The sequence below is a fragment of the Sturnira hondurensis genome, unplaced genomic scaffold (assembly GCF_014824575.4).
Source record: "Sturnira hondurensis isolate 20B ecotype Veracruz unplaced genomic scaffold, ASM1482457v3 Scaffold0017436, whole genome shotgun sequence".
Classification (NCBI taxonomy): Eukaryota; Metazoa; Chordata; class Mammalia; order Chiroptera; family Phyllostomidae; genus Sturnira; species Sturnira hondurensis.
Window position 1 is genome coordinate 1,836,111 of NW_028090067.1, and position 72,089 is coordinate 1,908,199.

The 72,089-nt window shown below is 37.7% G+C and overlaps 1 protein-coding gene and 1 pseudogene across 1 annotated transcript; both read left to right on the forward strand.

The window, feature by feature from the left end:
• Positions 1-1,267: 1,267 nt before the first annotated feature.
• Positions 1,268-1,683, forward strand: LOC119002427 (60S ribosomal protein L22-like; annotated as a pseudogene).
• A 10,188-nt stretch (positions 1,684-11,871) lies between these two features.
• LOC119002219 (scavenger receptor cysteine-rich type 1 protein M130-like) lies at positions 11,872-38,398 on the forward strand. Its single transcript, XM_037067983.1, has 17 exons — positions 11,872-12,012; positions 13,380-13,466; positions 14,491-14,811; positions 17,243-17,563; positions 22,934-23,254; positions 23,862-24,182; positions 26,185-26,499; positions 26,597-26,911; positions 27,283-27,375; positions 27,457-27,771; positions 28,940-29,257; positions 29,924-30,232; positions 31,146-31,169; positions 31,374-31,481; positions 32,666-32,761; positions 33,608-33,723; positions 38,183-38,398. The coding sequence occupies exons 1-16, from the start codon at positions 11,967-11,969 to the stop codon at positions 33,691-33,693; spliced, it is 3,396 nt and encodes a 1,131-aa protein (XP_036923878.1). The 5' UTR covers positions 11,872-11,966; the 3' UTR covers positions 33,694-33,723; positions 38,183-38,398.
• Positions 38,399-72,089: the final 33,691 nt, after the last annotated feature.

Sequence of the window (72,089 nt, forward strand, 5' to 3'; positions counted from 1 at the left end):
GGAACAGAGTAGTAATAGGTGGTGAAAAGTACTCAGATTCTGGTTATAGTTGGAAAGACTAGGCAGAATTTGCTGATTGTATTTGGGTTTGAGAGGGGGGAAAGAGTCAAAACATGACCATAAGGTTTTTGGCTTAAAAATTGGAAAGATAAAGCTGCTATTTCCTGAGATGTAGCAGACCACAGATAGAAAAGCTTATGGGAAAGAGGTAGATTAAGATTTCAGCTTGGACAACATTAAGTTTGAGATATTTGACAATCAAGTAGAAATTTGGAATTCAGGGATAAGACCCAGATTAGAGAAGAGTATCTGGAGATGTGTATTTGGAGGTCATCAGTGTTTATGTGTATTTGGAGGTCATCAGTGTTTATATGACATTGGTTCAGAGGGCCAAGGATGCAAGGGCAGAAAAAGAGGGAACTTTTTCAGGGATTGGCCCCTGGAGCACACCAACATTAAGAGGTCAGGGAGAAAAGAAAGAACAAGTGAAGGAAACCTGGAAAGAGCGACAAGTTAGGAAGAAAGCCACGACAGAATGGTGTTGGGAGGTCACATGAACAAATTATTTCCAGGAAGAAGAAGTACTGATTGATGCAAACAGGTCAAGTAAGATGAAGATTGAGAATAGGCCACTGGATTTAGCAAAAAGGAAGTTACTGATGAACTTGAAAGACAAATTGGGTGGAAAAAGAGGAAATGGGAGCCTGATCAGAGTAGATATTAAAAAAAGGAAAGATAGATATTAGAAAAAAACCAGCAAAGTAAATTTTTCAAGGTAGTTGCTATAGGGTAGAAAATGAAGCATTTTTACTCTTAGTAGGAAAAGGTAAAAACTGACACATATTTCAAAAATCATTTAATCCCGATGGATAAATTTCTCAATGTCTTCACAACCACAGGTGAAGTTTTCAATATCTGAAAATAATTCTAATTTTAGTAACAACTGTTAAAAATTATTTTTATAGAAAAAATGAACTCTAGGAAATGCTTTTGTAAAAAGTTACTAAAAATGAAAGTCACATTTGATCTGACAACTTAGGAAAGGGAATAGCTTAAGAGAAAAAAATCACATGAAATTTTGTGGAACTACTTTTCTAAATTAAAAATAAAAAAAAACAGACAAAATATTTTAAAATATAATGTTCTCACATACTGAAATTAAGATTTAGAGTGTCATGAAGCTAACTATGATCTCAAATACACCTGTTGATTTGAAATGTCTTTTTGAGGCAGTTTGAGCAACTCCCTTTCTCTCTCTGTGGCTGCCATGGCTCCCATGAAAAAGCTTGAGGCCAAGGGGAGCAAAAAAAGAAGCAGGTTTTGAAGTTCATCCTTTACTGCACCCACCCTGTAGAAAGTGGAATCATGAATGCTGCCAATTTTGAGTAATTCCTTCAGGAGAGAATCGAAGTGAACGGAAAAGCTGGGAACCTTGGTGGAGAGGTGTAACCATTGAAAGAAGCAAAAGTAAGATCACTGTAACTTCTGAAGTGCCTTTTTCCAAAAGGTATTTGAAATATCTGACCAAAAATATTTGAAGAAGGATAATCTACATGGCTGGTTGCATGTAGTTCTAACAGCAAAGAGAGTTATGAACTGCATTATTTCCAAATAAACCAGGATGAAGAAGAGAAGATGAGGGTTAAAACTCATTTATCTGGTATGTTTTGTATGAGTTCTTGAATAAAACCTAGAAATCAAAACAATAAAATAAAATGTCTTTTTGACTAGTCCCTTTTCCTTCGTTCCACCATTATTCCCCTCTCCCCTCCCCTTTCTCCCCATTATTCCTTTCTCCCCTCCCCACTGTCAGTCTGTTACATGTTTCCATGCCTATCTTTCTATTATGTTTGTTAGTTTATTTTATTCATTAGAAACCTCTTGTAGGTGAGATTTTTATATGGTATTTGTCTTTCACTGACTGGATTATTTCACTCAACATAATCTCTATTTCCAACCATGCTGTCATGAAAGGTAGGAGTTCTTTCTTTCTTTATGCTCCATAGTATTCTACTATGTAAGTTGTACCACAGTTTTTTTTATTCACTCATTTACTGATGGGCACTTGGGCTGTTTCCAGCATTTGGCTACTGTAAATAGTGCTGCTATGAACACAGGGGTGCGTAAGTTCTTTTGAATTGGTGATTATGAATTCTTAGGGTATATACCAAGCAGTGGAATTGCTGGGTCAAAAGGCAGTTTCAACCTAGCTGGTGTAGCTCAGTGGATTGAGCACGGGCCTGTGAACCAGACAATCACGGTTTGATCCCCAGTCAGGGCACATGCCTGGGTTGCAGGCCAGTTCCTGGCAGGGGCCAGTTCTCAGCAGGGGATGCACGAGAAGCAACCATACATTGATGTTTCTCTTCCTCTCTCCTTCCCTTCCCCTCTAAAGATAAATGAATAAAACATTTTTTAAAAAGGCAGTTTCAGTTTTAGGGTTTTTTGAGGAAATTCCATACTGTTTTTTTTCTTTTTCTTTTTTTAAACTTATTTTCTTAATTTTATATATATTTTTAACTTTTTAAATTGTTGTTCAAGTACAATTGTTTCCATTTTCCCGCTTCACTCCCCTACACCCCAGTGGCTGCACCAGTCTGCACTCCCGCCAACAGTTCATTAGGGTTTTCTTTTCTCCACATCCTTGCCAACATTTGTTGTTTGTTGATTTATGTTGACATGGGAATTGATTATGGGAGTGCAGTGTGGGATGGGCAGAGGAGGGCAAATGGGGAAAATTGGGATAACTGTAAAAGAATAACAATAAAAAATAAACTAAGAAAAATTTTGTGCGAGTTAGTACTGTACATTGAGTATCTGACTCAATATGGTTTTAATCAATCTACAAATGAGATTTGTTCCTAAAAACTTACATATAAGTTGAATTTATGCAAACTTAAAGTCATTAAGAAGACAATAAAGCAACCCTATAGTGAGTCAAAAATTAAAAATAAAAAAGTATGTTTTTGTTATTTTTTTATGATGCAAGTAAATTGATCTTTCAAGTGCTATAGCAGAAAAAGATTCACACTTCTTTGTCCTTCTTTTATTGGTTCAGACTAATATTGAATTCCAGGTCAGGAATTCAAACTTATGTTCATGATGACTCCAGTTACTTCTTATAAAAGTATACTGGTTGACAAGGAGGTAAAAGACCTGTATGCAGAAAACTACACAACACTGAAGAAAGAAATCAAGGAAGACACAAACAAATGGAAACATATACCATGCTCATGGATTGGAAGAATTAACATCATCAAAATGTCCATACTACCCAAAGCAATTTACAGATTTAATGCAATACCTATTAAAGTACCAATGGCATATTTCACAGACATAGAACAAACACTTCAAAAATTTATATGGAACCATAAAAGACCCTGAATAGCAGCCGCAATTTTGAGAAAGAAGAACAAAGTACGAGGGATCACAATACCTGATATCAAACTGTATTATAAGGCCACTGTAATCAAAACAGCCTGGTCCTGGCATAAAAACAGGCACATAGACCAATGGAATAGAACAGAGAGCCCAGAAATAAACCCAACTCTCTACAGTCAATTAATATTTGACAAAGGGGACAGTAACATAAAATGGAGTAAAGATAGCCTCTTCAACAAACGGTGTTGGGAGAACTGGACAGCTACATGCAAAAAAATGAAACTCGAGCACCAACTTACGCCATACACCAAAATTAATTCAAGGTGGATAAAAGACTTAAATATAACCTGTGAAACCATTAAAGCCCTAGAGGAGAACATTGGCAAGAAAATCTCAGATATTCCACACAGCAAGATTTTTACTGATACAACCCCTAGAGCAAGGGATATAAAGGAAAGAATAAACAAATGGGATCTCATCAAAATTAAAATCTTCTGTATGGCTAAGGAAAACAGTATCAAGATAAACAGAGAAGCAACAGCTTGGGAAAACATATTTGCCAATGATACCTCAGACAAAGGTTTAATCTCCAAAATATACAAAGAACTCACTCAACTCCACTCAAAGAAGATGAGCAACCCAATTAAAAAATGGGGAAAGGACTTGAACAGACATTTCTCCAAGGAGGACATACAGAGGATCCAGAGACACATGAAAAGATGCTCAATATCACTAGCTATCAGAGAGATGCAAATTAAAACCACAATGAGATACCACTTTACGCCAGTCAGAATGGCTATCATAAACAAAGAAACAAACAACAAGTGCTGGAGAGCTTGTGGGGAAAAGGGGACTCTAGTTCCCTTGGGAAACTAGGGATTGCAGACTGGTACAACCACTATGGAAAACAGTATGTAATTTCTAAGAGAACTAAAAATGAATGTGCCTTTTGACCCAGACACCAGGTTTAGAGCAAAACTTACATTACAGGAGATGTGGGGCAAAAGATTGAGAACAAGAAGAAAGAAATGTGGCATTATCCACAACACGTATGCAATAGCTGCTGTGGACAAAGATTATGATTGTGTTTGATTAGCTGAAGAGCAAATGAAAGGCAAAGCAAATGATAATTTTAGGGGGATCATAAATGAATAAGGGAATCTATAATGTTATCTAGTGTAGAAAAACAATTATGCTCAACAAGGGAATAATGGAAGTCAGTTGTGAACCATAATGCTGTGATATTAAGTAATTTAGTCATAGCAATTGTTGGAGTAAAAAAAAAGATATCCAGTGTCTGGCTGGTGGTAAAACAGTATAAAGAGAATAGCTTGCTTCTGACTCATAAATCTCTGTTGGGAGCCAGTCTTGAAGCATTCATTGATTTGGAGAGATAATCAAGGTAGTAAGTGAAGCCTAAATAGATTATATGGAACAAATTCCTGGAACTGGTAATGACAAAGGTTGTCTGTCATAAGGCATGAAAAAAGCAGAAGTAAAATTACTAGAATTGGGCAAAAAAATCAAAGTATGAGGAAATAAAAACCAACTATTAGTTAACTGCTTCCACTGAACTATTCACATGCAATCAATGCTGTTCCATATTATGAAAATATTCACACTTTATATGTTAGTTATAAATGATGAGTTTGCAAATGTGTAGCTTAAATTTAAACTCAAAATGCTGAAATATTAAGTGAAAGTAATCTGAGAATAGGAATAATGTTGAGTTAATTAAGAGCAAAAGCATATAAGACTCAAAAGACTCTGGAGATTTAAAAAAAATTAAATGTGAGGGATGAAAAACTTTCCAGAAAGGCTGAAAAATAACAGTTGAAGAATCTGAAGCCAAGGGAGTCCTGTCACTCTGTCACAAGGGATAATGAGGTCTTGATGGCCATTCCCCATGAACTGCAACAAAAGAATGGACAATTAATGTGGCTGTTTATTGAGTGATTGCAAGAGCCTTAAAATGGGAAAAGTTGAGTTTGAGCTTGCTCAGCATTACAAAGAGAGTATAATTTAGGCAAATTAGGAATAAAACATATATTCTCTATGGTAGGCTAGTGGAAGACTGAGTAAGGAAAAGGCATGGACTTGCTCTATGGTTTATAAAATAATACTATAACTCTGTAATTTATATGTAAAGTTTTTTTAAACACAGTACTGTCTTTGTTATGGTAGCTTTATAAAATACCTTGAAATAGGTTAGTGTTCACATTTCACTTTGTTCATTGTTTTCAAATTGTTTTGCCTTCTATACCTTTGGCATTTCCAGATGGATTTTAAAATCAATTTGTCAATGTTTATCAAAAATGTCAACAGATAAAAATGTCAATGGAGATATTAATTTTGATTTTATGGAATTTGTGAGTCAATTTGGACAGCAGTGACATTTTAACGATAATGTCTGCTACTCCAAGAATATAGTATATCTCTTCAATTTTAGGCCTCATTTAATTTTTCTCAGCAATATTGTAAAGTTTGAAATATTTAGAACTTTCACATTTTTTATCAGATTTATCCCTAAATATTCTGTATGATTTTATGCTATTAAAATGGAATTTATGTTTTCAATTTCAATTTCTTTTTTTTTTAAATATATTTTATTGATTATACCATTACAGTTGTTCTATTCCCCCCTTCATTCCCCTCCACCCGCACCCTCCCTCCCCCACCATTCTCCCTCCCTTAGTTTATAACCACGTGTCTCAAGTTCTTTGGATTCTATATTTCCCCCACTATTCTCGCCCTCCCCCCTATCTATTTTCTACCTACCATCTATGCTATTTTCTGTGCCTTCTCCCCCCTTCTCCCCCTCCCACCCCCCTGTTTCTAACCCTCCATGTGTTCTTCATTTCTATGGTTCCACTCCTGATCTAGCTGTCCTCTTGGTTTGCTTTTGTTTTAGGTGTGGTTGTTAATAACTGTGTGTTTGCTGTCCTTTCACTGTTAATATTTCTCATCTTCTTTTTCTTATATAAGTCCCTTTAGCATTTCATATAATAAGGGCTTGGTGATGATGAACTCCTTGAACTTGACCTTGTCTGAGAAGCACTTTATCTGTCCTTCCATTCTAAATGAAAGTTTTGCTGGATAAAGCAATCTTGGCTGTAGGTCTTTGGATTTCATGACTTGGAATACTTCTTTCCAGCCCCTTCTTGCCTGTAAGGTCTCTTTTGAGAAATCCGCTGACAGTCTGATGGGTACTCCTTTGTAGGTGACTGTCCCCTTATCCCTTGCTGCTTCTAGGATTCTCTCCTTCATTTTGGTCTTGGCTAATGTAATTATGATGTGCCTTGGTGTGTTCCTTCTTGGGTCCAACTTCTTTGGCACTCTCTGAGCTTCCTGGATTTCCTGGAAGTCTATTTCCTTTGCCAGACTGGGGAAGTTCTCCTTTATTATTTGTTCAAATACGTTTTCCACTCGTGGCTGTTTCTTTCCCCCTTCTGGTACCCCTATAATCCGGATGTTGGAACGTTTAAAGATGTCCTGGAGGTTCCTAAGCCTCTCCTCATTTTTTTGAATTCTCATTTCTTCATTCCTTTCTGGTGGGATGTTTTGTTCTTCCTTCTGGTCCATTCCATTGATTTGAGTCCCTGTTTCCTCTCCATCACTATTGGTTTCCTGTGCATCTCCCTTCATTTCAATTAGTTTAGCCTTCATATGTTCCTCTAATTTGTGACTTTGTTCCTCTAATTTGTGACTATAATCTACCAGTTCTGTGAGCATCCTGATAAATAGTGTCCTGAATTGTGCTTCTGAGAGGCTGGCAATTTCTCGGTCGCTTAGAGTTATTGGCTCTGGGACTTTGAGTTCTTCTTGTGCCATCTTTTGGGTTGTTCGTGCCTGTTCCATAGCAGGATCAGAGCCCTAAAGTGTTCACTGGAACAGGGCAACTAAGTCGCTGGGTTGTGACCTTGTACGTGGGGGCGGGGTCAAAGAGGGACTCTGGCATCCCCAGCCCTCACCAGTGCCAAAGGGCAACTAAGTCGCCCTTAGGTGCTGAAGGGCAACTAAGTCGCTGGGTTGTGACGCTGTATGTGGGGGCAGGGTCAAAGAGGGACTATGTCGTCCTGTCCGCCGCCTGCAGCCAAGGCCCTCCCTCACTGGTGCTGCAGTTGCTGCCGTCACCGGGCCCACACGTTTCGTCCCACTGCATGCGAGTGTGCCACCGCCGTCAGCCCTCGCCCCCTGGGGCCTGCGTGGTCTGTCTCACTGTGCGCGAATATGCGCCCACGGTCAGTCTGCCCCGCACCCCAACTGGTTCCCTTCTGCCTGCGCGCCTGGGTCGGGGGGCCCTGTCCTGCCCGACCCTGCTCGCTGCTGGCTCCGCCCCTCTTACCGTCCCCGTTGAACGGTTAGATGTAGTCGGACTTCTGTATAATTCAATTTTCTGTCCTTTGGTTGTATATTTGTTTCTCCAAACCTTTGTTGTATTCAAACTTGGTTGTGGGAGAAGGCACAGTGTTTCCACCTATGCCTCCATCTTGGCGGAAGTAGTCTCAATTTAAATTTCTAATTTTCTCACTTAATTTTTGTATGTCAATCTTGTTTCCTGCAAACTTGATAAACTCAATTATTAGTTTTAATAATTTTTAGATATATCCTACATAGACAGTCATGTCATTGCAGATAAAGCCTGTTATATGTCTTTATTTTCGATATGGATGCCTTTTATCTATTTTTCTTCCCTCATTGCACTGAGTAGAAATGGTGAAAGTGGACATTTTTGTCTTGCTCTTGATCTTAGAGAGGAAGTATTCAGTCTTTTAACATTATGATATTAGTTGTAGGTTTTTTAGATTCCCTTTATATACCTAGAATGCTGAGAGTTTTAAAAAATTGATTAACTAATTTACTTTTAGAGAGAGGGGCAGGGAGGGAGAAAGAGAAGGGAGAAACATTGATCAGTTGGCTCTAGTATGCCCCAAACTAGGGACCTGGCTTGCAACCCAGGCATGTGCCCTTTTGGTTGAACCAGTGACCTCTCGGTGCATGAACCAAGCCCAACCCAGTGAACTACACCAGGCAGGGCTGTGTTGGGAACTGACATTACATATTGTGAAAGACTTTTTTATAATAAGCTGATCGAATTATCTTTTCTGTGTAAGGGTTTTAATATAGTGCTCAACTAACCTTATATTCCTGGGATAAATTCTACTTGGTCATAATATATTATCTTTATTATATATTGTTTCATTTCATTTGCTAACATTTATCCAGATTGTTTTCACATACATTTGTGAGAGATATTCATCTGTTATTTTCTTTCATTGTAATGTCTTTTCTGGTTTTAATATCAAGATATGCTGGCCTCACAGAACATGTTAAGAAGTAGTCACTACTCTTTATTTCTTGGTAATGTTGGTTTGGAATTAGTATTTTTAAAAAGTATTTATTAGAATTTACCAAGGGGCTTGGAATTTTTGTTGATGGAAGATTTTAAGTAAGTTCAATATCTTGAATCTTCTAAGAGGTTCTTCTAATATCTAAGAGGTTATCTTTAATAACCTCTTCAGGTTATTTTTTTCCAATGGGCTTTTGTAGTTATTGTAGTTATTGTTTTTTAAGAAATTTTTCCATTTCATATAAAGTGTCAATTTATTGGCAAAGAGTTTTTAATATTTTCTTGCTATCCTTTTAATTCTATAGACTTTACAGTGATACCCATTCTTACTATTGTCAATTTATGTCTTTTTTGATGTGACTAGTCTGGCTTTCGTTTTATGCAATTGATTTGAATTTTCAAAAAAACAGATTTTGGTTGCATTTATTTTCCCTACTTTTGTGTTCTTTATGGAATTGATTTGTGTTTGGATCTTTATTATTTCCTATCTTTTATTTACTTTGATTTAATTTTTTCTCTTTTTTCTAGTTTCCTAAGGCAAAAAATGATGGCATTTATTTGAGAACTTTCTTCTTTTTTATAGTAGTTGGTGCTATAAATTTGTTGTATTTGAATTTTCATTCATTCATAAATATATTCTAATTTCCTTTCTGAGTTTTCCTTGGTCATTGGATTGTTAAAATTGAGCCATTTAGTTTCAGAATATGTGAGGTATTCCAGAGATATTTATTACATGTTTTTAATTTCATTGAATTGTGATTAGAAAAGATATCTTGTATGATTTGAAATATTTTAAATTTGTTGAGAATTTTTATATGTCCAAAAGTATTATCTATCTTAGAAAATGTTTTATATTCCCCTGAAAATAATATATGTTTTGTTGTTATTGAATAAATGTTCTGTAAATGTTGATCAGGTCAAATTGATTGATAGTGTTGTTCAGCTTTACTGTATTCTTACTGATTTTCTTTGTATTCTATCGATTATTGAGAGAGAGAAATTTAAATCTACTATAATTATAGATTTGCAATTTCTCCTTGCAGTTGAATAAGTGTTTGCTTCATGGATTTTAAAGCTCTGATGTTAATTTTACAAATATTTAAGATTGGTATGTCCCCTTGATAAATGGACCCATGTGACATCATAAAATTGATTTTCTTTTCTTTTTTAAATTTTAATCGTTGTTCATAAAATGATTTTCTTTATCCCTAGAAATTTTTCTTTCACTAAAATCCACTTTTGACTTTTGGTCAAGATGGAGATGCACGTGACATGCCATGCCTCCGTGCACAACCACAGCAAAACCTACAACTAGACTACAAAACAAATATCAACCAGAATTGTCAAAAATTGAGCTGTATGGAAGTCTGACAACCAAGAATTTAAGAATGCCACCATCACCCAGAGGGATAGGCGGGGTGGCAAGGCCTGGTAAAGCACAGAGAGGTTGATGGAGAGGCAAGGAGAGGTGCGGAGACATGGCATGGGCTGTTCCACATTAATGTGTGGTGGGTAAAAATTGGGAGGGATACCTCTGGAGTGAGGGATCCCAGCACATGCCAAACCAGCCAACATGGTGTTACAGCTCCAGGAAGACAAGTCCCCATAACTTCTGGCCATAAAAACCAGTGGAATTTAGGGCAGTGGAACAAACTGCAGGATTCTTAGGAGACTCCTCTTAAAGAACCCACAACAGACTTAGAACTTAAGGGTTCTTAACCCTTACACAGACTCCCTCCCTCTGGGATTCAGCACCAAGGATACAACTGGAAGGGCACCAGTGGCATATGGGAAGAAATTGAAGTGACTGGCATCAGGGCTAGTGCTGGGAAACATCTTCCTCCTGGGAAAAACTCCAGAGACCATACTGCAGAATTGTCCCCTCTCCAAGCTCTCCTCCACACAGAGCCACAGAGCAGTGACATGGGTAGCCCTGACCTGGCAATTATTACCTAAGGCTCTGCCTGATACAATTTGCAGGTGCAGTTTTCTATAATAGGCCACGCTACTAAGACAGGGAGTGAGAGCAGCTGTACCTAATACACAGACACAAACATGAACAATGGTGGGGTGATTGCCTGTGGGAATGGGTGGTGCTGGGTAGAAGAGGAGAAGAGGGAAAAATCAGGACAACTGTAATAGCATGGTCAATAAAATATAATTTGAAAAAGAGGAAAAGGAAAAACAATGCTGACTATATACAATCTAAACAAAACCATTAAACACGTTTACTTAGGGAAATCATATTAAAATAGATCTGGTGATAAGACATTATATAATAACATATCGCTTATTTTAGTCTTTTGATATAATTTAACTACATGACAACTGGCTATTTTTGTTTCTAATATATTGGTCTAAAACAGTGATTTTCAACCCGTGTGCCATACCGCCGGAATTTTTAAATTTAAAACATGCAGTACCTGACTGTTTAGCCAGGAATACTGCTTTTTTCCTCCCAGTTGCTTTGCATGTTGTCAGCTCTTTCTCCTGTGTGAGACTGAAACAACTACAATAGACTTCAAGTATGTGCCTAACACCCCCATAGTGGTAAAATTAAAAGGAGTCCACACAGAGACCTGGGACTCAGGGGTGTGCACAGCTTTCCTCCCATGGTTCTGGTGGTATAGCAACCAACGCTCTTGGAAAGAGGCAGCCTGGTTCTCTTTTCTTCCTGAACTTTGTTTCACTTCTCTCTGAAGGTGCCACCTCCAAGCTTCCAGAATAAGAGGCACTGACTTTTTTCCCTAGATTGTCAAATAAAACAATGGTAACAGCCAACACAATAATAGTGAGGACAAATCAAAATCGTACCTATTATTTGTCGGATTGGCAAAAAATATAATATTTTTTTGGTGTGCTGCAAAGTTTTAGTAGTTAGTTCACATGTTCCATGATGTGAAAAGGTTGAAAATTGATGGTAAAACTAAGTGCAGAAATCTGAAATATTTAACTCAACAACAATATATGAGTTAACTTCATTTTTGTAAAGCTATGGTGACCTTTTCTCAATTTCTTTTGATTGTTTGATGCCCCATATTTTAAAAAAAACCTGAGTAAAAGGGAATCTCACTCTTTTAATGACTTCCCTTTTTTGGTTGACTCCACCTCCATTATGTAGCCTTATGATTCTTTGTGGAAGTGAGATGATTTTTAGAATTCTTAGTGGTCCTCTCCTTAGGAGAACATTTCTAGGGACTAACACAAAAGGATTTAAAAATCGTAAGACTTTGGAATGGACAAATTCAGAATGGTTCCACATGAAAACTCTGGATATCCTGGTAAAAGCTTCTTCTTTATTCTATATTTATTCTCTAACAGAGCAGGGCATTATCCTGACAGTCAGTGGATCTGATTTAATAGCGATTGGCATCAGGAGAGGAAGGAATGGGAAAAAGGCATTATGTTTATATGGCAGTACCTCTCATCTATCATAAGTTCTAAATTGAAGATACATGATAGAGATTAGATTGGCTATCAGTTTTGTAATGCTGCTGAGATGAAATTAAGAACTGAAATTAACTAAATTGTACTGAGTATGAAAACAATACTTGTTATAAAAGATAGAACATGTAGGAATGAGTAGTAATTGAAAGTTGAACACCTAGAAGAAATTTAGAATAACACCCCTGAGTGTTCAAATCTGCTCTATGGTTTAAATGGATGTGTTAAATTTATTTAGAATTTTTACTTTTTTAAAGCTTTTTTATTGAATTATAATATGTCACATGAAAGCATAAATTGTAAGTGCAAAGTTCAGTGACTTATTCCAAAGTGAGTGTTCCATGCTTACAACAGCTTTTTTACTTTTTAATTTTCATTTAATTTTTATTTATTGGCTTTAGAAAGAGAGTTGAGAAGAAGAGGGCAGGAAGAGAGAGAAAGAGAGAGAGAGAGAAACATCGACTTGTTATTCCACTTATTTATGCATTCATTGTTTCATTTTTGTATGTGCTCTGACCAGGGATCAAACCCACAAACTTGGTGTATCAGGACGATGCTCTAACCAACTGAGATACCTGGCCAAGGAGATAGCATTTTTACTTTTAAATTACTGTTAGGTTAGTGTAGAAAAAAGAAATTAAAGTACTAGCAGCTTTAAGAGCCCTTTATGCTGTAATGGGAGATAAGATCCAATATTTGGGTTTTCTCAATGTAAACATTGTTACTTGATTCCATCAATGTATTGTTCGGCTATTATTTAGCAGGCCTTGTGTCAGGTACCAGTGAAATTATGGCAACCCGATGGAACTTACCACATAACAATGTGGATCAGGTAGGCTTGGAGAGGGGAACATAAGTTGAATATTGCTCTGTACGTTCAGAAAGAACTGCCCACTTCTAAGTTTCATTAACGCCTTTTTAATTTTTCAGGTTTTAAGGTTGCTCTTGCAATTGTTTTTCTACCCCCAAATTTTATAATTATCCACCTTTAGGATATATACTAACATGTAGATTTTCAAAGCTATTTCACTGAGATTGTATGATCCTGGATATGAATTTTTTCTGTTTGCTTTGCTATTTAAAAGGGAGGATTTTCCATCTTTGGTGTGACCTTCTTTGTTAATTTCAAACATCTGAAACCATCTACCTTCACCAAAGTCTCTTTGGGAAGATTATACTTTTGCCCTCTTTCTTTTTTTCTCAGATTTTAGAAGATGTTTTGTCCACTTGAGTCCCTTCATTATTGCTGTGATCTCAGTTCTTAGTGCCTCTCTGGTCACTGGTTCTCTTGGTGAGTACTTTGTCGAATATACTAGAAGCCTTAGACCACTCTGACAAGGATCACTGAAAAACAAACAATTCTCCTGAAGGCCAACAGTGTCTAAAAGCATACTTCACGGTCTCAAAGGGTCAGATATTAAATGCACAAATTAAGAACCTAACATATGACAAACACACAAAAGTGCAAAAAATAATAGCACAGTTCCCTCCAAATAAAATAAATTCTTACAGGGAATAAAAGCATTATACCTAAAAATTTGAAATAATGTTTAACTAAAAAATAGGGAATAATAGAAAGGATGAGAAACCTCAAAATTATTTGGGACAAGAGTAAATTTTAGGAACACTTTAATCAATTCAAATGCCAAAACTTATCTAAAATTGTATTGATGGAGACAAGATGTATATACCACGGTTTCTCTGTTGGTTAAAACACTCATGAGGTGGTAGCTGAGACATTTGGAAGGAGTCTAAGGGAGAGGGGATTTATTTTGTGGTAGAAGATAATAAGAAAGTACCTCAATCTCAGCTTTCATTTAAGTAGATACATTTCTGTATCTAGATTTCAATTCGTTTTTTTAAAAAACCACAGTGTCTTTCATATACATGAAATAAGTGTAAAATTACTTGTAATTGGTCTTTGCATCCTCACTATCAGCCTTCTTTCTACTGATCTTGGACTTTTGGAGAAACTTACATAGCTCATTCCTTTAAAATTTTGTACTATCTTATTGAAATATTAAACTCTCCATGAAGATTATATAAATTGACATAAAGAATATCAGCCATAAAATAAGGATATCATATAGAATTGTGCTACGTTACTGGTTTATGCCATGGTTCAATTTGAAGCTTGTGATACTAATATTTGTATTTGAATTCCTATGAAATAGCATTACCTTATTGCACCATGGATGGGTCCAGGAATGTTTCTCCAACCTGGATTTGGAAAATAAATAGATAATCTAAAGAATAATAATTCTCTACTTTCTCTTTGGATCTTGACGAATTGCTGCCTTTACCCATTGTTGCAGGAGGAACTGACAAGGAGCTGAGATTAGTGGATGGTGAAAACAAGTGCACTGGGAGAGTGGAGGTGAAAGTCCAGGAAGAATGGGGAACTGTGTGTAATAATGGCTGGGACATGAATGAAGTCTCTGTGATTTGTGGGCAACTAGGATGTCCAACTGCTATCAAAGCTACTGGATGGACTAATTCCAGTGCAGGCTCTGGGCGCATTTGGATGGATCATGTTTTTTGTCGAGGGAATGAGTCAGCTCTCTGGGACTGCAAACATGATGGATGGGGAAAACATAACTGCACTCACCAACAGGATGCTGGAGTAACCTGCTCAGGTAAGACCTGATAAGTCAAATTCTTGACGTGAAATGCTTTGTGGGGGAAAAATATGTAGATGGGTTAAAAACAAAAAGGAGCCAGTTTTCTGCATGCAATCAAGTCCACATGTGCCCTGACTGGGAATCAAACCCACAACCCTTTGGTTTAATGGGACAACTCTCCAACCAACTGAGTCACACCAGCTAGGGCGAAGTGGTGGTTTTAATTTATAAAACATTTTATGTTTTATCTCAGTTGTCTTTACAATAATTAATAAAATCATCTCAAACCTTTCTGCTGACAAATCTTAAGGCCAACTTTCTTACCCAATTTAGATTCCTGGGCTTCTCATTTCTTCTTGCTCACTTCATTGAACTTTATGCAGCCCCCTCACCTCCCAGCCTCATTCTTAAGGACTGTGTCCTCCATAGGACTGATTTTAGAAAGAACTTGCTTCCACCCCAGGCATTGTGGTATAATGGGAACAACTCAGGCTAGTATCTAGAAAAATGCAAGACTAAATTCCAGCTCAGCTCCTCATTAATGCCATTATTTTGAGCAAGTTGTTCAATCTTTCTAAACTTCAATTCCTGAGAACTCGATGGCAGAACAAACAAAAAGCTACTGATACACTGTTCAGTGTTAAAAATTAAAGTTAGCTTTCTCATGGGTTACTGCTTCTCATTACCTTGACAATTTAGTTCTCTTTCTCCCTTGTCCCTTCTTCTCTCTTCTCCCCTCATTTTCCCTTTCACTTCCTCCTCTGCCTTCCCCCTCCTCCCGCTCCTCCTTCTTCTTCTTGTCTTTTACGCTAATCACGCAGTGAAAAGCAATAGTAACATATACATCAAACATCTACAACAAAGTTAAAAATCATTGTAAGTCTTGCCAAGCTCTCACCATAATTACTGATCTTTTTAGAATTGACTTTCTAAGCTAAGAAACAGCATGCAGTACTTTTAACTCATTTTCTATTTTTTTAATGCCTCAGAATGAAGTTACTTAGACTTTCTGTCACAAGTTTACACATATAAAGCTCCAACTGGTGCATAATAATAGCAATGCATAACCACTCAATTTACTAGTTTTATGTGATTTCAGAGATTCTCCACTCTGATTAATGCTGAATCCTCAGAGCCTCTGCCTCCTGAGAGATTTTATTATTATCACATGTCCAAGGGCAATACAGCCTAACAGGAAGGAGAATAGACTCTGGTGCTACACTGCTTTTTCTTTGCCCCTACATCCTACGTGTTTGATCCTTTGCCAATTATCTAACCCCAGTTTTCTTATCTGTAAAGTATTATTAATTTTTCATGATCAAAAATCCTGTTAAGTAGAGGTCTTTGCCTGGAGTTTAGAGCTTTTAAAATTGAATTACTTTTTCAAAAGCTGCCTTCTAAATATTTTGACAAAATAAACTGGTTTTGCTTTTCATGTGTCCCAAAATTTCATTGCAAATCTCCTTTTCTTGGGTATCTTAGTCCTCACAGAAAATTCAACGGGAAGTGTATAGAGAACACTTTGTTAATGAAACAGCTGTTCTTTGCTAAAAATGATACCAGATACTTTGGGGATGGAAAAATAAAAAACTTTGAAGTGGAAATTGGTAAGAAATGAATTATTTTAATAGATTTTTGTCCTTGATTTTTAATAATCTGGTATACCACAGGGTGCTCTTGCATTATGCATGCTTATGGATTTTATTTTTGCTTTTTCCTGTTTTGTAACTTCAAGTTCAACTTTAGACAATTATTCATGCTCTGAATTGTTTGCAAGTAAAGATTAAAATAAAGATTTTAAATGTTCAACAAATTACCAATTTGTCATTTTTACTATTTTGTATGTGAGCCAATTTTATTTTTTTCAAGTTTAAAATTTTTTTCAAGTTAATTGTTGTTCAAGTACAGTTGTCTCCCTTTTACCACCCACTCCCCCTGACCCCAGCCTCTCCGGTCTCCCACCCCTGATCCCACCCCACCTTGGTTTTGTCCACGTGCCCTTTATAGATGTTCCTGAAAACCCTTCCCCCTTTTCCTCCCATTATTCCCTCCAACCTCCTGTTTGGTTACTGACAGTTTGCCATGGTAATCGAAACAGCCTGGCACTGGCATAAGATCAAGTTTTTTGTAAATAAATACTTTGAGTCAATTTTATTATTTCTACAAAAGAAGAGCATTTACTCTGTCCTAGTAAAGGAAGGAAAAAAACAGAAAGTAAATTTAATCTGTAAAACAATTTTCGTAGTAAGTACATGTAGATAAAAGTTCTCATCGTTAGTTTATTTTTAAAAGATTAAAATTCTCTGATAAATGAGAGTGGGCAGCATCCGAAAAAAGGCACTATTTTAAGGAAAGCATGAAATTTTAAGTGTCTTGAGGAATCTTATTTTCTAAAATTACTTCTGAGTGAGTAGCACTTTGAACTCTGGTCTTTTCTTTGTTCTAGATGGATCTGATTTGGAGATGAGGCTGGTGAATGGAGGAAACCGGTGTTCAGGAAGAATAGAAGTCAAATTTCAAGGGAAGTGGGGAACAGTGTGTGATGATAACTTCAACAGAGATCATGCTTCTGTGGTTTGTAAACAGCTTGAATGTGGAAGTTCTATCAGTTACTCTGGTTCAGCTAATTTTGGAGAAGGTTCTGGGCCGATCTGGTTTGATGATCTTGTATGCAATGGAAATGAGTCAGCTCTCTGGAACTGCAAGCACCAAGGATGGGGAAAGCATAACTGTGATCATGCTGAGGATGCCGGAGTGATTTGCTTAGGTAAGGACTGATCTGGGTTTGTTCTGTTCTCCAAGAAAGGGTGGGAAAAAAAAGGAGGGGGTGGTAAGATTCTGCTTTCTTTGTCCCTTTATCATTACCTAATTTCAGGTTCCAGTTCTGATACCCAAGGAGTTTTTAAGGGAACTGATATTAAAATAGATTAGAGGAGAAGGATGAACAGTGAAATTAAGATTCAAGTAATGAGGATTGAAGGAGGGGTTTAAACAAGAGTTAGATCCAGCCCTGGCCAGGTAGCTCAGTTGGTTAGAGAGTCCTCCCTATACACCAAGGCTGCTGTGATCTATGTCAGGGCACAGACAAGAATCAACCAATGAATGCATAATTAAGTGGAACAACAAATTGATCTTTCTCTCCCCCTTTCTCCCTTTCTTTCTTTCTAAAATCAATAAATAAAAAGTTTTAAAAAATAGTTCAATCTCCTTTCTTCCAAAAAAAAAGCAAGGAAGAAAGAAAAGAAAAGAAGAAATGGCTTAACTAGCAAATTTTTCTTTCTGGATGATTGTAAAAGCAAGTCACCACTTCCAGCGCCCCCACACTACCACCCTTCCTGTTATCCTCTACCTACAAATGTCTCTTCTTTAATCGTACTAACCCATCTCCTCCCAAATTATTAGTTCAAATTCACAGAGTCAAATGATTAAGTAAAATTGCTATTTCCTATTAAAATCTCATTTATGTTACTGCTATGGTATAAGTATAATAAGCAGGCACCGTGTCTGTCTACAGACATTCATACTTGATCAGGGGACAGAGATAGTGGATTTGTAGGTGCAGCAATGACATTCTCTTTTTTTCATTTGAGTTCTTTTCTTTCTTTTTTTTTTATTATTGTTGGAGATAGCAAGTAAAATTGTCTCCATTTTCCCCCCACCCCAGCCATCCCCACCTCCCACCCTTGATCCTACCCCAATTTGGCTTTGTCCATGTGTCCTTTATACATGTTCCTTGACCACCCTTTCCCCTTTCCCCCCAATATGCCCTTCCAGCTCCCCTCTGGTTACTTTCAGTTTCTTCTTTATTTCAATGTCTCTGGTTATATTCTGCTTGCTTGTTTGTTTTGTTGATTGGGTTCCACTGACTTCGTAGTTTGAAGAAGACCTAGTATGTCTTGAACTCCAAGGAATGTTTAGGAAAATATAGTTAGAATAAAAATGTCGCTGTATTCACCAGCTATCTTTTTTTTTTGGTGGAGGGGAGGAATGAATGAGACTCAGTTCAAATTATTTTTAAAGTAAGAAAACATTGACTTAGAAAACTGAAAAATTCAGGGAATGCATGTTAAATTCAAGCACTTAGGCAATGCCATCAGGGTTCTGAGCCTTTTAAAAAATTTCTTGAATTAGCATTTTTTCTTGTTGAATAATGGCGCATCTATTAGCTGAACCACAAAGAATGGAATTCCTACAGAAAATATTGATTTTGTTAGCTGAAGAAAATAAAATGAATTTGGGGTAGAAAAAATACAGTCTATACCTTCCATTTTCCTTTACCTATCAAAGTGTTTGTAGGTCTCCAATCAGTTCATTTCTTCTCAATGTGTTTTATACATGCTGGAATACATTCCTGAGGAATCACAGGAAGAGAATGTTGTTGCAACAAAAACTAAAACTGCCAGAGGAAAAACCCAATTTATTTATTACAGGACATTAATCAGAATTAAGTTCTGCTTTTTGAGGAATACTGATTGGGAGAAGATGAAAACACTAAGGATTAGGTGTCTTTTCTCTTTGCTTTGCTTTTAAAACTGAGGAGTTGGTCACAAAGGGGCCACGCATATAACAACCAGGTAGAATGGGTAGGTAACACAGTCAGAGGCAAAAGTGAGTGTTGAGTATAGAGGAAAATTGGAGTGTGTGGGTACCACCTAAACACCTGCAAATATATATTTAACAAGAAAAACAAATAATTCCAACAAAAATTCTGGTGGTCAAATAAGCATATCACTAGATAAAATTCAGCCCCTGGACCTCCTGTTAGGAACTATTCCTACAATGCATGCTCGCTGTGCAGAAAAGTCCTGTCTTTTTGCTTGATGTATGCCTTCGTCCGTTTTTAATAATTTTTTGTTTTGCTTTTCTAAGCATTTATTTCATTTGTATTCATGTACTTTTTACTTTTCTTTTTAATTATAATTTATATTCAACATTATATTGTATTAGTTTCAGGTCATCGTTAATAATTTTGCATGGTAGTGTATTATCATTTTCTCTATCTCTACTTTTATCTCCCCCTTTTCTTAATTCATTTCAGATACAGCTATTTACAGTCCCCTTATTCTTATTATTTCTTTTTTAAAATTTATTTTTCAATTACAGTTGACATGAAATATCATGTTAGTTTCAGGCCTACAACATAGTAATTAGACATTGATAAAGTGTACAAAATAATTACCTTGAGTCTAGTACCCATTAGACACCATACATAGTTATTACATTATTATTGACTATATTTCCTATACTACACTATATATTCTTGTGACTATTTTTATACTGCCAATTTGTACTTCTTAATTCCTTTTACCTTTTTCACTTAACCCCCAAACCTGTTCCATCTGACAACCATCAATTTGTTATCTGTATCTGAGTTTGTTTGTTTTATTGTTCATTTATTTTGTTTTTAGATTATACATATAAGTGAAATCATATGGTACTTGTCTGTGTCTGATTTGCTTCATTTAGTGTATACCATCTAAGGTCATTCATGTTTTTGCAAATGGTAAGATTTTATTCTTTTTATGGCTGAGTAATATTCCATTGTACATGTATAGCACATCTCCTTTATATATTCATCTAATCAATTGACATCAAAGTTTCTTCTGTAACTTGGATGTTGTAAATAATACTGCAGTAACCGTGGGGATGTCTATATCTTTTTGAATTAGTGTTTTGGGTTTCTTTAGACAAATAGCCAGAAGTGGAATTTCTGGGTAATATTACCATATTTTTAATTCTATTAATTCCATTGTTAATTCCTGAGGAACTTGTATACTGTTTCCATAATGGTTGTACCAATTTACAATCCCACCAACAGTGTAAAAGAGTTCCTTATTCTCCACATCCAATTTTTTGTGTATTTATTGATGATAGTCATTCGGACAGGTGTGAGATGATATCATGGTTTTGATTTGCATTTCAATCTTCTTTTTTTATTGAGATTTGTTTTGTGACCTAGTATGTAGTCTGTCCTAAAAAGTGTCCCATGGGTACTTGAAAAGAATGTATATTCTGCTGCTTCTTGGTAAAATGTCCTAAAATTAGCAATTAAGTTTATCTGGTACAATGTGTTATTTGAGGCCATTGTTTCCTTGTGGATTTCAGTCTGGAAGATCTACCCATTGACGTTGATGAAGTGGTAATTCCCTTACTATTATTGTAGTACTGTTGATCCCTTCTTTTATGTCTATCAATATTTGGTTTACATATGTAGGTGCTCTTACATTGGATGCATAGATGTTTACAAGAGACATGATTCCCTTGTTGGATTGATTCTTTTATCGTTACAAAATGCCCTTCCTTGTCTATTTTTATAGCCCTTGTTTTAAAGTCTATTTGGTCTGATATAAATATTGCTGCCCCAGACTTTTTTCATTTCAATTTGCACAAAATATCTTTTTCCATTCCTTTATTTTAAATCTGTGTGTGTCTTTCAATCCAAAGTGGGTCTCTTGTAGACAGCATATTTAAGGGTCTTGTTTTCTTATTCATTTACCCATTCTATGGCTTTAAGTCCATAATTTACATTTAAAGTAATTATGATAAGCATGTAGTTATTGCTATTACATTAATGATTTTCTGGTTGTTTTTGCAGTTCTCTGTTCCTTTCTTATTATCTTGTTCACTTTTCTTGTATGTTGATGACTTGTTATAGTGTTATGTTTGGATTTCTTTCTTCTTATTTTTTGTGTATTTATAATAGATTTTTGGGTTTGGGTTGCCATTTGCTTCATATATACTAAGCAATGTTTGTATTAAAAGTCTATTTTAAATTAATGATTGCTTAAATTCAGATGCATTCTGAAGTCACTACTTTCTTACTTACCCCTCTACATTTTTGTTTTTGTTATTATCTTTTACCCCTTTTATGTGTGTTTGTGTGTCACTCTTTTTGATTTTTTATTATTGTAATTACAATGGGTGTGTTACTTCTAGAGCCTTTTGGTTGGGGCTACTATGGTGGCCAAGGTCATCTGCCACTTGTGCCTTTCTTGGAAATCTTGGTAGAACCTACAAAGTGATCTGCTTCTTAGTTGCCACTTGTGCTGGGCATGGAGGTACCTGGGAGAAATGCAAACTGGGGCCATGTGCCAGTTTGGCCAGGCTTGTGGCCCCTTAGTTGAAGTTACAATATAGTCCAAGGCTGGCCACCACTTATACGAGGCTTGGGGCTACCTGGTGGGAGTTACAATGCAGACTGAGACCATTAGCCACTTATACTAGGTTTGTGACCTCTTAGCAAGCTGAGGTTGACTGCAACTACTGTCTGTTTGGAGTTTGTGGACATTTACGCAATTTGGGTAAATTTTGCATTGAGAGTCTAGGCAGTCCACTTGTGTGGAATCACTGGAAAAGGCTCAGGCCAGAGAAGTTAGTTGGGGGGGTGGGTCTCAGGAAATCACCGGGGCACAGAATAGTGTTAGCCAGATTATTGGAGAACACAGATTTCATGCCCACCTGCACCTGGCTGGCAGGGTGGATAGAGAGTGCAACAAAGGAACATCCATTCCCAGAGAGAGTTGAGGGAACTCTCTAGCTCTCATGTAAAATTCAATTTAGCTCTCCCCATATATTCCTGGAGCTTTTCAAGATGCTTCCTTCACACTGGAGCTTAGAGTTATTGAGACTGCGAGTGAGTGAGTCTGTATATAGACCTTTTTGACCTGCAGTGCTTCAGTCTCTGGTAGCTTATTGTCTTCATGGACACAATTTTCTCCAGTTCTCATAGTCAGATGTTGTGGGGGCTCCTCTCCTCAACACTGATGGCCTGAGTTGGGGAGCACAAAATGGGTCTGGGACCCTTCACCCCTCATGGGTCTTCTGCAGCCAAAATATCCCTCTAATTCTTTTTTTAATGTTCCTCTGATTCTTAATTGCCACATTGTGAGTGTGGGACATACCCATTTTGCATCTCCATCCCTCTTACCAATCTTCACATGGCTTCTTTATACCCTTGGTTATAGGACTTCTATTCAATGAGTTTCAGGTATTTCTCAATGATGGCTGTTCTCTAATTTAGTTGTAATTTGATGTAAACATAGAAGGAGGTAAGCACAGACTTTACTTACTTTGCCACCTTGACCAGAGGTCTCTTGTTGTTTCTTTGTCATTGACTTGTTTTATGTCCCTTTTACAGATGGAGCAGATCTGAGCCTGAGAGTGGTAGGCGGAGTCAATAAATGTTCAGGAAGATTAGAAGTGAAATTCCAAGGAGAGTGGGGCACAGTGTGTGACGATGGCTGGGACAGCAATGATGCAGTTGTGGCATGTGGGCAACTTGGATGCCCAACTGCCATCACTGGCATTGGTCGAGTTAATGCCAGTGAAGGAACTGGACACATTTGGCTTGACAGTGTTTCCTGCCTTGGACATGAATCTGCTATTTGGCAATGCAGACATCATGAATGGGGAAGGCATTATTGCAATCATAATGAAGATGCTGGTATCACATGCTCTGGTAAGTTAAAACAAAACAAAAACAGAGAAGGAAGGACCTATATTTTTTAGGAGTAAGAATAGGTATGAGACGTGAAAGACAGAAATATCTAATAACTTGGTTGCTAGGAATTCTTTTAGAGTTATGATGAATCTTTAACATATTTCTATTCTTTATTAAAATAGTAGTTTATTTTAAATGACAATCTTCGAGCACAAAACTGCTCAGGCATTACAATGATTTCAGTCATCTCTGAATCTATGTATACACATTTCTTTATTTGACTACTTTAGGGGGTTGTCTGACTCAGTTTTCTGTAATAATTATTCTAGCTGCTATTAAGTTCTAAATCTACCTAGAGCTCTGAGACGAAAAATTATAAAGCTCTTTTTAAAATATATCTGTCTTGTCCTTATTTTTCTACCATTGACAATTTGTGTTAAAACTTGAAACTATAATCCCATTTCTAAACAAATTTATGATCTATACTGTCTGTGAGAAAAGCCATCGGATGGGTAAGCCATAATTTCCAGTGTCTTGGTATCTAGAAAGGAGCAAGGTTTTTAAAAATCCTTTGGAAGTTAGCCTGTACATGTATCTATAGCTTAAGTTTTTGTTTCTTTTGCAGATGGATCAGATCTGGATCTGAGACTTACAGGAGGAGGCAGCCGCTGTGCTGGGACAGTGGAGGTGGAAATTCAGAAACTAGTAGGGAAAGTGTGCGACAGATTCTGGGGAATGAGAGAAGCTGATGTGATTTGCAGGCAGCTGGGATGTGGATCTGCACTCAAAACAACCTATCAAAGTTATTCCAAAATTAAGCCATCAAACATGTGGCTCTTTGTAAGCAGCTGTAATGGAAATGAAACTTCTCTTTGGAACTGCAAGAATTGGCAGTGGGGTGGACTTACCTGTGATCATTATGAAGAAGCCAAAGTTACCTGCTCAGGTAAAACTTTTAAATGTGTTAAGTTTTATTTCAGGTTGAGAAGTGCATCCTAAGTAGATAGAAAAGTTTCTGCATATGCACAGAATCATGAAAAAGCATAGTACCCCTAGGCATCTTTAGGCTAGGGTATCAGGTATGATTGATAAAGTTATAGATATTAAGTATTTTAAGGTAATATCATAGAATATTTTAAAGTATGCTAACTTATTAGTGTTTATCATCTCTCCTTAATCTAAATAGATGGGAGATGTTGGGGAATTTACCAAAGTTCTGTGTATGCAATTTCCTCAAAAGAAAAATTATTATAACCAAATCACCTACCTTAGAGGAATTACACATCAAATGATCAATAAATAGTTATGATTATTATCAGTAGCATTAGTATTATCTGTCTTCACTGGTAGACTGAACTCTGTAATAGAATTTTAAACCCACCTAAACGCCTAGAATATCACAGGTGCATAGTAATATTTGTTGATAAGATAAATTGTTGTAGAAATAGTAAAGAAACATTGAATTACCTTGAAGACAAAGAAATCGTGTGAAAATACTTGAAATGTAATTAATATAGTTGTGATCATGTCATAGATTTATTAGAAAGAGAATTTAGAAGCAAAGAGACCACTTAGGAAGCTATTACAGGGACTATGTGACGTATGATGATAAATTACATTAAAGCAATAGCAACAATATGCAGAAGAAATATGCTGGAGGAGTGACAGAGATCGGTGACTTTCTTAACATGCAGGGTTATTGTGAGAAGGAGATCCTAGAGTCTGCAATAATCTGCTTACTTTCAAATCCCAGCCTCTCTCTAACTTGCTATATGAATTTAGCAAATTACTATATCTTTATTTTCTTATTCGCAAAATTGAAATGATATGAATAACTATTCCCTGAGGCAACTGTAAGAGTAAAATGATGTTTGTTAAATACTTAATAAAATGCCATGTTAATAGGTACTCAATGTTCACTACTATCACTATTACATTTAAAGAAGATAAAGAAGTGGCTTAATTTCAGGTCATTCTAATTTGGTCTAGATATCATTAATTGAATAAAGAATGCAGTGGGCATTCAATGCATAATTTATTCAATTTTGAATACTCTGAGGTCCAGATGTCTGAGTAGATATGTTTATGAATATAAATTTAAAAAGAAAAGTATAGATGAAAAATTTTATTGGCAGTTAAGAGATGTCCATTGATAAGATGATAGTTGAGAACAGAACATTTAATCAGGGAATTCATGAAAGGTTCTGTCAGGCAGAAAAGAGGAGAAATAAGTATCTCATGTATCAAATGCAAGAGATAACAAAGGGAAAGAAAGAGGTCTGATATTCATTTCGAAAACAGAAACCATATAAAAAGTCTTTCCAGAGCCCTGGCTGGCGTAGCTCAGTGGATTGAGCACAGGCCTGTGAACCAGAGGATCACGGTTCAATTCCCAGTCAGGGCACATGCCTGGGTTGCAGGTCAGTTCCCTGCAGGCCAACTCCTAGCAGGGGACGCGCAAAAGGCAACCATACATTGATGTCTCTCTCCCTCTCTCCTTCCCCTCTAAAGATAAATAAATAAAATTTTCAAAAAAAAAAAAAGTCTTTCCATAAAACCATTTGAAAAGGTTGGGGCCAACCCCAGATAACAGTAGGCGGAGGACTGAGTACAAGGCTAAAAGATAGAGTGTTTACACATTATCTCTGGTTTCCAATGCTATGAACAACATAGAAAAAAAGGGAGAAAGGAAAAAGTTATCAGGCCTCCAGGAGTGGTTGGCTTCAGGAGGCAGAGTTTCAGAATTCTCTCTGATGAATTGATCTAATGAGGAATAGGGGAGTCAAGAATTTGCTATGCCCAATTCTAGACAGAAAGGCCAAAAGGAATGAGTGTGGAAAATCACTCAGCACTGTGGCCCCCTTCTTATTCTTCACTTCCTTCCTCACTTCCAACATGAAGGAAAATCCTTGAATTGTGTTATCTCTCACTGAAATATTATTTTTCAGCCCACAGGGAACCCAGACTGGTTGGAGGGGATATTCCCTGCTCTGGTCGTGTGGAAGTAAGACATGGTAACACGTGGGGCTCTGTCTGTGACTCTGACTTCTCTCTGGAAGCTGCTGGTGTGCTGTGCAGAGAGTTACAGTGCGGCACAGTCATCTCTATTCTGGGAGGAGCTTACTTTGGACAAGGCAATGGACAGATCTGGACGGAAGAATTCCTGTGTGAGGGGCATGAGTCCCATCTTTCACTCTGCCCAGTAGCACCCCGCCCAGATGGGACTTGTAGCCACAGTAGAGACGTTGGAGTAGTCTGCTCAAGTAAGACCTAGAGGACATGTTCAATTTGTTCCTTTACCTTGAAGAGAGGAGGGTTAGATAATCACAGACGTCTTTTTAAAGCCCCGTTTCCTTCCAGGGTACACAGAAATGCGCTTGGTGAACGGCAAATCCCAATGTGAAGGAAGAGTGGAACTCAAGGTTCTAGGAACATGGGGATCCCTCTGCAACTCTCACTGGGACATGGAAGATGCCCACGTTTTGTGCCAGCAGCTTAAATGTGGAGTTGCTCTTTCTACCCCAGAAGGAGCACATTTTGGGAAAGGAAATGGTCAGGTCTGGAGGCACATGTTTCACTGCAGTGGAACTGAGCAACACATGGGAGATTGCCCTGTAACTGCCTTGGGTGCATCGCTATGTTCCTCAGGGCAAGTGGCCTCTGTAATCTGTTCAGGTAAGAGGATCAAGGGCAGCCAGTGATGAGCCTCTTGGATGTGCCTTAAGAGCTGATGTACATATAGGGGCGAAGAGCAAAAGTAAAAGGGAAAGATCCATTGTGAGGGGTCATGAGAAATATACTAGAATATCAACCTCATTTGTCTTTTCAGAGAAAGCGTAAACTTAATTTTCGTGGACCTCGTAGTTATCTAGAGGTTACGAGGTGCCAGCCCTTCTCAAAGCACCTGATTCATTCCCTGTCTGGTTGACTCACCCACCTTCTTTTTTCCCTAAAGCTGTGTTTATCTTCAGCTCATTTATCTAACACATCATCTGGCCTCCCTTCCTCACCTTACCTTGTATGACTGAGCACTTTGATGTCTGCAGGAAACCAGAGTCAGACACTATCTCCATGCAATTCATCATCTCTGAACCCAACAAGATCTCCCACTTCAGAAGAAAATGCTGTTGCCTGCATAGGTGAGAATCAGTGATCAATCTATAAAAATTGTCTCAATCCATAGGAATGCATTTTATTAATATTTTACTTTCTCTTTCCAGCAAGTGGTCAACTTCGCCTCGTAAATGGAGGTGGTCGCTGTGCTGGGAGAATAGAGGTCTACCACGAGGGCTCCTGGGGCACCATCTGTGATGACAACTGGGACCTGAGCAATGCCCATGTGGTGTGCAGACAGCTGGGCTGTGGAGTGGCCATTAATGCCACTGGTTCTGCTTATTTTGGGGAAGGAACAGGGCCCATCTTGCTGGACGAGGTAAACTGTAATGGAAAAGAAGCTCGTATTTGGCAATGCCCTTCACATGGCTGGGGACGGCACAATTGCAGGCATAAGGAAGATGCAGGAGTTATCTGCTCAGGTAAGTCTGCACATAACCTCTGATCACAATTATGAATGAGGAGACTGAGGTCAGACAAAGGGTAGTGGGGGATATTAATCTGTGAGAATTCCCTGAAAAGTAGATAGAAAGGAAACTATTGTGAGAGTCAGAGTCCCAGAAGTATAGATTTTAATAATTAATGCTAGCATCCAAGGTGCTCTAAAGTCAGAAGGAGAAAAATTCAGAAATGATCTTACATATCACAAAAATAACAACAAAACTAATAATGAAAAGTTTTTTTATAAATATATTTGGAGCTGGATATTGGGTAAGGATTCAGTGCACCACTTTATAATCACTGTATTAATAAAGAAGTAGATTTAAAGAGACAGGAAGAAATATATTAGCACTACATTCTACAGGGAAAGAGAAAATTACCATTCCCAAGTAATTTTTTATGACAGGTAATGAGAAATTTTTTTGTCATGGGAAGAAAAATTGCCATAAAAGGTCATTGATCTCGTTTTGTATACATAGCAAGCTTTAGAAACTGTTGTGAAGTAGAAAAATGTGCTCAGCTGTTATATATTGGAAAAATAGTATTATGATTTGAGAACTTACGGAAATAAAATATTCTATATGTCCATAGTGTTTTCGATATCATTTACATTTAATGACACAAATTTAGGAGAGAACATATGCAGCAAAACTGTGACATGTCAGAAAGGGAAATATTTCATTTTAAATATTTCACTTCATTTTACATATTTCATTTATAATATTTCATTTTAATATACACAAAGTCTTAGTTTTAGTGCCTGAGTATCTCACTAAATTTTAACTGTCAAGGACAGTTGTAAAAATGAATGGAATAACATTATTGAGGATAAAATATAGTAATTTAGGGAGAAAATCCAAAATATATAATTAGTAAAGAATTTTGAGAATCAACTTAGAATCATTGGTGGCATTCTAAAGAGGTACCTGAGTACAAAACCCAAGACTACAAAAGCAGAAGGTTTAGAACAAATACCATATTTTAGTTAAATCTACTAAATCACCCAATCACCCAATCCTGTATAAAGGATTATTACTAATTGATACAGCGTACCTTTTTTGGAAGTCATTCTCACATCACAGTAAAGGGAGGGAGACTTGCGAATTGTCAGAGAATATGTGAAACGACTACCTTTGTATTTCACCCCAGAGTTCATGTCTCTGAGACTGAGCGATGAAACCAGCAGAGAGACCTGTACGGGGCGTCTGGAGCTCTTTTACAACGGAGCTTGGGGCAGCATTGGCAAGAGTAACATGTCTCCAACAACTGTGGAGGTGGTATGCAGACAGCTGGGCTGTGCAGACAAAGGGAACATCATCCCTGCATCCTCAACTAAAACATCCAGGCACATGTGGGTGGACAATGTTCAGTGTCCAAAAGGACCTGACACATTGTGGAAGTGTCCATCATCTCCATGGAAGCAGAGACTGCCAAACCCCTCAGAGGAGACCTGGATCACATGTGCCAGTGAGTATTTGTTGGCCTGTATGAAAATTCCATCCTGTGACTCCATTAACATCTTTTGATCTCCTTAAGTAGAAATGAGTACTCTAGTTAGAACCTATTCTACCTGGATGGGATCATTTGTTTTCTTTAATTTGACCTATATGTTTCCAAGACCAGATATCATTTTTCCAAAGAATATTTATACTCCCTATGGTATAAATGTAAGCAAATGAGGAGCAGAATATATGTGGTTCAGTATTTGACTATTGAATGGTCTACCTCACCTTTCCAATTTTTCTTTCAAGTATTATCTTGCTATACTAATGTAAAGAGAGAAGCAGTCATTCCCCATTCTCCATCTTAAACTGGAGGAAGACTTTTAGGTACCTGGCAATCTCCCAAGCTCTTTTCTATTTGAGAAAAATGAATATTATGCAATGTTAACATTATTCTTTTGATGTTTCCTGAGTCATACTAATGTTCTTATCTCCAGTATGAAATGTTTTGCTGAAAGGACATGTACTTTCACAAAAAAATAAATTTTGTTGAAATATTTTTAGATGCACATTAAATAGCAAAGTTGTAGAATAGAGTTTTAAAAAGAGTTTCAACTATCTCTTTTCCCCTGTGACCTCTTAGGAGTTTTTGTCTTCTCAGAAATGACCTAGGGGGTCTCTGATTTTTCAGACAAGATAAGACTGCAAGAAGGAAACACTACTTGTTCTGGACGTGTGGAGATCTGGCATGGAGGTTCCTGGGGGACCGTGTGTGATGACTCCTGGGACCTTAACAATGCTCAGGTGGTGTGTCGACAACTTGGCTGTGGCTCAGCTCTGAAGGCACTAAAAGAGGCGGCGTATGGTCAGGGGACTGGGCCCATATGGCTCAATGAAGTGAAGTGCAAAGGGAATGAGTCTTCCTTGTGGGATTGTCCTGCCAAACCCTGGGGACACAGTGACTGCGGGCACAAGGAGGATGCTGCTGTGATATGCTCAGGTAAGTGGCAGTATATTGGATTAAGCTTAGAATCTCAGGCAGCAAAGAAGGGGCAGGAAGTCAAGTGCATTGTGTAAAGTTCGGATATGTCAACACAGGGGTCTCGTGGGGAGAGAATCATGATGTTTCAGTTTGAAGAAATGATGAAAATATTTGTTGTTCTACATTGCCCTTCACCAAGGAAAAGTGTAGTATTTATCTGTGTCCCTGTGCAGAGGGAAATAAGACAAGGAGACCATACATTTGGGTGGGAACAAGTAGTTTTCTTGGTTGAGAGGCACTAAAGATTAACATAGAAAATTAAAAATTGAGGATGGGAGTGGGGGGCGGAAAACTGTACTTGAACAATAATTAAATAAAACTATATATTAAAAAAGAAAATTAAAAATGGAAAAAACTCAATAAAATCTACATTTCTTTTTTTAAAAGATTTTATTTATTTATCTTTAGAGAGGAAGAGAAGGAAAGAAATATCAATGTATGGTTGCCTCTCGTGAGTCCCCTGTTGGGAACTGGCCTGCAACCCAGGCATGTGGCCTGACTGGGAATCGAACCGCGATCATGTGGTTTGCAGGCCCATGCTCAATCCACTGAGCTACACCAGTCAGGTGTAGCTGTGTTGCCCCAGTCAGGGCAAAATCTACATTTCTTAATTCAGGAAATGGTACCCCCACCCATCCACATCTCCAGTTTGAATTTCTTTCACTTCTCATCTATCTCTTCCCCCAGTCAGTCTCCAACTCTTATAAATTCTACTTTTTAAATTAAATTCGTTGAGGTAACATTAAATTAAACTAAACTTAAATTTATTGATTAATAACAGTATATAAGCTCTAAGTATACAGAAATAGAAATATTTGTTCTATATATTACTCTTGGAATTAAGTCTCCTTCTTCTCTTTTTCTTCTATAGGTGAAGAACCACCAAAAGCTTCAGGTACATCATAGGGTTTATGAGCGTGGGACCAATTGTCTTCACTATTTAGAATCTTTCTTGTTAACAGACTTTAGATCAGAAGAAGTTCTGAAGATATGAAATTCACTTCAGCACTTCTGAATCTGACCTAAGAAAGGGATAGTAATTAGAGACCCAGTTCTTTTAGCTCTGAAATCATTTCTTGTCATATTTACTTGTGCTTAGGTCACACACTCCTTGTCGTATTTGGAGTCCTTGGGGTCATTGTGTTGGCCGGTCTCATCGTGCTCCTCTTGTGGACGAAGAAGCGAAGACAGCTACAGCAACTTACAGGTCTGAGGCAAATTATGGTCTCTCTAATGTTTTATGAGATGAGAATATTCTTGGGATAAAAAAATAGATTTGAGTATCAAATAGCCAGAAAGCTGCAACTTACAAGAGGCTTAAGCAGTTTCTCAAAAAGGAGGGAGCAAGATTTCAGAAAAGAAAAAGGGCTTTGGTTGTATTAATGATTCTTACATTCCATCTTTATATTTAATTGTGACACTATAGAATTGATCATTTAGAATAGATATGCTTATATGGCTTAAGGTGAACCTTTTACTGCTCATTTATTTGCCCTTACTATATACTTATTACTGATTTTACTGTTCTGCCTAGCAGTGTGCCTAGGATCTGATGATACTGTCATGGATAATCAAATGTTGTTGTTGTTGTTGTTTTTGTCTTAATAGAATTTCAAGTCTAGTGGAAGATATATGTATATATAAATAAACAAATAAATTGCAATGTAGTATATACATTCATATAAATAAGGAAAAAGGGACACAGAGAATGACTAACTGAAAGGAAAAGGAAAGTATCAGGCTTCTAGGAGGCACTTGAGACAAATTTTGAAAATAACAGTTCAAAGAACTGAATGACGCTCATTACAGGGAAAGAGAAAGCTATGGACAAGTGAAGAGAAATTTAAAGGATGCCACATTTGCTGTTTCAGGAGGAAGTAAGAGTTCAGCTCAGGGAAAGAAGCTAGTGATAAAGCTGTAGAAGAGAGAAGAGATTATGAAGTTCTGTATTCCATGATAAGAAGATGAATAGTCACTAAAGAGTATTATATAGGCAAATGCAAAAGTCAGGCAGCCTTCTGGAAAGTTCTGTTTGACAACAGGATGTATGATGGATTGAAGGAGGACCACATTATTGATGAGGATAGCATTTTGAAATAGTTGGAATGAACGGTGGAAAAAACTTTATAATGAGAATGAAAGGGAGATAGATTTTAGAGAGATTTTAGGAAAAGTTCCAATGAATTTGAAAAAAAGCTGGCTGCCTTGAGGGAAGAAACTGGGTTGTTCTACGAAGGCAGTAGGTTTAGCTTGGTAGTGGAATGGGATGGAAACAAGACAAGGGTATGAATGAAGACTGGGTATGTTTGCACTGTTAGGAAAAAGCATAGAGAGGGAGAGAAAGTTTTACTATTATTTTGCTGATTTCTAACTTAGGATATCTCATGTCAGTTTCTTTGAGAGGACAGAATTTTGTTCACCAAGTTCAATACCAGGAGATGAATTCCAGCCTGAAAGCAGATGATCAGGACCCGCTGAACTTCTCAGGTCTGTGGGTTCTTTAAAGGGCTATATAGCCTTGGGATTCAGGCCAGTATCTGCAATGGAGGCAGAAGCATTCTACTTGGCATAACAATGGAAAGAAATCTCAGACATGTAGTATTAGGAAGCATATAAGGAAGAAGGCGGGCATAACTGAAAATAATTCTTAGAGAACATAAAACTTGTAATCATGGGGAGCCCACTGGCTAAGAGGTCTATATTTCTGATAAAAGTACAAAGAGTCTTATAGTAGAATATTATGACTTGGGCCTCATTTTATTAAAGCACAAATTAAATCTTCTAAAATGTAGTTTAACTTTTTCTATATCTCTTTAATGGTTTCTTCCATTCCCACTTCTGTTACTTTCCTTTCTCTAACTTGATATTTATCATATTTTCCCTGAAATTCTAAAAGCTTGAACTTTCTATATCTTTATCCCATCAGAAGCCAGCACTATGGACAGGACTAGCCTTATTTTCCACTAGGTAATGCTCCTTGCCTTGTCCTCCAACTTCTATTTAGCATCAGAGCACTGATTCTGCTTCTGGGAAGTATAACTTCGCTGATTTGGAAAAAAATATCCCAATACCTTCTTACTCCAGAAAGGCTCAATGCCTTCTCAATAGTCCTTACCCTCTTACAGGCTGCCTTACTTCTTCAGGTCAAGGGATTTGTATTTGCTGCAACTTTGTCTGGAACATATTCAAGGCATGGGAGAGACTTTGTGTACCCCTAAATTACACTTGTTTGCCTTCCTAATTGTAGATAGTGGTTTTAAATGTTCAAAGACCTTCTAAGGCACTTGAGGGGAGATCTGACTTATCTCCCAGTAACTGTTTTCTTTCTTTTAGAAAATTTCAATGAGTCAGATGGTGTTAATGCAGCTGGAATAATTTCCACATCCAAAGATTTAGGGGACCATTCTGAAGTACACTGAAAAGGAAAATGACAATTATAACCCAGTGAGGTGAGTGAGGAAAATTTATTCAACATCACTTTAAAGAAGTACATTCCTTTGGATAATTGATCATTCTTCTGGTATTAGAAGGAATGTATATACACATATATTTTCATATAGATTATTATATGTTTATGTATATACATTCATATCTAGAATATATAACAGATTTTATTACTATGACTTGTTCACTTTTCAGTTGTATATGTATTCTAAGCCATGACAATGTTCTATCATGGAGCTAAAAAGATACTGGGTAAATAAATATGAGTAAATCTTTTACAAATATTATGGGGGTCATTTCAGGAAAGAAATAATACATATTTATGGTTGTATAATGATATGGTAAGTATAAGATGCTAGAGGAATATAGAAAGTTTGCTTAAGAAAGTTTGGAGAGATTGGGAAGATGTAATGTTCAAGTTAAACATAAGATGACTAAATACAGACTATTTTAGGGCAAGGACAAAATACATACAAAATATGAAGGCATAAAAGAGAAGTGCACCCTAGAGAAACATAAGTTTTTCATTCAAAAACATATATTGAACATATTTATGGGAACAAGTGGAATTCTGTGCACTGAAGGTACAAAAATTAAAGATACTATTAACAAAGACGAGATCATTTAATGAAATAAGTAGGAATACAGAGAGGTTATGTAAAGAGAGGGGAAGTGATGAGAACCTAAGATGAAAAGGCTGTACAGAGCCCTACAATGAATGGTATTATCTGCTACATTTTATGTTTATATTGCATTTTAGGGGCTTTTGCATTTTATAATTCTATAATTTGCTTTTCTGAGGAAAGTATAACAATAAAAAAATAAGGAAGGAAATTGCTAAGTTATACTTCAAAAAGAAAAGATGGTGAAATGAGTTAGTGGGTACATTTTCTGTATACATTTAGAAATGATACATAACAAAGGAAGGGTTTTTGTAGAAATAGTATATATGACATATAAGAAAAACAGATTGAGCCAAACAATAAAAATTGGAACCTTAAAAGTATATAAATGTAAAGTGTTAATGTCATATATAGACACAGAGAACAATTTTATACATACATATATATCTTAGCAGTTGTTTAGACAAAGACAATATCTAATGGATAATTGGGAAAACTGTGAAAAGACAACATTAAAAAAGTGAATTTCACACCTGAAATTTCACACCTGACAGGTGTGCCTCAGTTGGATGGGGGTCATCTGCAAAGCAAAAGGTTGCTAGCTCTGTTCCAAACAGGGTACACACATATTTATTTGGGCTGTGGATTCAGTCCAGGTTGGGGCACATGTAGGAAGCAACCATTCACTGTTTCCCCCATCTTTATTTGTTACCCTCTCTTTCTCCCTCCCTTCCCCTCTTTGTAAAAATAAATAAATACAGTTTTTAAAAGAACACATGGACAAAACCAAAGGGGGGTAAGATCAAGGGTGGGAAGTGGGGATGGCTGGAGTGGGGGGATTGATGNGCATTTTATAATTCTATAATTTGCTTTTCTGAGGAAAGTATAACAATAAAAAAATAAGGGAGGAAATTGCTAAGTTATACTTCAAAAAGAAAAGATGGTGAAATGAGTTAGTGGGTACATTTTCTGTATACATTTAGAAATGATACATAACAAAGGAAGGGTTTTTGTAGAAATAGTACATATGACATATAAGAAAAACAGATTGAGCCAAACAATAAAAATTGGAACCTTAAAAGTATATAAATGTAAAGTGTTAATGTCATATATAGACACAGAGAACACTTGCAACTTGTATATTTAATGAAAAGAGTAAATATTTATATGTAAATTTTATACATACATATATATCTTAGCAGTTGTTTAGACAAAGACAATATCTAATGGATAATTGGGAAAACTGTGAAAAGACAACATTAAAAAAATGAATTTCAGCCCTGACAGGTGTGCCTCAGTTGGATGGGGGTCATCCTGCAAAGCAAAATGTTGCTAGCTCTGTTCCAAACAGGGTACACACATATTTATTTGGGCTGTGGATTCAGTCCAGGTTGGGGCACATGTGGGAAGCAACCATTCACTGTTTCCCCCATCTTTATTTGTTACCCTCTCTTTCTCCCTCCCTTCCCCTCTTTGTAAAAATAAATAAATACAATTTTTAAAAGAACACATGGACAAAACCAAAGGGGGGTAAGATCAAGGGTGGGAAGTGGGGATGGCTGGAGTGGGGGGATTGATGGCGGAGAAGTGGAGACAACTGTACTTGGATGACAATAAAAAATGTAAAAAATAAAAGATAGAGAAACTAAAAAAATTCAATCTCATAAAAATATGAATTTCAAATGACAAATACACATTTTAAAATGCTCAGATTCACCAGTATGTATGGGCAACTAAAATTTATGACTAGTGATTGTATGTCACTTTATATTACTAGATTTTTATGACTTTGACCATAAAGGCAAAAATAAATGAATGGTACTATATCAAGCTAAAAAGCTTCTGCACAGCAAAAGAAACCACCAACAAAACAAAAAAAGCAGCCAACCAAATGGAAGGTGATATTTGCTAACAACAACTCCGACATGGGGTTAATATCCAAAATACATAAAGAACTCCAACAACTCAACAACAATCTAATTTAAACAATGGGCAAAGGACATGAACAGACACTTCTCCCATGAAGACATATGGGTGGCCAACAGATACATGGAAAGATGTTCAATTTCACTAGCTATTGGGAAAATGCAAATCAAAACTACAATGAGATACTACCTCACACATATTTGAATGGCTATTATCAACAAGACAAGTAACAACAATTATTGGGGAAGTTGTAGAGGAAAAAGAATCCTCGTTCACTGCTGGTGAGAATGTAAACTGGTACAGCCATTATGGAAAACAATATGGAGTTTTCTTAAAAAATTAAGAATTGAGTTACCATATGATGAAGCAATCCCTCTTCTGGGTATCTACCTGAACATTTTGAAAATACTTATTTGCAAAGAGATATGCACTCCAATGTTCATTACAACACTATCCACAGTGGCCAAGACATGGAAAAAACCAAAGTGTTTCTTATGACTGATAAATAGTTGGAAAAAGAAGATGTGGTACATATATATAATAGAACACTACTCAGTCATAAGAAAAGGTGAAAGCCTGTCATCTGCAACTACATGGATGGACCTTAAGATGACTATGCTAAGCGAAATAAGTCAGGCAGAAAAAGCTAAGGACCATATGACTTCACTCATTTATGGGATGTAAAACTGAAACTCATAGACAGGGAGGACAGTATGGTGGTTATGAGAGGAAAGTGGGTGGGCAAGTAGTAAAGGGTGAAGGGAGGTGACGGAAGATGATTTGACTTTGGGTGGTGGACACACAATGCAATATACATAAAATGTATCATAGAAACCTACACTTGAACCTACATAATCTTATTAACCAAGGTCACCACAATAAATTTAATTTAAAATCAATATAAAAAAACAAAATAAAATACAAAGAAAAAATAAAATCCTGAAATTCACCAGTATGTCTGGGCAATTCAAATTATGACTCATGATGATATGTCACTTTATGTCAATCAGAGCAATAAAAATTTAAAAGCACCAATATTTATTGCTAGTGGAAATACAGAAAAAAATGTAATTTTGAACTTAGCTATTAGAAATAAGAAGTGTTGTGTGCATTCTCACATGTGCCTTTGGGAAAAGCAACCTGGAAGCTTCTACTTAAAATTTTTTAAAGCACTTCACAGATCTATTGACTCAATGACTCTACCACTGAGAATTTTTTCCAGTCAGATGAATATACTAGTATGTAATAATGGGTTCTTTTCTGCAGTGTTCTTAGTAGTGGCAAAAGTTGGAAACAAAGTGGCAACCAGGTAATGGCAATCAGGCCAATGACCTGAATAGCAATCAATCAGGTAACGTTTGGAAAATTATGGTGCAGACAGCTAAAAAAGGGAAAAAATCACCCATAAAATGCAATGATGTTCCATCCACGTGCTCATGTTGTTGAATATGTATTTAAATATAATGTTTGTATCTATGATATTATACATGTATATGTATAAAGAAATATTTATAAATTCTAACACTATTATAAACTGAGGACAATGAATGACTTTTGATTTATAATCTCAAACACATGAATATTATTCTGACATAATAAATAATGCTCAAACAACTGTTTCCTTAAAAAGCAAACACTTATGGATAACTGTTCCAGAATCATGTAGGGATTATTTTAAAAATAGCATTTCTGGGCACCACTGCAGTTCTATATAGTAGAAATAGTCCTTATGTACGCTCAAGTGTGAAAATTGTTGCATTTAAGTTTTCTGTTCAGGTAAACAATGTGCTTTTGAGTGTATGTGAGTGAGTGTGTGTGGAGTAATGTAATACATTACATTATATTATAATGCAATTCTAAGCATGTGCATGTGAAGAGGAAAATAACACTTTTTCTATTTATGGCTTTAATTCAGCTGTTAAGATACCTGATGAAGACCCGGACTATTGAATGGAGCAAGCATTCACCTGGTTCACTGAAAGTCACAATTCAGTCCTCTTTCTCCTAGTATTTCAAAGACTGCTGCTGAATTCATAAAAATTAAATTGATGAATGTGACTGCTAAAATTGTATATAAGACTTTTGGGGAGGGTTAAATAAAAATGAATATTGCTGATTTAAACTATTCTTAGCTTCTTGTTCTTGACTGAATTTCTGAGTGAGCTTTCTGACTTTTTTAGAGTTTCATAAATATAATGAGATGTCTTTTTATTTGACAATATTTTCACTTGCATATAATGCATGTTTCATAGTTTGGCTTGAGTAATAATTTTCTTCTTATCAAATCAAAACAAATTTATTTTTCCTTTAGTTTCCTTTAGAAAAGGAAAGTTAGTGATTATTGAAACATTTGTTAATAACATATGGTTACCTATGCAAGGTATGACTTTCATTCATTCTTTAATTGCTTTCTTGCCTGTAATTCTGGTCACTGACAAAAATGTACACCACCAGCTGGTAAGAGCACAAACACTCAATGGCTCATTTCCTCATTCGTTAGGACAGTAAAACTGAGGCTGAAATAAATGCATAAATTATGTTTTTTCTATGTAATGAAAAGTCATATTTTACTAAAAATCATTTACCAGTGTTTCATATAAAGTGAAAATAATGTTTAAAATGAGTTCTAGTTGTCCAACACTAAGCTTAGAGTCTATTAACTTGTTCAATTTGCATCAGTGTTAGATGCATATTAATTTTTAACCCTTTCTTGAAATTCAGGGATTACATGCCTCCTTCTCAGGAATCTAGGGCTTCAGAGCAACTATCTTGAAGAAACATATTTGTCTCACTTTACATTTCTTTCACACCCCTTGTCGATTCAACAAAATGTATTGACCATCTATTGCTTGTCAGGTGTTGCACATTAAATACCCTATTACATACCTTGTACTATGCACCCAATGTCAGGGTCTACACACACACACACCCCTAGTATTTTGCCATTTATGATGTGCACTCATTGTTTTTTGGCCCAAACTTTCAGAAAAAAAACTTTTAATTTTTAAAAATCAATTATTTATTTATATTTAGATATTTGTTTTTGTACTATGAAAGGTACTATTTTGCATACAGATATCTTTATTGCTTTCTAGAGTTACACTTTGAATGTATAAGCATAAATAAAATAATTAAAAACATTTATGTAGATACAAAACTAGTGCTACCCATGTATAATGCAATCCTTATTTTTCCCTCAAAAATTTGGGCAAAAAAAATACACATTATATGCAGCAAAATACGTTGTCTGGAACAGTAATGCCTCTTCTTTATTAAAAAATCGTTTATTACAAAATCATAAATGTGTAATTCTCTAACATAACCGTATCACACTCAAGCACACCATATGACATTTTAGGTGAAATGTACAAATTAAAACCATTCCCCTACCAACCACACTCAAGCAGGCGTTACTTCTGCCAGACCTGTGTATATATATATATAATCTCCAATTATTGTTTACACATCCAAGAACCCCACATATAAAATAATTAACATAAATCTTTTGTAAATATTTTAAAATAATATGTTATAGATAGTCTTTACCTGTATTTATATTTATTTTACCAAAATTGTATATAAAACATCAATTGTTCAAATATTTCTTTATTAATAGACTAGTAGGTGGTAAATGAAATTGATGGTATTTTCAGCATTTCCACCATTGTTTGAGCTGGTTAGGAATTCTCACAACCTCCCTCTTCTTATTGCTCAAATGTCCCCCAGGTGGTGAAACTCTACCCTATGTTTTAATAGTTAACATTTGTTATTTACTATGCACAGATACTGTTTTAAATGTTTTTTTAAATTACTTTTCATGAGTCAACAGTCCTTTCAATGCCCTGATATTTAGAATGTACCCATTCCAAATTTGGGAAGACTAAAAGATAAAGAAGTTTAATGACTTGCCTAAAGGCAGGCAACTAGTAAGTGACATAGCTGAAATTTGAAACTATTCTCTGGAGGACATGCTCTTGACTATTATATAATACATATTGCCTTTCAAAATGAAATACAAAATGAAAACTGTACTTGAACAATAAATAAATAAATTAAAAATAAAATAAAATCCACATAAATGTTTTAACGCAAAATACGACTCTCTTTGAAAGTTCAGGGTAGCATTTAACAGTTCCCCGGATTCTGTGGCAGTGTCCCGGCAGACTAACTCCGGTTGGTGCCCCATACTCAAACTTGATAAGGAGGTAACAAGGGAAAAACAGCCTCAGCTTCTACAATGACTTCTCCTTTCAAGCATCAGGAGCTCGGTTTTATGGTCTTCTTATTTCCAATGACAAGTCTGTTTTCGTACGATGAGTGCACTTGTAGGGTATATCTAAGAGGATCCAGGACTTATTTTTTAAGACTCAGGAAGAGGTATGATGAGGCTATCCCCAAATTCTTGGCATATTGGTAGACTTTGGTTTTATTTTGCTCTGCCATCTTGGAAAGGGCAGGCATGGTAGGGGCAGACTTGTCACTAAGAGAAGTAAACATTATGCAGTAAGGACAAAAATGGAAAGAAAGGATGTAAAAAATATAAAAAGTTTTGTGGAGCTTAGAGTAGTAGAAAGATTGGAGGCAGATTCCCACTGTTCTTACCCAAAGGTCACGAGAAGACGATTCTCAAACTGGTTTTTGCCTTTGGTCAACTTCCAGAGTTCTAATGGTTTTTAACTATTATACTTGGTTTATAGTTTCTTTTGTCATCCTGCTTACTCCATCATGCCACGCTAGTGTTAGCATCCATTCATAATCTTGCCTAAATCAATTACTAGTAGTATGATTACCGAACAATGACTTTTAAATCTATAATATATACTTTGTTTACTCGTTGATATTCTACAGTAGAGAAGAGATTTTCCTTCTTCCCCATTATTTAGAAACTCATTTATTCAATATGAATACAGGAGTTTATTTTGTTGAAGACTTATAGTCTATTATTATTATTACTAACATTGGTGAACAAATTGTCTCACATTTAACCAGCAGGAGCATCTTCCTGGTAGGTCCTAAGTCCATTAGACACATTTTCATTGTTCTTTGAATAGTTCTTAAGTTTATGTCACAATTAGGTACAGCCTTCCAGTCAAATGGCAGAGTAGGTAAATTCTGTGCTCATCTCCTCACATAATAAAATCAAAATTACAACTGAGTTAAAGAATAACCATCATTGGGAACCTCCTGAAAACTAACTGAACAGAACTATAAATATGGATGTAAAGAAGAAGCTATGCTGAAACTGGTAGGAGTGTCAGAGACATGGAATGGGCATCCCACACTCACATTGACACAATTAAGAATCAGGATGGATACCTAAGTTGCACAGGTCTCCCTGAGGTGTCCTAGACCCATATTGAACTCTCCAATCTGGGGCATCAATGTTAGAAAGATAAGTCCCCATAACATCTGCCTGTGAAACGCCAGAAAGGATTGCATCTGAGAAAGGCAACATGCTCCTGCTAAATGTCCTGCACATAAACAGCTTGTCACAAATTCACTCCTCTAAGCTCCAGTGCAGGGAAGGCAGCTTGAAAAGCAGAATGGACATACATGAGGAGGAGCTGAATTGACTGGTTTCAGGATAAGGGCTGGTGGGGGAGGCGTTGAGGCAAATCTCTCCAGGGACAGAAGTACTGGCAGTGTCGAACCCTCCTCCCACACAACTGACAGGGCATATGCAGGTGTCAAATGGCCTCTCTCTATTAACCTGTCACCTCTCCCAGGTGATTTCCTGAGATACCGCCCCACCCAGGTCTCTTCCAACAACTCCTCCACAAAAGCAGCCTACCTAGTTTGTGCTGCAGACTTTCCCAAAACATCTAAAGGTCCACAAATCCCAAGGAAGCAGCAACTGGCCTCAGCATAACCTGTAGCTCTTGCTAAGTGACCCCAAGCCCAGCAAAAGTGGCAACCAGATTCAACTTGCATTGTAACTCCCATCAGGTAGTCACAAGCCTGATATAAGTGGCAGCCAGTCTTGGACTGGAATGTAGTTCCCACTAAAGAGTCCCAAGGCTGACACAAACAGCAACTGACCTCAGTAAACAGCATAGCCTCTCCCAAGCACCTCCAAGACAGCACAAGTGGCAACCAGCCTCAGATTACTTTGCAGTTTCAAGAGGCTCCAGCCCTTGCACAAGCTGACCTTTTCTGCACCTGAGTTTCTGGAAAGAAGCTCCAGAACCAACACACCCACTGAACATAAATAAGTCACAACAGGGCACTGCCCAATATACTCCTCAAAAGACATACCTGAAGGACAGATTTGGCTGACACTAGAGTCCCACTAAGCTGACTGCTGCTCTTTAGGCTCAGCCCACACACAAAAGCTCACCTTTTATGGTCATGGAAAGTCCTCACAGCTAGTCAGCCTGAGAGTCAACCCCACCCATGGACATGCCAACATGTGATAGTTAAGTTTTAGGGCTATAAAACTTAACTTGCTCAAAAATATGACTCTCACTAAGACAACTCAAAATATGAGTCTCACTTAGACAACTCTCCCCTGGCTTATAGTTCCTTGTGCTTCCACATGAACCCTCCATCTGGGAGCTAAGAGAAGAAAAACACTTAGTTCCTCCTAGAGGCCTGTAATTTTAAGATGAGAAGAAAATGTAGAGTAAAAGAAAAGGAAAGAGAGGGTGTGGTGATTGTTCCCAAGCTTTTTCTGTTTCATGTATGAGGCATAATGCAGACTGGGGTCGTATCACTCCTTGGTGAGCTCAATGACCTATTTTCTATGAGAAAAGTCTAGGATTCCCTAACTGCTTTGCAAACACCATGTCTTCCTCACCTTACACTACTGCTCCCATTACTTCAGAAGAAAGTTTCTGAAACGTAATTTAAGTTGTCCAGCTAACACATAGAACAACTAAAAATGCCCCAAGTGGTACAAGTCACTCTATATGATTCACATGGTTTGATGTGGCCATATGTTACTCAAAGGAGAAACATATTGAAACACGATTTTTGGCTTAATACGATGAAAAGTGCATCATGGAAAATGGGTAGATTTGTATAATAAACTGAATAGTAAAGCAGCTGTAACAACACAGGCAAGTTATAAAAGTGGTTCATGACTATGACAAAGATATTGCATGTGTCTGAGAGACGTGGACAGGAGAGGAAGAACAGGACATAGTAGGTCTTGTAAACAAATGTGTCAGGTGAAGGTAAGGGAGAATTGCATGTCAATATGGGAGAGATTGAAAAATTACTTTACTTAGTAATAGAAGAGCAATATTCAGGGGTCATGGAGCTTAAGAAAGCTTCAGAATTCTGAAGAATAAAACAGAATGAGAAAATCTGTAGCAATTTATTCCCCATACACTTATTCATTAAACCATATTCCAGTGTAGGATGGGGGAAAAGCATGGCACTTACATGAGAAAATGATGAACTCTGAACAAAACATTTTAGAACGTTTAGTAATTTTGCTGTAAAACCATTTGGGGTGGAGAGACAAAGGGCTCTGCTGTGGTCCTGGATTCAGTACCTGTCTATTCTGATAAAAAAAAAAAAACCATGAGCATCTCTTTATCTATAGGTGTGACTCCATATGTAGCCCTGGGAAAAGATATAGCACAGCTCACTCTTTGGACTTTGCCTGAACAACAAATGTATGTTTGGGATTTTAATTCACTAAAAGAAATTGGAAGAAAGAGGATAGAAGTTCAACAAAAAAGTTGTTTATTTTACAGTACTTTTCTGAGACTATCAAAGTATTTATTATCAATTTTATTTCAGTACAAGCAGTTAAGGAGGGCCCCAGAAGCTCTCCTCTGTCTGAGACACAATGTCACAGGGGATCTCTTATGGGTTCAGCCACTCGTAAACAAATGCTACTAAGCAGACTTTCTGAGCAGACTAAGCAGACTTACCCTCTCCAACCACGGTAAGTAAGTGATCTCTCCTAACAACTTCCTCTCCTCTCAGAGCTCCTTTCCTGAGGGACTAAAGAAGATGGCCTGAAATAGAAAGAACACTTCTTGCTACAGCTTAATGTAGCAAAATGACAGAACTCTATTTAGTCAAAAACAATTTCAAGAGACTCAGACTGCAAATATTTCAGAGCACCATCAAAATCTCAGATCATCTATATCAGGATGGAACCATGGTCTGGTCCATACTTATCACAGGAAATCATTGCCAGACAACAGATTTCTGCAGAACTATTTCCCCGTCTGCATAACGAGCAAGGGACATGAAGATGAAGATGGGAATATTTTACTTCACAAGATATGCATATAGTCACAAGGAAGGGAAAGTAGGAAAAGACAACTCCAGATACCTCACTTCCAAACAACAGATGGCATCTTTACAGGGCCCTGTCCTGATCTGTCAAATTCCCTGTGTGGATAATCCCAGCTTTATTAGTTTATTCCCAAACAGGTAAGGTAACATGCTCCAAGAATAAAAATCATCAAAAACCATACAACTCACATTTTACACACACAGCTAAGAGGAAAAGAGAGTTTTCTAATCCATAATTGGAATAATTAGAGCTTATATTTCCTGTGCTTCCTTCCAGCTCTAAGATTCTATGAGTCTGCAAGAAAATTTGCAATAGTCTCACATTTGACATATAACTGACTGAAACTATATACTTATCAGGAAAATCTTGATCTAAATTAATGATATCAATGGTCACCATCAGTCCAATACATCACAAATATACCAATATTTTACCATCTAAACTCATTCCTACAACTCATCACAGTTAGAGTTACCACACAAAAATTCACGTCACTCCAAGAAACTAACATTTGGATTTAGGAAGTATGGTCACAGTAGCACCACATCTGTGCATCAGTGACTGAGAAGAGAAAAGGAACAGTGAATAACCACAGAACCTGAGATTTACCCAGCCCCTGGGAGGATACAGAGAAATTACAGAAATGCCTTGAAAAGGGCAAAAGTGATGTATGAAGGAGATTGGAGGCCACTCAGATTCTCAACTCTCAGTGAAGACCTATTTTCTTGGCCACTTACATGAGGCCCTGGATGGTAAGGCTGTGTCTCTTTACCCCTCCATGAGGGAAGTTTCCTCTCACTGTTGCAGTAGGAAAATATTTTATTTCACACAAGCCACCCACGTGACCCCTTTGAAATCATCACTTGGAATATTGTTTTTGTGACTTTGGTCTCTAAGAGCAAACAAAGGTCTCAAAAGCAGTAGCAGAGGTGAAATGTGTCATAAATTAGACAAGTGAAGACATTTGTGCAAACGACTGGGAATTACAGGGACTTCATGTGAAATTTGCAGCAATTCACTTAACTTTCCTAAATACAATACTTAATTACTTTTATTTAAAATTACACATTTTTATTTCTCTAGTGACAGTGTTGGGCTGGACACTGTGTTTCTTTGAGATTTAAACCATCACATACTTTGGTTATGTTGGGGATGTGACAAATGCAAATGCATAGTGCCATCATTCTTCCCTTAAGTTAGTAAACAAAGAAATTCTTAAATCTAAATATTTATTCAGCCCAAAATTTCTTTCCCTCTGTTTTACCTACCTCAAAGCAACACAATAACTTTATATGAACCAGGCATTTCAATTTTGTGTGGGAAACCTGGTCAGCATAACTGTAGAACAATGTTAAATTAACATTCATATGGAGAGAGTGATATGGTGAATATAGGCAACCCAAGAACCTGGTGTGTTCTCTCCCTGTAATGTTGTAAGAGGACATAAAACAGCACAAAGGAGGGAATATCTGGCCTTATCTGGAGAGTTTGCCATATATGACTTCATCACAGTCTGTAAGATTTACAATCAACAGATAGAATTTTTGCCAAGAAACTGGATTTTCAATTTTTCTCTGAAGTTTCCATCTCTACAGATGCCAACATACTTCTGTCCTGACCCTTATTTCAAAATCAAACTTATATCCTCCACTATAAAAGTTTCAGAACCACCTTTTCTTTCACTGTCTGTCATGTAACATGGAAACTTCGTCACTGAGTTCACTGAAAGGAACTTTTAATAGGAGGAATAACATCAAGGAAATAGACAAAAAGAGAGAAACGTTCCCAAACACAGGAGCTAATAAAAGCTCAGAACGAAAACTCAGCTTGATAAATGTTCTACCTAAATAGAAGGCTCAGAGGTATCACTTAGGCCTAGCTGAGAGGAAGGGGAGGTCATGTGCAGAACATTAAGTGGCTGTCTCCCTGAGGCCAGATGTGTGCATGATGTCTCCAACCATCCAATGCACTGACTGTGGAACTGACTAGAGCTGCCAGCTTATGGGTAGAGAAACCCAGAGGAGAGGGGCAAAGAATACTCCTACTTGGCTTTCCCAGTTGGTCCTTCTTTGTAATATTGTCATCTTTATCCCTATACATAACATAATGCAGAGAATATCTGTATCTGAGCAAAACTAAGACAAAATTCCTCAGCCAGAGACAATATCTGGAAACCTGTAGAAGACCATTATGCCTGGTGTGGGCCCAGACAGGACCCACACCCATGTATAGGTTCTCCCGTCGGGAATCAGGCCTGCATTATACCTAGATTGCTATGAGACTTGCTTTTGCTAAAACTCCCTCACCCTGAATTGAGGCAGAAAACATTTACTGGAAATTAACTTCCTAAAATCCATGCTAAACCTTCCAAGGATGACTGTAACTGGTTCAACCACTTTTCCCTTTGCATTTGCAAATATCCTTCTTCTGTGATGTGATTAGCTGCATCGGCTCCTTTGTTTTCTGTAAAAGGTAACCACCTAAAGTGAACCGGTGCATAGTAAATGAAGACCATCATGTAATGTGCTGAGGAGAAAAAAGAAATAAAGGCCTGTCATGACAGAGGCCGAGGCTTTTGCTCCCCTTGAGAGGAAAAGCCATGCTTTCCCTTTTCCTCCACAGGACTCGGTAGTCCATGTGAATGTCTTGTATCTCATCCATAATGTGGTGGACCCCACAAGCCAGGGTCCACATCAGAAACCCTCTTACAGTTCCTCAGATTCTACATGCTCTCTCATAGCCTCAGCTCAATCAAGGCCCCAAATACTTCTTCATGCCCTATAGGTAAGAAATAGACTTTTTAACTCATTCCTGGATTCTGTCACTCAGTTATCCTATCTTACATAAAACAATGACTTTCAAGAACTCTTAGCCCAGGGTCACTGAAAGGCCTTAAAGTCCAAAGAAAAGAAATTGTTTTCCTAGATCATGTACTAAGGAACACATGTTCAAGTACATTACATTTCAGTAGATCCCTTACCTTTCTTGCATATATACATATCCTACAGTCCACACTGAGACTTATATTTCTTTATGTATTTATTAACCTCACTAAAGAAGGGGAGGAATAAGAAGACAATGAAAAAAGATGGTCATTGCAGGTAGAATGTATAGCCAAAAAACCACATTTAGGAGCAAACAGGTGTCTGACTCAAACTCACACATGAAGATGAAAATAGAGACAAAAGAATTCTTTGTTCAAGTTATGTCGCCTCCTAAGTGATCAGGATGATAAAGTCACAGTTTCTGAAACTGTGGCAGTGATGAGTGTCTCAGTGGGGGGTTAACCAAGCCTCTTTCTACATATACCATACATACAGGACACACTGAGTAAGATCAGATAACTTCAACAATAGCCTCAATGACCTTAATTACTAGCATATGTGAACTTGACCAGGAAGAAGAAAGACTCATACTCAAATACTCAGAATAAGTGTCTCTGCACTGGAATCACACCCACATACAAAGGAAACAGCCTGTTTCCTCAGACTCCTCAGCGTTAGAGCCAGCTTTACTTAGAGAAAAAGACGCCTAAGTTGAAAGATAAAGCAAAGTCAAATATTCCTGAGGAGAAAGTCCAGATCATTCCCTAGAAGGTCCAGAATTCTCTGTCTTGATGTATTTATTCATGTCCAGAATATATGTGTCCCATTGACTGTGTGTCCCAGTCACATGTGTCACAGGAGGGAATGGTTTATTTTCTGAGATAAAAGTGATGCTGTCTTCTGAACTAAACAGTACCAGGCACTGGGATTCCTCCTGCTATCTCCAGGATGTACTCTCTTGGTCCTCAGCAGCAGCTTTGGGAACACTGCGAAAGAGCCAAGGGATCAGGTTGTAGCATGTTCAGCACCAGAACACAGCCTTGTTCACAAATGGAATTCCCTTTGAAGCAATATCTCTGCATTCCTAACCTACCACACAAACCCATCTGACATGTTTCAAAGGAGCACCTCACAGCAGAAGTTGTCCAATGCTTCAAGTCACGTTCCCCAGGGATGCCCAGCCCACTGCCACAGGGAATACTCTGTCCCACCACCACTCCCCAGTGCACACAATGACCCCAGTTCCTGGTCTGAACTCAGCCTTCTCTAAGGTGAGCTTTCCCTGCTCCCAAGACTTGTTTGATGTCATCCCCAGGAGCCTTCACACCTAATCTCTCTCTGCTGTGAGAAAGTGTTTCCATCCAGGGCCCACTAACTCCCCATTTCTCACCTAAAACAAGAGAGAAATTACTGACACCACGGCACAGCCTAAGAAAAAACTGCCCGGTACAGGACTGGACAGGAAACACGCAGCCTAAACACTGTCTTGAGAGAGTTTCTTATCCAATTGAAGAAATAACGAATAGACAAGTGTGACTATGGGCTGGAATAATTGGGGAATTATTTATGAAACATTAGAGAGAAAGAACAGCAATTAAACAAATGAAATGAAAAGGAAATGATCTGGTGAGGGTTGTGGTTCCTATCTGGTTTCAGGGGATAAAAACAGGAACCAACATGCTCATGTGTATTTATGGGCTTCATGTTGAGCACACTCTCAGAAACGGAAAATTCCTCAACCTAATTTTAAAAGTAATTATTGAGATAAAAATCCATGTTTAGAAACTAAAATGGAAGACAATCATTGATGTTTTCCTTATTGTCACTAGAAATCCTGAGAACAGTATCTGCTCGGTGTTACTTTGAATTCTTTCCACAGAAAGAACTTGATTGCTTATGGCAAGTGTTTGGGGCCAAAAGAGACTCAGTGACTCCTGCACATCTTTTTCCTCCAGGAAAATCCTTTCCTGCTCATGAAGAACTTTGTTCAACACTTGTATTCTTTTAAAATATATAATCTGTTTGTATCCTCTGTATACATAAATATCAGGGGAAGAAACACCATTTTAATCATCATGAGTGAGATACTTTAAAAACAATGTGAATATTTGCCTTTCCATTTAAAAACAAGGTTTGACTTGGGATGTTGAACACATAAGATACAGATGCTGTGTTATAGAATTGTACACCTGAGACCTATATAACTTTATTAACCAATTTTGCCCCAATAAAATCAATAAAAAAGAACAACAAATAAAAAATGGATCAAAAAACTATGGTACATTTACACAATGGAATTCTATGCAACAGAAAGAAAGAAGAAGCTCCTACCCTTTGCAACAACATGGATGGAACTGGAAAGCATTATGCTGAGTGAAATAAGCCAGGCAGTGAAAGACAAATACCATATGATCTCACCTTTAACAGGAACCTAAACAAAACAAACAAGCAACCAAATATAATCACAGATACTCAAATAGAGAACAGGCTGACAGTGACCAGAGGGGAGAGGGGCGGGAATTTCAGGGGGAAAGGGGAAGGATTCACAGGAACTAGTATAAAGGACACATGGACAAAAGCTAAGGGAGGTGGAAATGGAAGCGAGGTGGGGAGCACTGGGGAGATGTGCTGGGATGGAAGTAAAAGACAGAAAACTGTACTTGAACAACAATAAATAAATACATTTTAAAAATAAGTAAATAAAATGTTTGAAACTTTAAGATTAATTTAATGACCCAAAGTATTAATATTTAGTTAAAGGAATAAAATGTGAAAAGTTGTTGACATTTCAATGTTTTATGAGAATTATATGAAAAGATAGTAATAGTTCAATGGAATCATTTTTATTCGATATTTAGCATTATTTCATCAAGGTGGTGGCAGTTGAAGTGTTTCTGGAAGCATTCTCCCATGGCATCTTAGTGTGAGAGATAACTGATTTTGATTTCAGAAGTTAACCATGACAAACTGTTTGCTTATACAAATATAAGAGAAGTAACCACCCATCATCCATGAAGAAAACTGTTAGGTCACAGAGATTGGTTAACAACACAAATTTTTAAATAAGTTCTTCAGGCGTATCACTAATCAGGGAACATTTTTCAAGAGCAACGATTTCCTGGGAAGGAAATCAAGACTAGAATGCCAGTACCCTACACACAATATATAACTTATATGTCAAATAAGATTGTGATGTCGCAGATGGAAAGCTATCATGATTGCAGTGTGCTTTTAGAAAGATAAGGGAGAGGATGGCTTCCACACTTAGAATTAATTTCTAAACAGATGGGATCCCAGCATAATATGTGGGCAATACTAAGCCTTCCTGACCTAGAACCCTGAAGAATCCCTGATCAAAACAGAAACAAAAGTAGCTAGAGGAGCCCTGTGGTGTGATCACTAAGTGTTCTACTTAAGCTAAGCAGAGAGCTAGCTTCACTTTGCACTGAATACGCAACTGAGCTGAATTACCTAATCAATCCTTCAATTCTCCTTCCTTTATGGTCTTCCGGAAAGGCTGGGGCTGGGAAACTGAGGACTACATTTCCCACAATCTCTTCAAAAGCAACCTAGACTAAGCTCCACCAAAATATGTTCTTTTATTCACAGATCTAGTTTTGGAGGGGCTTTTGCAATTACCCTGAAAATTGCTAGCTTTGGTGTTGCAGCGTTGTGACCTTTAGCAGTGGTTTCCTGTGGTTTTTGAAACTTCACGCTGAGGATTTTGTAAGATAAAATTTCCTGAAATAAACCACTTCCTGCTTTAATTACCCAGAGGGCTTTCTGCTTGATATCTGATTTTAAAGCCTCCATCTCCTTAAATTTATCTAATCCTGAGTAGAATGACATTTGAGGGAGTGGGACAATAAAATCTTACAGTTGTATTTGTCTTCCAAAGTAATGAAACATGAAGAATGAAACATTTACAAGAAATTTGCTGAGCAAGTAGATAGAAAAAAGGGAGAAAGTACAAGAAATTGCATTCAGTCAGAAATAATCACAGACTTAGGAAACAAATAGGAAAGACACACACAAACCCAGAGATAAAGGAAACAAAAATTACTTAAAACTTTCTAAAACAATCAGGGTATTAAAAGAATTAATACAATTTAATAATATATAAAAGAGAACAATAAAAGCAAAATAAAAAATAAAAAAGAAGAAATGTGCACCCAGAAACAGCCAGAGAAAAGATATATAAACATACAGATCGACACACATCCCAAAGAAACAGATGCAGGCACAGAAGACCACTACCACAGTTTTACAAAATCATGGTGAATCGGGATTTTAACTGGTTTTTAAATTTTATTGTTCAATTACAGTTTACATTCAACATTATTTTATATTAGTTACAGGTGTACAGCACAGTGGTTAGATAATCATATACTTTACAAAGTGTTCCCCAGTACTTCCAGTACCCACCTGGCACCATACATGGTTATTACAATATTATTGACTATATTCCCTGTGCTGTACTTTACATCTTTGTGACTATTTTATAACTACCAGTTTGTGCTTCTTAATCCCTTTATCTTTGCCATTCAAACCCCCAAACCCTCTCCCCTCCAGCAACCATGTCTGTTCTCTGTACCTATGAGACTATTTTGTTTGCTTGTTTGTTTTGTTCTTTAAATTCTACCTATAAGTTAAATCAAATGGCATTTGTCTTTCTCTGAGGGGCTTATTTCACTTAGCACAATACTCATAGGTCCATCCATGCTGCCACAAGTGGGAAAATTTCATTCCTTTCCATGATAGAGTATTGTTCCATTCTATATATGTACCACATCTTCTTTATCCACTCACCTCTTGATGGGTACTTGAGTTACATCCATATCTTAGCTATTGTAAATAACTCTGCAATGTGCATTCATTCTTTCAAATTAGAGTTCTTGGTTTCTTTGAATAAATATTCAGAAGAGGAATCACTGGGTCATAATGCAGTTCCATTATTAAGTTTTTGAGAACCTTCCATACTGTTTTGTGTAGAAGCTGCACCAGCAGTGCAGGAAAGTTTCCTTTTCTCCACAGCCTCACCAGCACTTGTAGTTTGTGGATTTATTGATGACAATGTGAGGTGATATCTCATTGTGGTTTTAATTTGCACTTCCCTGGTGATTAGTGATGTTATCTTTTCACAGGCCTATTGGACATCTGTATGTCCTCTTGGGAGAAAAGTCTATTTGGGTCCTCTGTCCATTTTTAAATCATTTTTAAATCCATTTTTGTCTTTTTGGTGTTAAATTTCAAGAGTTCCTTATGTATTTTGGATATTGACCTCTTATTGGCTGTATCAATGATAAATAATTTCTTCCATTCAGTAGGCTCTCTTTTCATTTTTAATATTTATTAAATTTATTTGGATGACATTGGTCAATAAAATTATATAGGCTCCAGGTGTACAAATCTATAGTACAATATATCTGTATATTGTATTGTGTGTATATTGTATTGTGTGTTCATGTCTGTATATCTGTATATTGTATTGTGTGTATATTGTATTGTGTGTTCATGTCACTAAGCTTGTCTTTTCATTTTGTTGATGGTTTCCTTCACTGTGCAAAAACTTTTTAGATGTCGTCCCATTTGCTTATTTTTCCTTTTGTTTCCCTTGCTGGAGGAGATATTTCAGGAAAAAAAAACATTGCTAAGAAAAATGTCTGAATTGAAATTAAGAACAAACTGAAGGTAATCAGAGGGGAGGCGGGGGGAGATAATGGGAGGGAAGGGGGAAGGGTCATCAAGGAACGTGTATAAAGGGCTCATGGACAAAAACCAAAGGGGGGTAGGATCAAGGGTGGGAGGTGGGGATGGCTGTGGTGGGGGGAAATTGGAGACAACTGTACTTGAACAACAATGAAAAATGTGAAAAAATAAATAAAATTCAGATAGCTAATAAAAAAGAAACATTCTATTGCCTGACATTTTATTGTCTGACACTTCATTGCCTATGTTTTCTTCTAAGAGTTTTATGGCTTCAAGTCTTACATTTTAAGTCCATTTTGTCAATAGTTTTTACCACAAATTATATTAGACAATGAAGGAACTTTACCAGACTATTTCAATTTCTCATTCAACACAGAAATCCCTCACATAACTGCTCCTATGGGTAGCACCAGAAACTTTTCCTTAACATTTCTATGGATAGGAGTTGCTTTTATTTCAAAGCGGCCTATTTTGTGTCTCCAATCCAGATGATACATCCCTTCTTTTACCTCTCCTTCCCTTATCCTCCCCCCTCCTCCTTCTCTGTCTGACTCCTTTTTCTCCTCTTTCTTTCTTCCTTCCACCAACAATCTTATCTTTCCAACTAGAGATATCCCCTTGGATGCATTATGATCCAATATGACAAAGACATTGCACTTTGTTAAGAGAGGCAAACTGCAAGAAAGACCAACAAGTATACTTGATAGGAAAGATGAGGGAGAATTATGAACTGCAGAAAAGACCAACAGGTGTACTTGATATGTAAAGATGAGGGAGAATTATGCACAGGAACTCTCATAAAAAGAAAACTTGATGTGGGAGAGGAGATATAAAAAATTAGTTTCACTTGATAGTAAAGAAGTACTATTGATGAGGGGCCATAAGCTTTGGGTAGAAAAGAAAATCGATGGTAATTCTTTCCATATGTGTCTATCTCCATGAAACCACATTTCACCCTAAAATAGGAGAGGAGCATGGCACTTTTATCAGAAAATATCATAGAAGTTAAGGGGTAGAGGGACTGAGCAAAAACAAAAAAGGACCCATGGACATGGACAACAGTATACTAATTGCAGAAGGAAGAAGGGTATGAGGGGGTTAAATGGTAATGGGAAAATGCAATGAAAATTTAAAGGAAAAAGAAAGGAAAACAGTTTCTTCTGGATAGAAGCTTTTAGAGTGTTCAGATGACTTTGCTGTGTGAACACCTTGGGTGTTCACAGACAGGAAAGGCTCACCTGTGGTCCTGGGTTAAGTCATTTTTCGGACACATGGGGACCATGAGCTTTTTTTCCTCCTTTGTAAAAGTGACTACACGTTACTTTAGTAGAATGAGACATCATAACTCATTCCCCTAGGAGTTCACCTGGAAGTAAGAAACTTGAGGTCCAAATTGACTAAAAGCAACTGAGTTTACAGTAATATTGAAATAACTACATATGGTACCTGGTGGGTGCTAGATTGAGGGAAATCATTCCTTAAATAATATGGATGTCTAGCCACTGTGCTATATACCTGAAAATAATATGAAATGTCAACTGTAATTGCAAAATGTCAAATGTCATTTAGTAGTATTAAATGTCAATTGTAATTGCAAAATAAATAAGTAAATAAATATGATTGTGTGTAAGAAGCTATAAGTCAAACAATAAATTTCTGGTAACACAACTTTTCTGAGAGTCAAGATTTTTATTATCTTTCTTTTCAGTATAGACATGGATAACCAGGGTCTCAGAGCCCTTTCCTATCTGGGTCACGATGTCACAAGGGATTGTTTACAGCCGCAGCCACTCTCAAACTGACGGCCCAGGGGTACAGGTCTCAGAATCCCTGGGCTCCCTTTCTACCCTCACAAATAGTGGGGTATCTTTTCCCATTTCCTCTTCCTTCCCTCCCAAAACTCCTCTCCGTGGTGACTCAAGGGAACAGCCTGAAATAAGAAGAAAATTGTTTGATTATATCTGTGATGTAGCAGAATGACAACATCCATTTTAGACAGCAGAAACAATGGAAGAGAGACAAATAGTAACAATTTCTGTACATTAACAATTTCTGAACACTCAGAACAGTTCCATCAGAACAGGACTACATAACTCTCGACTTACAGTCTTGGAAATACTTGTCATGGAGATTAATATTTCCTAAGGAATATGCAAGAAATGTTTTAAGCTCCAAAATATTCATTTTTCAGTGACAGATCAATCTTTTATTTGTGACTTTGTCTTAATTCCCAAAGTATCTATGCAAGGAAAAAGATTCACGGACATGGACAACAGAGTGGCGATTGTAGGGGAAACAGGAGTATAAGGGGGTTAAATGGTAATGGAAAAACGCAATAAAAAATTTAAAAAATGAAAACAGTGTCATCTGGACAGAAGCTTTTAGAATGTTCGGATGATTTCCTGTGTGAACACCTTGGATGGAGACAGGAAAGGCTCACCTGTGGTCCTGGGTTAAGTCATTTTTTAGACACATGGGGACCATGAGCTTTTTTTCTCCCTTGTAAAAGTGACTACACGTGTTGCTTTAGTAGAATGAGACATCATAACTCATTCCCCTAGGAGTTCACCTGGAAGTAAGAAGCTTGAGGTCCAAATTGACTAAAAGCAACTGAGTTTACAGTAATATTGTAATAACTATGTGTGGTGCCAAATGGGTGCTGGATTTTTCAGGGGAAATCACTCCTTAAATTACGTGGATGTCTAGCCACTGTGTTATATACTTACATTCTAAAGGCAAACAGGGGTCTCAAGAGCAGTAGCAGAGGTGAAGTGTAGCATGAATTGGGGAAGTGAAGACATATATACAAATGATTGAAAGTTGCTGTGACTTCATGTGAAATTTGGGGCAATTCACTTAACTTTTCCAACCACAATACTAGATTATTCTCATTTTAAATTACATATGCTTATTTCTATAATGGCACTGCTGAGCTAGACATTCTGGTTGTTTGCAATAAACCATATACACTTTATTTTATCTGCCTCAAAGCAGTAACAACAACAACCTTTTGGAGACCTGGCATTTCTCTTTTGTGTGAGGTAAACCTGGTCAGACTATCTATAGCATATGTTCACAAAGAGGTGAGGATGTTACAGGCACGGAAAACCCAAGCATCCAGCATGTCCCCTCCTTATGATGTCAAAATGGAGCCATGGAATAACAAAAAGGAGGGCAGAGCAACCTAAACTAGAGAGGCAAGTCACCTCACATACACAATCTGCAGGAATCATGGTCAACACATGGTCCGAATGTTCCCCAGAGGAACGGACTGTCAGTCTCCCCAGGATGTTTGCATGATGCTCTCATCTCTACAAGGCCCTTGTAAATGCAAGGCCCTTGCATTTACCCCTTTAAAAAGCCAAAATTTCAATGAGTGCCTGGAGAAGAGCCACCTTATTTGTCATTATTTAGCATGAAAAACTGGTAGTCTAGTCACTGAGTCACTTGAAAGGGAACCTTGATTGGAAAAGAAATATCAACAGTGTAGATGCAAAAAGAAAGACTTAGAAGACTCAGCAGTCTTAGGCCAAACAGAACAGGAGGAGGCTGTCTCACTGAGATGAGACTTGAGTATGAGGCTCTTAACTATTTTGTACATGGACCATCAGAGTCAATAAAGCTGCCAGCTTATGGTCATAGGAACCCACAGGTAAAGGGCAAAGAATACTCACCTGGCCGTCCGAGATTGTCCACTTGTACCTCATTTTCTTTATTCTTATGCACAGCATTACGCATAAAATACCTGCATCTGATCAAGACTAAGACAAAGCATACTGAGTCAGAGATAGTCATCTGGAAATGCCTTCATATATTTCCAGATTCTACAGGGTCCCCTTTATCCTTATACCTGGGCATTATGTCAGCTCAGGCAGAGTCCCAGATACTTCCTCATGCTCCACAGGTAAACCGGAAATGAACTTCTTAACACAATTGTGAACTGTGTCCCCCAGGTATTTTTATCATATATAAGATTCTGATTTCTAAGACCACTTAGGCTTCAATCTAGACCTCAGAGATTAGAAAAAAAGCAGATATTGCTTTGGTGTTCTCCACATTATAATGTGTACTACTATCTCCTCCCTCCCTCCCTCCCTCCCTCCACCCATCCTCTCATTATAGGTTCCCTCTGCCGTAAAGCCCACTATGGCACTTACATTTCTTTATATGTTGGTCTATCTCAAGTAAAAAGGGAGAGACCATGACAAAAAGAAAAAATACAAAGAGCATGGCAAAGAGGGCAGAGGACCAAGGCACGCCATTTGGGAATAAACCGACCCCTGGCTCAACCTCCGCCATTGAGACCAAAGACAGAATGTGGAATTCTCCGCCCCAGCTCTTTTATCACCTAGGTGAGCAGAGTGATGAAGTCACAGCTTCAGGCACAATAGGAGTGATGATGGTCTGGGCGGGGATTGGCCAAGCCTCACTGCATGTATGTTATACAGGAGCAAGTAAACTCAGGGAGCTTCACGTCTACCAGAGCTCCATGGAACCCAAAATACTAACCCAGCAGGCCAGACCAGAAAGAGGGCAGATTACTACACAAATGTTTAGAGTGTGCATCTCACTGCATCAGAATCATATCCATTCACCTAAAGAAAGAATGATTTCTCTAGAGCTCACAGCTCAAGAACCAGTCTTATTAAATAAGATATCTAAGTTGAAGGACCAGAAAAGGACAGATTTTCCTAAAGAAAGATTTCAGATCCTTTCCTAGAAGATCTGTAAAACTTCGTCTTTGGGTGCTTATTCGTGTCAGGAATGCATATCACAGATCACGGAACATCGTCCCAGTCACAGGTGTTAATGGGAAGGAAACAGCTTCTTCTCTAAGGTGGGGGTTTTGTTGTCTTTTGAGTAAACAGAACTTTAGGCAGTGAAATTGCTCTGGATAATGCTATTATCTGAATAACGCCTTATTTTTAACCCACCACACACCCAACTAACAATTTTCAAACAATCTAGATCAATAAATTCTCCCCCATTCACAAGACCGCCGGTCAGCAGAAGCTGTCTAATGCTCCAAGTCACTTTCGCTAGAGATTCCCAGCCCACGGGAAACACTCTGTCCTCCACCAATTCCGGATCTGAACCCAACCTCCTCTTAGGTGACTAGAGCAGACCCAATGACAAGATGTGAATGCACAACCATGGCCTTTGTCAGTTCCCAGTATTTGTTGCATATCATCCCCAGGAGTACACTTAACTCTCCTGTCTTCCGTGGAGAGATTGCCTCATTCCATATTTGGCTTCCTGGCATGGGGGAGAGGTGACAGAAGAAAGGTCAAAAAGCCTTTCCTGTCCTCTTCAGTACATCTTTTCCTATTTCTGTGCTCCAATCAGGTGCTGTAACCCACACCTGCAACCCTTTGCTCTTTTGAACCTGTTTTTGTCTGTGGGTCGTTGTTCAAATTAACATTACTGGCAGAGGACAAACACTAGAAACCTCTATATTATCATCTTTCTCAGAAGTATGAACCACGCATTTTTCGTGTAGAAAATTGTCACACTTTCTTGAGTAGGAATTTAGGTTCCTGAAATTGGGCTACAAAATTTTGTTATGAAAAATTATATAACATAAAATACATGTTATATATCTAGCATATCAGAAATTAAATAGAAATTATCTTTTTGAATGTGTTTTATTTTGGAAAAATTATAGCTTTACAGCAAGTCACACAGATGATATGTTTTGGTTTTTTACAGTTTTTGGCTATTACAAATAAAACTAGTATGAGCAACCATATACAGATTTCTGTGCAGACATAAGTTTTTGTTTCTCAACCATAAATGTCCAAGGGTAGTTGGGTAATATGATAAATGTACTTTTAATTTTTTTGAGTCACAAAACAAGCCTCAGTCATTTCAGATGACTGAATTAATTCATATTTATTATCTAACTAAAGTGGAGAAATTACAATGAGAATTATAAAATCTTTTGAACTGAACAAAAATAATGTAAACATATAAAATTTGTGGGAAGACTAAGTAAACTATGGAAGGAAATGTATATACATAATTACATTGTTTTACTTCACAATAAATTGTACCTACAGAAAGTAAAAGAGTGAAAAAGCTAATGGAGACAAAATTAGTAAAACAGAAAATGTACCTACAATAGAGTAAATCATTAAAGCCACCTAATTCTCAGTAAAAATTAAGGAAACTGCAAAGCCTCCAGCAAGACTGCTCCGAGATACAAGTAAGCACCAATTGCTAATATCAGGAATGAAAGAAGTTACACAATCCGAAGTTTTGCAGATGTAAAAATGATGAAGGCATAATAAACATTTTATCAGTTTAGGTGAGGTGGGCAATTCCTTTAAAAAATTATTGAAATTGTCACAGGAAGAATTAGAAGAGCTGAATTGTTTTATATGTACTTTAAAAACATCCCCACGAAGTAAACTCCAGGCTCACATGGCTTTAGCAACTATCTGTCCCAAGTACTTAAATAAGGAAGAAAAGTACTTTTAAACAAACACTTGCATGGTATAGAACCATGTTTCATGAAGCCATCATAACCTTGATACATCATAATCTTGATACAAAGACTGAGAAAAATTTTATGAGAAAAGCAAACCCTCTCAGGAGAATAGTTGTAAAGAGCTAAGTAAAATGTTCTGTCACTGAGTCCAGTAGTCCAGTAGTATTGGTGAGGGCGATGTATCACACCAAGTAAATCTTTATTCCAGGAATGCAAGGGTGATTTAACATTTGAAAATTCAATCTATGTCTCAATCTTTCACTCAGTTTGACTGTGAGCCTAAAACTGCTCTACAAAATAAAGTCTATTAAAAAAATTCTTCCAAAAAATGAGCAAACTGAGACTTCAATGCTATATGAAACAGTATTCTCAGATGTTTAATTTCTGGATCCCTAGATGTTTAGTTACATGCTTAAAAATTATGAAGAAGAGCCCAAAAGGTTTATTAGTGTAGTTTATATCTGTCAATATTTACATTAAAATGTTAAATTACTGTTTAGATTAAATTTAAATAAACATTTAAACATGTATTTATGAATTCATCTAGAAATAATAGTAGTCTCAATTACATGTTGACATAAATGGCATATTTTAATTTAAAAAACTATACTTTTCAAAACAAAAATTATGAAGTTATTGTTTTACATTTTCACAAATTCCTTTATTGTCAGGTCTAATAAAAGACAGGTAAATTCTCATGCCTTCTTCTTTATTCAGTCCTTTATGACGTCACACATCATGTACCCTACCGAAAACTCCTTTGGACACTTGTTCTATAAAATAACATATTTCCAGTAGAATGAACATAAAAGGCCCAAAAGTGGCATGCCAGTAGGTATAGAACTTTATAAACCACTTTAAAAATGGTTTGTTGAGCCCTGGCTGGTGTAGCTCAGTGGATTGAGTGCAGGCTTGTGAACCAAAGGATCACGATTTGATTCCCAGTCAGGGCACATGCCTGGGTTGCAGGCCAGTTCCCAGCAGGGGACTCAGAGAGGCAACCATACATTGATATTTCTCTCCTTCCCTTCCCCTCTAAAGATAAATAAATAAAATCTTTTTTAAAAATGGTTTGTTGAGTTCTACAAAATATGTACATTCTATAGCCCAGCATTTCTTCTTCTGAGTGTATTCCTAAGAAAAGTTTTCATCAATTTTGGGTAACATTTGGCTGATATAAATATCTTTTATGTGTTCTGGTAGAGAAAATTATTGTTTTGCTTCCCTATTACTTCTAACATCAGCTGTACTTATAATAGCCAAAAACTAGAAATAATTCAATGTCTGTTACAAATAGAACAAATAAATGAATTGCCATAGTCTTGCATTAGGGTATTAGGTAGCAATTTAAAAGAAACACTGACATGTAGCAACGTACTGGAATCTGACAGACATAATATATTGTAAAAGAAGCCAGGCGAGGAAGGATTCTCACCATCTAAACCACTCAAAAATAGGCAGAACGAGTCTAGGATCATAAGAGGCCAATGTAGTGACAGGGGAGGCAGGTATGAGAGAGCCTTCAGTGCAGAAAATATTCTTTTTACTATATATGTAACACTGCTTGAGTTACACACTTAATAATGTGAAATGTATTCTATGTAAGTTTATAACTCTAACTTACTAAATAAGCCAAGACTTCTTCCTCCTATTTTCTGAGATTTCTATTTTTTTTTTTGTACAAAACATTAATTATTGCTTGAGAGTTTGATGAAACTTACCAATGAAACCATCTTGGCCTTTGTTTTAATGAGAAGACGGGCCTTTGAGAACACTTAAATTATACTTTCTTGAATTCAGTTTCACTGTTTCTCCTTATGTTAACACCAACATTGTGTATTTTTTGTAAAATTGTAGCTTATATAACGTATTTCCCTCTGACTTAATTTTCTCTACATACAATTCCACATACAATGTTCTTATTTCTTTTAAGATATTACTTTGTTTAATAAAAAATAAACACACAACACACTATACAAAGGATGTATTATAGACTTGCACACTTGAAACCCGTATAATATTATTAACCCATGTCACCCCAATAAATTTAATTTTAAAAAGGAAACACCACTACTGAGAAGTTTAGAGTGAACCTGGCTCTTTCTGAGCAGAGGATAAGCCCCTTTTACTGGATACTTGGTATTTTTGTTAATTCCTCTACAGTTTGTCTCAGTATGAACATGTTTGCTTATTATTCAAGTGGCAATCTGCAAGTCTTCCCAAAACAAGATCATACATACTCTTTTGTAAATTGTGTGCAGTTTCCACCTGCTGATTCTTTAGCTCTTTCTTTCTCTCAGCTGTTTTGTTTTCTAATATCAGCTCTTTTTTTCCTCTCACTTCAGGGATCCTAGCTAAGTGCAGGCTGGTGCTTTGCTTTTGTCTTCTATATTTCTTAGCATTGTATATTTTCTACATCTCTATCCTTTTCTCTTGTCTTCTTGGGAAATTATTCAAATTGATATGCCATCTCACCAATTTGTTCTTCATCTACATTTATACTCTTTGATTCTTAATTGTTTTCTTTAACTTCTTAACTTTGTGGCACGTTTGAACTTGCCTCATATTAATCATGGACGCAGTGAATAGCTTAGATTGTTACTACCGATTTCTGTGGCTACAAAACATGTAATAAAATAAATCGGGGGAAATGCAAGATCAGAACTTCCCACCATTATCATTTTCTCCCCTTTCAGCTCTCTCCCCAGGGGGTTTGCTGCCCTTCACCAACCTCCGCCCAGCCCAGCACTCTCCACTCACCAGTTATATCTCGGTTTCAGGGAAGGGTCTCACTCCGATATGATTCATTCTTTAGATACTTCTTTCCCTTTTATCTCTATTATAGCTCCAGAATTGGTTTTGACAATGGCAGCCCCTGCTGGCTCACCATTTTGGCAAAAATACATTGTCATAACATAGAAAACAAAGTATCCATTGAAGAATAAATATTTTGAAAACATAATATAAATGTTTATCACATTTGAGCCAAACTACAAAATATTATCAATTAATACACCAAATTCAAGTTTCTAAAACTGATTATCGCTTTATCTCTATGACTGATCAACAGTGAGACTGCTATTTTTAAAAATTCTACACATAACTACAGATCTTTTACAGCAATCTAAGACATGAGGTACGCCACAAATTTCTGCCAAGGAGAGATCAGCAAAGCCTCTGATGTTACTGGTAATCAGATATTACCAAAGATGCAGGATGTTTTTCTGTTCATCATTAGGCCCATTTGCAATTATAACCATTATGATGTATAACAGGAAGGAAAATTTTTCTATATTAAAAAAATAATAACAGCAGATGCCTTTGCATTCAGGGAAAGGAAGTGGCTTGTGGGTAATAGTAGTAAAAGTTAATATTCTTTTCTAAAATATATTTTATTGATTATGCCATTACAGTTGTCCTATTTCTCCACCCTTCATTCCCCCCCTTTAGTTTATGTCCATGTGTCACAAGTTCTTTAGATTCTATATTTCCCATACTATTCTTGCCCTTCCCCCTGTCTATTTTCTACCTACCATCTATGCGGTAGGTAGAAAATCTTCACCAAGCCCTTATTGTTCCTCTAATTTGTGACTAAAATTAACCAGTTCTGTGAGGATCCTGATCAGCAGTGCTTTAAACTGTGCATCTGATAGGTTGGCTATCTCTTGGTTGCTTAGAAGTATTGGCTCTGGGGCTTGGGGCTGTTCTTGAGCCATAATGTTTTGGTCTGTTCTCACCTGTTACACATGAGGGGTGGAGCCTTAGGTGTTCACCAGGGCGGGGCAACCCAGTTGCTGGGTTGTGACCCTGTATGTGGGGGCGGGGTCGGAGAGGGGCAATAGTGTTTGTTCTGCTCTCTCTTGGATTTCAGTCCCCTCGCTGCTTCCCCCAAGCAAACCTGGCCCTCCTGGTGCCGGCTCCCAGGTGTGTGAGCCTGTGCACTCTCCAGGACCCTGTGGGTCTCTCCAGCAAACTCTCTGTGACCCTGGAGCTTCTCCTGGCACCTCAACCCCAAAAGTCTTTCCAATTGGTGCTTTCAGGCTCTAATTCTCATCACTGGGGCCCTAGCCTGCAGGGTATGTCTCACTGCTCACTCCTATGCCTGGTTTATCTGAGTGTGAATGTGTGACTGCAGTCAGCCAGCCGTCTTGTGCCCTCACTGAGTCCACCCATTGCCACCCCACACCTGAAATCCACCAACCACCGCCTGCACCCCTGGGTCTGCGAGCCACCTTTTCCTGTGAGACCCCTCCCCACCAGCCACTGACTCCACCCCTCTTACTGGTCTGGCTGAACAGTTTGTTGTTGTCGGACTTCCATACGGTTCAATTTTCTATCTGTTTTGGTTGCATTTTTGTTACTAAAACTTTGTTGTCTTTAAATTTGGTTGTGGGAGGAGACACAGTGTTTCCACCTACACCTTCATCTCGGCTGGAAGTAAAAGTCAATATTCTATGTGTGTATTTTATTTTAGCAGATCTGCCAGTGCCCAAAGATTATAATTAGACTCATATTATTTACAGTAAGCTTACTACGTGGACAAGGTTCCCGTGAGTGCCTACTAACTAGAGTAACGTGTTTATATGCTGAAACTCTGTCATGTCCTTATACGCCCTTCAACTGTCCCTGCTAAACCAAAGCATAAAGGTGAACCAAACTGCAAATAGGAACAATGAGCAAGTTCTGACCAGTAGGGAGAGATTGTGCACAAAATTACCTCAAATATGAGACTCAGGTAACCAAAAGATGTCAAGGCAGTGACTGCTAGATGAATCGACCTTTTCTCTGATGCCTGCCCATGAATCAAGCATGGAGTCTCAAGTGAACAAAATTCTTCTACTTCGTTTTAGTTGAAGGAAGACTCTTTCATTGGCTTACTCTCCCCCTACTTCTTTATACCTGAGGCAAGAAGGTCAATTTCAAGAGACCTATAGGACGCATTTCAAAACTTGTGAAGAAGAGAAATTGGGAAAGGTCAGTGGAGAAAGAAAAGAGTGTGTACAAAGTAGTGGTGACAGCTGGGTTCAAATGGAAAGAGCAATTCCTTCGAGCACAAGGGTGGGAGGGAGCAGTAGTGGGGTATTAAAATTGGGCCACACTTGCTATTTACATCTTGTGGCAGGTTACATTCTTTCCTCGTGTCCCTTTAACACTAAACTTCAGTAAATGTTGACTACATAAAATAAGCTTTTGATGGCAATGTTTTGGAAGAGTAAGAAGCAGCAAAATGTCCACACGATAAATGGTAAAATGGATCAGAGAGAAAATAAAATGTATAGAAACAAAAGAAAGAAAACACAGAGGATTCAACACAAATACAATTTCAGGAAATGGTAGAAGTATAATAACCCAAACACACTCAAGAACCATCAGAAATATTAGAGGCAGGACACAGAACTAATGACTCAAATCACTTTATTTTTTTATTATTAAAAGAACTGAGAACTTAACTTGGACATGTTATATGTAGATGGTATATTCGTTCCCAGTAGATGTGTGAACTCTAATTATTTTCCCAGGAAGCTCTAAAGATTCACAAGTCTGACCATATTCTGTATAATACGTGATCCTATGTGTCCTAACAAAGCAGTTCAGAAATAAAGGACCTCATTCCCTTCCCCTTCCACTGATAGCCAGCCACACATTAGGGTGGAATTTGGGGATAACTGAGAATTTGGGAATATTTGGAAATTTTTGCCTGTAAGTGTTTGCCATTTGACTTTATGTACTCCTAGCTTGGATCTAGGGAGTTACTTCATTTCTTCGCCACAAGTGAGCAACTCAGAGATAGCGAAATAGAGAGCAATTTTACAGAGAGAATATAACTGCTTATAAGAGAGCTATTTTCCGAGATGTTATGCACCAATATCTCCTACAATGCAGGTTGACAAGACTATCCACATTCACCATGGCCATACTGAGGGAACAACATGGCCCCACTCCTAAAGAGTGATCACTAACCCTGACCCTGACCCAGCCTCCAGCATTCCTCTTACCCACCAAGAAACACGTTGTTTCTGATGTTTTTCTATAGCCAAAAGAAGTGAGAACAAGGAACCAAAATTATTTTCCCAACTAAAACCTAACCATACTATGGGGTAATTTGAATTGATTTACATTTTACAAGATAACTGTACTTGAGGATAAAAGACACTATCTTCATTTTAATTAACCATAAAGCACATACTATGTGCTACACACAGTAACTCAACAATGATAAGATAGAATTGGGAAGTAAGTGGAAGACTAAGAATCTTCACAGCCAAAGTTACGGAGTTAACAAAAAAAATCATTCTGCTACCAAGGGACTCTGTATTTCCCTGTCCAAATTATGCCTCTGAAAAATGTTAAGATTTATTTTTATTAAGAAACATTTGTCACATTTACATCTACCTCCGTGAAATCAATTTCCACAATCTGTAGGAGAAGCAATTCAATTATGTAAGAAAGCATGATGTAAGTAGGCTAGAACGTTCCTAGAATATTCAAGTGTTTTCACTGTGAGGTCATCTTGGGAGCAGAGACGCCTCAGACCTGGATCTGGACTCAGCATGTCCCTCAGTCTGACCACAGATCACTCGCCTAGGGTTTCACCCAGGTGAAACAAATATATATTTGAGTTACAATGGCTGGGGTATGAATACTATAAAAGCAGTCATGTTAAGTCTCTATGCAGTCACAAAGATGTCTCAACAACACAAACTGGTCTTAAAGGACCAAAGTATTTATTATTGGACAATGTGTATGGGAATGGAACACAAGTCAGCATTATCCAATCAGGACCTATACTAATATTTTCTTTTTTTTTCAAGGAAAGAGATTGTCTTTTTTTAAAGATTATATTTATTTATCTTTAGAAGGGAAGGGAAAGAGAGAGAGAAACATCAATGTATGGTTGCCTCTCATGGGTCCCCTGCTGGGAACTGGCCTGCAACCCAGGCATGTGCCCTGGCTGGGAATTGAACCACGATCATTTGGATCGCAGGCCCACACTCAATCCACTGAGCTACACCAGCCAGGGCTAGACCGATATTTTCTGATCCTCCAGTGTGGACCCAAAATGTATCAGGAGTTTCAACACAGGCATATTTGTTCAGAGGACATTCCACTGTCTCTGAGTTCAGCATCCTCACTTTCAACCTTGTCATCCTCTTTCAGGAGTTTCTCCTCTCCAAGATCTTCCTTCCTTAAGAAATGTGAAAACCAACTGCAATAGCAAAATCAGGACCTGATTATAACTGGGAGCCTAAACAGAGCCATTTGGAGGCATCAGAATCATGGGCAAGGCGAAAACAACCTTCCTGAGGCCCCAGATGAGGTCTTGTCTGTGCAACATAAAACATCAGGAAAAGCATTTTTTATATAAACTTGTTTTCAGACCATTGCCTAAGAAATATCTAAAATAGAGACTGAAGATCTCTGTGAATAGCTATCTTTCAGTCTGCACAAACAGCAGGGACATGAAATTGGCGGAAGAAATAATTGTGAACATCCTACCTTTCCCAATAAGTTTGGGCTAAATCACAGGAATTTGGTGACGGGAAGGTACAATTTCATTACCATTTATTCCATGAGGATACTTAAGGACCAGATCCTGAGTTCCCAGATGTTCACAAGGATAATTCTAGCCCTTCCTGGAAGCCCTTTAATGGATATAGCAACTTCAGAGTCTATCGTTTTTCTCCTCCCAAGGGTCTGACCACCCTCACATGGAGCATGACAGCAGTAGTTTTATTTGGCTTCCAGCTCCAAAATTCTGTGGAGCAGGCCCAGCTTCATGGACGTGAAACCTCTGCAACAGTGCAGGACCTTATGCTGCCGCCACCTCCCAAGTCTCAATAATTTTTGAACACAGAATCCCCCATTTTCATTTTACACTGGGCCTTCGAAATTATGAAAATAATCCCACCATGGGTCTTAAGGAAATATGCAGTCATTCTCACCCTTTATACCATACCTGTCCCCAATGAAAACATACACTTATCAGACTAACTTAGATATATTAGTAACTACAGGGTGTCAAAATACAACCTAATATCAATGTTTTGTTATTTTAACTACATTTCTCAATCTGCCACACCTTAAAATAAGCCAAGCATCTTTTGATAGTATGTGATTGTTGTGATGGGGAAAATAAGGTCTCAGCATCAGAAGTCTATGTATGGTTGTAACTATCATGAAGCCCAGTTACTCCCATTCTCCCTAAAGATAACTACTAATAACAGAAATGACTTGGGAAGGTAACTGATGTAATTAAGAAATATGGGCCCACTCCAAAATTGTCTTTGCAGAAAGGATTGACAATTAAAGACTCAAAGACATCTCCCCAGGAAATAAGATATTGAATTTCCCTTTCACTGGTCTCCAAGGGACTCTTCTCTGGGCTACACAATTTATGGAGCTTAGTGCAAAATAAAATGCAGAGTCTCTTCTTCAAAAACTATCAATAAGTTCAAGATGTGACAGGAGAGCAAGAAAGCAAGTGTGAGGTCGGGTGCCCCTTAGAGTGGTGGCTGGTTGCAATGGCAGGGGTCTCATTCTCCTGAAGGTGGTCCTGAGCATGTTCATCTCATTCATTTCACATAAATCAACTTCAGGATAAATCTCAGGCACAGAAAACCCTTCATATTTGTATTTGCATTCTAAATAACCTGCCTCCTCTAATAGCAATATCTTTCTCTGATAGAGAGCATGTAGGTAGAATGGACCTATTCCTATAAATGAGGAAAAGACTGTCCTGGATCTAACAGTGACCTTTTTGTGTGTGGCCTTGAGTAAATTGCATGTTATCTACTTCCAGTTACTTTACTTATGAAGTAGTGTTTGACTATATAATTCCTATGATCCCTTCAAGGACTGAATTCCAGAGTCTATCATTAAAGGCATTCTGGATAATTGGTTGATACAGCAGCTTCAAAATTTTATAATATGATCACCATAAAACACAAAAATCTTTATAATATTGCAATATATTTCAGTAAGATGATATTTCTCAGTCATTACCCACCCTAAAGTATTACTATTTTCAGAGGAAGGAATTAAGATATACAAATTGCCAGGTAAAAAACAGTCATGAGAAGATAAAGTACATAGGGAATATAGTCAATAATATTATAATAAGTATGTATGGTGTCAGATGGGTACTAGTGGTCTGAGGTTGCAATTTCCCAAAGCTCTACTCCCTTCATTATCTTCTCCATGCAAGACTTGACTTCATGCCCATTCCCAAGAGCAGATTGGCCTGCCTTGCTGGGACATGTCTATGTCCAAAACCAACTTTGTGTTTACACTCATTGGCACACAGTGGCAGCTTAACCACAGATCATCTGACAAGGAAGAAGCATTCTAAGAATAGACATGAAAAGAGAAATCGACACTTGAGAAAACTAGATAAGCGTTCAGGACAGAACTGCAGACTTGAAATATTTGCTTTCTAGAGAGAAGACTTGATGTTCCCTGGAGAATCAGAGAGATATGCTGACGTCTATGATTCTGAGATGGAACACAGGATGTCATGTGCAGATGCTATGCCTGAAAATGCTACAAATCACCCCAGATGACATGCAAGAGAGGGTGAGGGATATCCACCCATCTCCAGCTGTTTCTCCTCCTGTCTCATGGTCATCATCGATGTCCCCACATGCAGCCTCACAGAGATACTTGCATGGGGGCAATACAGATACAAAGGTTCTGAATCAGAAACTCAATATCCAGAGACACCTTTATGTAGAACCACCTCTGAAGTCTTTGGGGGCTGCTCTCAACTCATCAGAACCCCTACCCCTTCAAGAATATACCCAGAACTTCTGACCCAGTCCTGCCCCACATCTGGTGCTGAAGTTCCTGCTCTCTTACATGATACTCTTTCCTTGCCTTTCCTGATCCAAAGTCACTGAGGCTTAGAGTCCACAGGAGTACAGGTATCATTTTCCAGAAATGTAATAAGGACAAGATGCAGATACTGCATCCCATATCACAATAGGCCACTTCTCATCCACTGCCCACAAGCTCTCCTCATCCTCATCTTTTTTTAAAGAGTACTTTGACACTCTTTTCTTTCTGCACTGCTGAACTGACAGGCAAATAAGAAAGAGGAACAGGCAGGGTCCCGAGATAAATCTGAAGATAGCTGTCACAAATAAGATTCCAGTGCCAGGAATGGAGCCTGAATGGGTCCATGAAGAAAACACATGCTCTGGATAGGAAAGGACACAGGGGAATCACGTCCCTTACAACCACCTGTTGCTGCTTAGGATGGTGAAGTCACAACTTCAGGCAGAGTGGACAATTTTGACTGTCCACTGACAAATTCTGTCTCCCGTCCTTTGCGGACCTCAGCCCCATCCTATAATACCCCAAAATTTACACAACAGAATGCTGAGGAGTATCAGGAAGTTTCACAACCGCCACAGACTGGAGGTTCAGAAGCATCATAACCAGCCCCCTTCCCAGGGACAGAGCTCATCCACATCAGAATACGGAGAAAGCTCAGAGGACTGCTATTCAGAATGAGAATATTCCCAAAGGGAACAGCACCCATGTGCATGGCAACTTTTTCTCTTTCCCCAACTTTTCTGCCCCAACTCAACCCAAGAAAAGAAAAGAATCTGAGGAAGGACACTTGACCCTTTTCTGAAGGGCCAAGGGTACCTCAGGGCACATCAGGTCCTGCCTGAAATGTTAGCACCACAAAGAATCATGGACTCTCACTTGTGTCACATGAGGAAGAAGGAAGGGAACACCGTATCTGTTTAAAACGTAAGCAAATGTTCCCCATTGTTTGGACACCAAAGGGAAACAGAATTGTCAGCCATCGCCAGGACATGGCCCCTGTCTGTAGTCTTAGAAGGCCCTGGGTCTGCCTCCTCCAAAAGGGCCTGGAGAAACCCATCATCAGGCCACAGGCTCGCCTAGTGTAAGAACACTTACAATTCATGGAAGACTTTTTGAAAGAACATTTTTACATTCTCATCTTGTTTCCCATGACTGCCATAACAAATTGCCACAAACCGGGTGACCTGAAAGAAATTTACCTCTCACAGCTCTGGAGGATAGAAGTCCAAAATCAAGGTGTCAGCAGAGCCATGCTCTCTCTGGAGGTTTTAGGGGAGAATCTACCCTTGCCTCTTCCTAGCTTCTGGTGCTTGCGGGCAATCCTTGATGTTCATTAGCTTAGAAACATGTCACTCTAGTCTCTGCCTCCATCAACACATATCATTTTCATATTGAGACATAGCATATCAACGAGACAACACTGGGTGTCTCGTTTTCACATAGTGTTCTCTCTGTGTCTGTGTCTAAATGTCCCTTTTCTTATAAAAACTGTAAATATTGGATTAGTGACCACTAATCCAGCAAAATCTCATCTTTACATCATTACATCTAAAAGACCATTTCTCCAAATAAGATCACATTCTGAAGTAGTGGGTGGACATGAATTTTGGAGGGGCACTATCTAACTCAGTACATACCTCATCTTCCAAGCTGTAAAAACTGATTCTCCTTTACAGAGTTTCAATCCAAAGCCTTGACCTGTTCACATACCAGAGCACCTCAGGCCAGGATCCTCTTCACCCCTGTAGTTTCTCACAGTGACTAGAAGTACTGGTTTGTGGGAAAACTCCCTGCCCCCACACCACACCTCGACCAGCCAGATGTCCTCAGTCTCCAGACAAAACACTACTCCCCCAGGCAGCCAGGGCAGAGACATGCACATTGTGATGGAAAGCAGAAAAGAGAGAAACCACACCTTCAGGTGGTCACAAATTTGTATGAGAACATCCTGGAAAGCATAATGAATTGTATAATCAAAACAAACTGTTCTATCTTTGTTTGGATTCCTAATAGAACTGGTACTAGGTATCTGTAATAGCCGCGACCCACACTTCCAGGTACCATATCACTCATTGGAGTTATAGAAACACAGAATAGTAAACTCTGAGCTGAACCCTCCAGTGCTTCCTGTGTTGTGCCAAAATAAGGACCATGAACTAACATTTTAAGTAGTCACTATTAGAGTGGTTGGCTATTTAACACAAACTGTTACAAGTTTAGTTTCTGACGTAAAGATTTGAGAATAGAAAGTCTATTGAGAAATACTGTCTTCAGGGACTAAAAAAGGCAGATTGGAGAGAAGGACAAGTTGAACCATAAAAGCAGCCCCAAGACTTAAGAAGGTATCTGTTACTTCAAATGAAAAAGCAGCAAATGTGGAAAAAACCTCTGGTTAAGATAGATGTGTAGATAGAAGGCCTTTGCTTCCTTGCACAACCATAGAAAGAATCACAACTAGATCTCAAAACAAAAAAAACCCACCCAGGACCATCAGAAAACTGAGCTGTATGGAAGTCCAATGATCAAGGACGTAAGAAGCCACATTCATCCAGATGGGTAGGAGGGGCAGAGTCACAGAGACAATAAGAGAGGTGGTGTGGCATGAAGAAGCAGTGGTGGCAGTGGAACAGCCAGTCCCACATTCATGTATAGTGGATAAAAATTGGGAGGGATATCTGGGAAGTGAGGGACCCCAGTCCAGGCCAGT

Bases quoted from the DNA above. Each gene is read 5' to 3' on its own strand.
- LOC119002219 (XM_037067983.1), top strand. From the start codon at position 11,967: ATGGACAAATTCAGAATGGTTCCACATGAAAACTCTGGATATCCTG. The intron at 30,233-31,145 runs GTAAGTGGCAGT...TTTCTTCTATAG, and splicing joins TGCTGCTGTGATATGCTCAG to GTGAAGAACCACCAAAAGCT. The intron at 31,482-32,665 runs GTCTGAGGCAAA...ATCTCATGTCAG, and splicing joins ACAGCTACAGCAACTTACAG to TTTCTTTGAGAGGACAGAAT.